Source organism: Pituophis catenifer, unplaced genomic scaffold (genome assembly GCF_029215685.1).
Source record: "Pituophis catenifer annectens isolate HBS135680 unplaced genomic scaffold, rPitCat1.0.hap2 SCAF_2, whole genome shotgun sequence".
In the NCBI taxonomy this organism is placed as follows: Eukaryota; Metazoa; Chordata; class Lepidosauria; order Squamata; family Colubridae; genus Pituophis; species Pituophis catenifer.
This window is the reverse complement of record NW_027256882.1, coordinates 168,915,267-168,976,214: the sequence shown is the minus strand read 5'-3', so window position 1 is coordinate 168,976,214 and position 60,948 is coordinate 168,915,267. Positions and strand designations below refer to the sequence as shown.

At 42.9% G+C, this 60,948-nt stretch overlaps 1 protein-coding gene across 1 annotated transcript; it reads right to left on the bottom strand.

Annotated features, from left to right (window-relative positions):
• Positions 1 to 1,283: 1,283 nt before the first annotated feature.
• PDE1B (phosphodiesterase 1B) lies at positions 1,284 to 27,066 on the bottom strand. The gene is made up of 14 exons (XM_070934998.1): positions 26,953 to 27,066; positions 24,452 to 24,634; positions 22,273 to 22,339; positions 20,816 to 20,932; positions 18,647 to 18,787; positions 16,086 to 16,186; positions 15,294 to 15,419; positions 12,634 to 12,735; positions 10,849 to 10,969; positions 10,329 to 10,410; positions 9,970 to 10,087; positions 2,759 to 2,895; positions 1,560 to 1,679; positions 1,284 to 1,348 (listed from the first exon to the last, which is right to left on the bottom strand). Exons 1-13 carry the CDS (start codon positions 27,054 to 27,056, stop codon positions 1,582 to 1,584), a joined length of 1,497 nt encoding a protein of 498 aa, XP_070791099.1. The 5' UTR covers positions 27,057 to 27,066; the 3' UTR covers positions 1,284 to 1,348; positions 1,560 to 1,581.
• Between the last annotated feature and the right edge of the window lie 33,882 nt (positions 27,067 to 60,948).

Here is a 60,948-nt window from a genome sequence, read left to right as displayed (position 1 = left end):
GAAATCCTGATGCACACAGATCAGAGTGATGTCTCTCTCAAAGGACGCACTACTAGCCCAGTGGTCCCCAATTGAGTGCCTTATAAATGAGTTGGACTACAATTCACTTCATTCCCCAGCCAGCCTCCTCTCTCTCCCACCCACCTCTCCCTCGCCATCCCTGTCAATTCTAGATGGACATGCCGAATAAAAAGTTGTAGAGCAACCCATTTGGAGAGCACCAGATTGGGGAAGGCTGAACTGAAATACTGTGAACTTTCTGCTTGTCAGGTCCTAACAGTTGTGAACTCTCTTGCTGGCCCAAAGCGTCCTGGCCTCCATACTGCAAATTCCCAATAGTAGGGATTGAGTCTATGAAGGGGAGAAGGAAACGCGACTGAGTTTCAAGACCAGGACTGAAGAGCAGCTGCTTCGAAAGAGAGATTACCTTCACTTGCTTATCTCTCTGAAATGCTGGAGTGACTGGTTGGGACAGGGCAACGTTTAATGATGGAGGACAGCAGGTGAGGTTCAGCATTTGGTCACAGTATATAAGCTGTTGCCTGAAAGGAGGGACAGGTAATGCATTTAAGATCTGAGTCGCTCTGAGTTAATGCCACAGCATTTGAAAATTGGATGTCTTCAAAACCGGGATGGGGTGGGGTGGGAGGGGGGGCAGCACAGGAATGACCTTTACCCATGCAAGAGCCTGGCTGACAGAGAGACAGCAGGATGTTGTCCTATGGGGAGAATTTCATTAGGAGTGGAGGATTGCTGGGATCCAGACACTTGAAGCCTACTCCAGAGGCCATCATGCAGGGATGAGAGTCCCCACCCTCAGACGCATACATGCCTGCCATGCTCAGTTTAAAAAAAAAAAAAACCCTCCTCATACTCTTCACCTACAGTACAACCACCGCCATTCTTGGTTTAAAAAGGGAGGGCAGAAAGTGGTGACAGTTGCTTTGGCAGTCGCTTGGCTGGTTTGGCAGTGAAAAGCCTTACCTGGGCTGTTGGGCGTGAAAGGGGATTGTTTGGGTGACCAGTCCCAGCGTTACCCGTGGCCTTTTTGCCCACTTTCACTCAGGGATGGGTGGAAGTTATACGGGGGGGAGGGGAGGGGAGGGAGGGAAGGTCTCAGTCTTTCATTCTCTCTGCAACTCAGGGATGGGGCAGGCAGTGTGTACTGTGTGATGTCGACATCGTTGACTCGGTAACACTTGCATTTATCAGTATTAATATTATTACTAGTAGTATTGATGGTCGCATTCATGTCACACCCTTCTCGAGCTGGGGAGGGGCTCCCTCCCTGTGCGGATGGTGCTGAGTCGATGGTATCGAAGACTTTGGAGTAAACTGTGTTGAAAACCTGCCAGTTAAAAATAGAAACAGAATTAAAGGTGGACCTGGAGAGAGAAAGAGAGAGAGAGAGAGAGAGAAATCAAGGAAATCAAAAAATCAAGGAGAAGGAACTCTGAATGGGAATAAGAGTCAGAGACTCAATATATGTTCTTCCTGATTCCCTGATTTTCAGCTGAGAATATCAGCACTCTAGTAAGCAAGAGCTGGGAAGCCCTTACCTTGCTCCTCCCATACGCAGCGCTATTCCACATTGCCGTTCTGATTGTGCCGGTTTTCAGGTGTGCTGGCCTCCTCCTCACAAGGTGAGAGCTCATCAATAGATGTTTGGTTGGTGATTCCTAGACCGAGAGGGGATCAATCAGAAGTAGAGCGTCACAGGTTAGAGAGATCTATGTCTACCTACAGATTTAGATGCAGTTCAACGTGGTCCTAGATCTAGATCTACCTACCCACACAGCTGAGGAAGCTTCTTGGATGAGAAGTAAAATGTATTCAAAGAAAAACAAAGTAAGTCCGGTTGCCTCTTTAAAAAGCACCTTTGGGACAACCATGACCTGGATGGTTGAGAGTCTCCATAGAAATCTACCTACTCATAGTTCTAGATCTATCTGCACACAGATCTAGAGCTATCTACCCTTAGATCCTGCTCTAGATCTATCTTTCCATTGATCGAGAGAGATCTGGACAGACCCTGGGTCAGAGAAACCCCTTGGAAGATCAGGTGGCACTGAAGAAGCTGGCAAAGAGACACTGCCAGCCTCTTTATAAGAAAGCCAGCCACAGAAAAGGTTCCCAAGGAAAAAGGCAATCATTTTGCAATCATATACAACACTTGGGTGAGATGAGGGAGAAGACTGGAGGTTATAGTGGGTCAGTGATGGTACCAAATGGACTATGTCTCCTATCTTTAGGGTTAGATTAGGATCACTGATATTCATTTTCAAACAATGTTTAATTGTTACTGCTAATTGTCTTGTATTTTCTGCTTCAGACCAGAGAGAAACTGCCAATGATTTTTCAGGGATTTGAGGGGATTTGAGGGCTGCCACACAAACACCACCCCAATGGGAAGGCAGGAAGCTCTATGCCTTCTGCTTTAATACACAGAAGAGCATGGCAGGAAGAAGAGCTTGGAAGTCTCTCTCTTCTGGAATGGAACTTTAAAGTCTCATCTTGTAAGAATTTTTTTTTAATTTAATTGAAAAAAAAAATATGTGAAGGAACAGGCAGCCTATACATATGGGATATGTGTAGACATCAACATGTCAGAAACCAAGGCTAATCACCATGTTGACATCTAAAAATTATCCTTTTCTTTCTTTTTCTCAACAGCTTAAGGAAGGGACAGAAAGCCTTTAAGGGGACCTGAATGGGAGAATTTCTCCAAAGCTCCCTCACTCCATCAGCATTCCCATACCACTGGCAGCTCGTTCCTTCCACTTCTGCTTGTTCTCTTGGATGTACTTGCTCCAGGTGGAACGGAAGCTTTTGATGTCAGCATTGATGTCCCCCAGCTCAGCATGTTCGTCTACAGAAGTCTGACGCCAGGTGGAACTGTGGGCAGTGGGATACAGTCAGAACATGTACATCCCCTGAGTGGTCAATGAAGGCAGCAAGGAGCAACTGTGAACATTTCCTCTTCTCTCTTCCCTGTGCTGGCTCCTCTTGAGCTCTTCCACTTCATGCCTTGTCATCACTACATCTCTCTCTCTTACATCTCTCTAGCAATTTACAGCCTGGTTCCATACTTTTCTAAAGTATGCGTTTGGAGGCCCATTCTCACCTTAAAACACCTGTTTTCCATGCATGAAACATTTTTTGATGGGCAATAGAGATGTAGAATCTGACATCCATCCAGCCCTAAATACAAGAACTTCCATTCCTCATTTATTTATTTATTTTTTATTTATTTATTGCGATTTATATGCCGCCTTTCTCCCTAGGGACTCAAGGCGGCTTACAAAATGACAACTTCAATACAAATCACAATACAATACCAAATTAAAATCAGTAACCCAATTAAAAACGATTTAAAATTATACCAGTGTACCCCCAACCGGATCAGTTTAATTGGCGGAAGAGCCACGTCTTCAGCTCGCGACGGAAGGAAAGAAGGTCGGGGGCTGTCCTGAGCTCAGTGGGCAATCCATTCCAGAGGGTCGGGGCTCCCACAGAGAACGCCCTCCCCCTGGGGGTCGTCAGCCGACATTGTTTGGCCGACGGCACCCTGAGGAGGCCGACTCTGTGAGAGCGGACAGGACGATGGGAGAACGGCTGGAGATGGTCCTGCAAGTACCCCGGGCCTAAGCCATGAAGGGCTTTATAGGTGAGCACCAGCACCTTGAAATGTATCCGGAGTGCCACCGGTAGCCAGTGCAGCTCACGCAGGAGAGGTGTTACACGGGAGTATCTAGACGCCCCCGTAACTACCCGCGCGGCTGCATTTTGGACTAGCTGAAGCCTCCGGACACATCCCAAGGGCAGCCCCATGTAGAGGGTGTTACAGTAGTCCAACCTAGAGGTAACAAGGGCGTGAGTGACCGTGGCGAGGGCATCCCGGTCTAGGAACGGGCGCAACTGGCGCACAAGACGGACCTGTGCGAAGGCCCCCCTGGTTACGGCCGTCAGATGGTCATCTAAAGACAGCCGAGAATCCAGGAGGACACCCAAGTTGCGGACCCTGTCGGAGGGAGCAAGGGTTTCACCTCCGATCATTAAGGATGGAACCTCCAGATCCCGGGATGCCGGCATCCACAGCCACTCAGTCTTGGAAGGGTTGAGTCTAAGCCTGTTCCTCCCCATCCAAACCCGCACCGCTTCCAGGCAGTGGGACATCACGGAAAGGGCATCCCTAGGGTGGTCAGGGGTGGAGATGTAAAGCTGGGTATCATCAGCATATTGATGATACCTCACCCCAAAACCACGGATGATCTCACCCAGCGGTTTCATATAGATATTAAAGAGCAGAGGGGAGAGAACCGATCCCTGAGGCACCCCACAAGTGAGAGGCCTCTGGGAGGATCCCTGACCCCCCGCCCAAACAGACTGCAGACGGCCCGAGAGATAGGAGGAGAACCACTGTAAAACAGTGCCTCCTAACCCTATCCCCCTGAGCCGCTGCAGCAGGATACCATGGTCGATGGTATCGAATGCCGCTGAGAGGTCAAGAAGGACCAGGATGGAGGAGCAACCCCCATCCCTGGCCCGCCAGAGATCATTTACTAGGGCGACCAATGCCGTTTCCGTGCTGTGGCCACGCCTGAAACCAGATTGGTAAGGATCCAGGTAGTCGGTTTCCTCCAGGAATTGAGGGAATTGCTGTGCCACCACGGACTCAACAACCTTAGCTAAAAAGCGAAGGTTGGAGACTGGACGGTAGTTGTTAAGTACGTCAGGATCCAGGTTAGGCTTCTTAAGGAGGGGTCGAACCACCGCCTCTTTAAGCGCAGTGGGAAAGACCCCTTCCTTTAGTGAAGCGTTGACAATAGCCTGGATCCAGTCTCCAGTCACCTCCCGGGCTGCCGAAACAAGCCAGGAGGGACAAGGGTCCAGTAAACATGTGGAAGACCCCAACCTACCCATAATCCTGTCCACGTCATCCAATGAAACAGGCTCAAACTCAACCCAGATGACTCCACCGAGACTAGGCCCTGTCACCTCAACGGACTCTGTCCAGTCGGAGTCCAACCCGGTCCGAATCTGAGTGATTTTATCTTGCAGAAACTGTGCAAAATCCTCAGCACGGCCCTGTAAGGGGTCCTCCCTCACTCCCTGATTAAGGAGGGAGCGGGTCACTCTAAACAGGGCTGCTGGGCGATTTTCTGCAGATGCAATGAGAGTGGCGAAATAGTTACGTTTCGCCACTTCCATCGCCACAAGATAAGACCTAATATGGGTTCTTAGTTGTGTTCGGTCGGACTCGGATCGGGAGGATCTCCAACCACCCTCCAGGCGTCTTTTCCGACGCTTCATTTCCCTGAGCTCCACGGTAAACCAAGGAGCCGCCCGGGATCTGCGTCGGATCAGAGGCCGCAAAGGCGCGATTCGATCCAAGGCCCCCACCGCAGCCTGTTCCCAGGCTGCGACAAGGGACTCAGATGAATCGTGGGCTAAGGAGGCGGGAAATGACCCAAGCTCCATCAGGAAACTTTCGGGTTCCATCAGGCGCCTGGGGCGGAACCATCTTACTGGTTCCACACCCCTGCGACGGGGGGTGGCGGAGGAAAAGTCGAGTCTAAGGAGGGAATGATCGGTCCATGACAGAGGGTCAATAGATAGAGTCCCCTCCCCACGATCATTTATCCACTGTCCAGAGAGAAAAATAAGGTCGAGTGTGTGTCCTCCAATATGAGTTGGGCCCTGTACAATCTGAGTCAGGTCCATGGCCGTCATGGAGGTCATGAACTCCCGCACCAACTCAGATGACTCACCGGCCGATGGCAGATTGAAATCTCCCACAACCAAAAGGTTGGGGAGTTCCACCGTCAATTCGGCTAAGACATCTAGTAGTGCGGGCAGGGCTGAGGCCACGCAGCTGGGGGAGAGGTACATGATCAACAGCCCAGACTGAACTCCAGGGTCCCATCTCAGAAGGAGGGATTCACACCCGCCAACCTGAGGAACAGTGACCTCCCTAGGCCTAAGACTTTCCTTAATAACTACCGCCACTCCTCCGCCCCTCCCCTCCATGTTTCCTCAGTAAATTCAGTGACGATGACCGTATACGATACGTCTCTATATCTATTGCACTTCCGTTATTTTACATTAAAAATTCCATTTGGAACTGTATCTTTGACGGGCTTTCAAAAAGTCACATTTTCAAACAAAGTGACAGGACATTCCTTTGCTCTTTTAAAGAAAAAAAGTCCAATAAGAAAACCGTTTATCTTAATTCAGTAGCATCATCTGACCTTAACAACAGGGTGGGAGGAATATATTCTTTGCCTGGGAAACATGCACTGAATCAGGGGTCTCCAACCTAGGCAACTTTAAGTCTGGAGACTTCAACACCCAGGATTCCCCAGCCAGCAAAACTGGCTGTGGAATTCTGGGAGTTGAAGTCTTCCAGACTTAAAATTGCCAAGGTTGGAGATCCCTGCACTGAATCTTTCTTCGTTGGTCTTCACTGAACAGGTCAGGACTGTACAAGGCAGCACAACAACCACAACTGCTTGTTGTGGTCCTACAAGGGATATTTATACAAAACCTGATATGGCTGCCAGCTAGGCCACTTGGCACTGGCATTCTGGGAAATTGTGATTTCCATCTGATCTCACAGGCTGCTTGCAATCTCTTTGGCCCTCATCTTTTGCCCTGATCAACAGGCAGCGTACATGAGGAAAACAGTCCTCAAGGCCCTGGACTCACCGTCAGAGAGCAAACCTCAGAGGCATTTTCCCACAAGATTCCTTACTGCCATTCAGTATTGACCCTGGGCAATGCTGTACACTCTACTTTTCACCTAGAGATGCATTGCATCATCCATACAAATATATTTATTAAATTTACTATATATGCTCCTTCTCAAGCCCAGGAAACCAGGAGCCAAGGTGGTTCAAGTGAGTTCAGGTTAATTGCATGCTAAAAGTAAAGGTTCCCCTCACACATATATGCTAGTCGTTCCTAACTCTAGGGGGCGGTGCTCATCTCCGTTTCAAAGCCAAAGAGCCAGCGCTGTCCGAAGACGTCTCCGTGGTCATGTGGCTGGCATGACTAAACACCAAAGGCGCACGGAACGCTGTTACCTTCCCACCAAAGGTGGTCCCTATTTTTCTACTTGCATTTTTTAAGCGCTTTCAGACTGCTAGGTTGACAGAAGCTGGGACAAGTAACGGGAGCTCACCCCATTACATGGCACTAGGGTTTCAAACCGTTCAACTGCCGACCTTTCAATCGACAAGCTCAGCATCTTAGTCACTGAGCCACTGCATCCCTAATTATATGCTAGCACTCTATAAAAATCTAACGGTCAAAGCAAATTGGCAGTAGATAAAAGTCAATGGAATTCAAGGTAAGATGGATTTAGATCCATTGTGGTTGTAAAGGGACTCAAGACTGATGACGTGCTTGACCTCTCCCTCGGGCTCAGCCTAGTCATCTCCTACACTTCCCATCTCATTATCGAGTGAGTCTCATCTGTCAAACCTGGGGCAATCAAGATCATTACTACAGGTTTTGCCTTCCCCTGCAGGGAGAGAATTTTTTTGCAGCGGTCCACCATCAGTGGTACACGCCAAAGGTCACACCTGCTCTTCCCAGTTAGGAGAGAAGCTACTGTCAAGAGATGTAAAAATCTCAAATGCCAGGCTTTGGAGAGCTGCTGCCACTAGTCAGTAAACAATTCCAAGCTAGACAGACAATCCACCTTAAAAATGGCACTTTCTTATATCCAGTCAGATATATAGGGGCAAATATGCTTAAGCGTTCCCTGGCTTCTTTCCTCCACCTGATGTGGCACAGCCTGACAATCGAAAAATGCACAGAAGCAAAGTCTGGCCACTGTAGCTGAACCAGTTCCAAATAGGCAGAATGGGACAACTCTCTGCAGCCAACTCGCCACAGGACAACTTGCTGTGGGACAATTCCACATGGGATAACTCAATGCAATAAAAGTTATCCACCACTGTTTCTTCAACATTATTTCCATTGACCAAAATGGAAGTCATGTAGAAAAAACTGTGGCGGAAAACATTTATTGCATTGAGTTATCCCGCTTGGATTGTCCCGTGGCGGGTTGGCCATGCTGGGTTGGCCATGGTGAGTTGACTGCAGCAAATTGTCTTAGACCGCCAGATAGGTAGGGAAGTGGGTGGCTGCGAAGGACCTATGCCTTCTCCAGTCCATTTAGAGAGGAAGGAGTGTATGACTATATACCATCAAATTGTATTATTACAATGGCTGATCACAGTCAGCCAGATGTTCAGGCTCGATTTGGCATTTTTATCCAACTATCGAATCCTTCCCAAGGACCTGGGAGAGGCTGTGGTTGTTTTATTAAATCAAAGGTGCCGTTGCAGAATGTGAGCTGTTCCAAGTACAGCTGCCTTTCGCAATTGATTTATTATGCAATTGACATATTATGGCTTGTCATTATTATGGCTTGTCACCCAGTCAGCCAGATGTCTAGGCTGGATTTGGCATTTTTAATCCACCTATCGAATCCTTTCCAAGGTTATTGTTATTATTTTCTGCTTCTTTTCAGACACCGGAAGAAGAGGCTTGCAAAAGACCGTGCATGGCTGTCTGCAGGCAGGGTCAGCTCCCAACTGGAGGATGAAGCTATCCTTCCTGCTGGAGGAGATGTAAGAAAATACTGACTCTGACAGTTAAGCTGAGGCAGAGGAGTTTATTTAGGTATTTAGTTGATGCTGCCCAACTCCAAACATCACAATATACCAGATAGTATAATACAAACAATATTGTGTTCAAAGGCTAGACCAGTCAGAATGCCATCAGGGACCCAGAGAAAACAGTTTCTGTTAAGAGACAGTAACATTTTTCCCCCCGAATTGTGAACAAGATTGAAAAGCAATCTTCCACCTGATCTACATTAGGGAGGTCAGATCAGAGAGTTGGAATGTTGGAGAAGCAGGACAAAATCCTAGGAAGAACTCATGCCACAAAGCAGTGTTTCTCAACATCGGCAACTTCAAGATGTGGGGACTTCAACTCCCAGAATTCCCCAGGCAGCCATGCCGGCTGAGGAATTCTGGAAGTTGAAGTCCACACATCTTGAAGTTGCCGATGTTGAGAAACGCTGCAATAAAGAATGCCAAACAGGTTCACTCCATCCCCTACGGATGCATCTCCCGGTCTTCCACAATTCCCCATCCCCACCAGTACCGTATTTTTCGGACTATAAAACACTCCGGACTATAAGATGCACCTAGCTTTTGGGGAGGAAAACAAGAAAAAAAATCTGCTTCTACCTCCCAGCAATTTTCCTTCTTGCAGCAAACAGCCTGGTCAGCTTCAGCACAGCCTGATTTAGCACGAGCAGCTGATTGGCGGTTGGATCTGCCTCCCGGAATACCACCAATGAGCTGTTCCAGGCTGCGGAGATCGCCACTGCCCATTGCCACCGTCGCCATCCATCGCCGCTGCTGTCTATTGCTGCCTCTGTGTGCCCCGTTTTTGGCCTCCACACATCCCGTTTTCGCCTCCACGTGCTCCATTTTTGGCCTCCACGTGTCCCATTTTCAGCCCGTTCCAGGTGCTGGGGATAGGCGGTGGTGGCGATCCCCGCCGCCTGGAATGGGCTGAAAACAGGGTGCATGGAGGCCAAAAATGGGGCGCATGGAGGCAGCGATAGGCGGTAGCGGCAATGGGCGGCAACTGTAGCAATGGGCGGTGGTGATCCCCGCAGCCTGGAGCAGCTGATCGGCGATATTCCGGGAGGCCGATCCAACCACCAATCAGCTGCTCGTACTAAATCAAGCTGTGGTAAAGTTGACAAGGCTGTTTGCTGTTTGTTGCAAGGAGACAAATTGCTGGGAGGCAGAGGCCAAAGGGTGAGTGCCGTTGGGTGGGTGGGGCTTCGGCAACATTCACTGTATAAGACGCAGAGACATTTCCACCCACTTGGGGGGGAGTGCGTCTTATACACCAAAAAATACGGCAAATACAAACCTGCTCTGCTGGCTGGACAATTTGTTCTTGGAACCTTCTTCCACTAATGGGATGATCATTTTCTCTGCTACGTCTGTCAGAACTTGGAAAGTGGGTTCCACAATAAAGTCAATGAAACCTGTGGAAGGAAAAGAGTGTTAGGAATAAGCCCTTGGGCTTCTCTGCTTTCTTCTGAAAGATTATACACAGAGTTCAATGAGAACAGTTCGCTTTGCTGTCCCTGTGGCAGGAGAAAATAAACCAACCGAGTGGAGGATACATGAGCATCTCTACTACATTGAGGGAGGAAAGGAAGAGGCGGTCAAGGAGAGCTCCACCGTGGCATACAGTCTGGGTTGTTGTTTTTTTTTACCACTCACCAATCTGTGACTGGGCCACCAGGGTGGATGTGCGATCACATAATGGGGAGAAGGGCAATCCCAGCTCAGCTTCCTTGTCTCCCTATAAAAAACAAGGCAGATAAGAACCAAGTCTTGTAGTGTGATGGCTGAGGTGACATGGCATATGTAACCTGAACAATTATATTCATGGAAGGTGTTAAACTTGGCTAATTTTAATTTAATTTGACGGTCCTGTGGCGCAGAAGTCATGCAATCCAGCCTCGGGAGTGCTTCACAATTCAGTGTATGATATAAACCCACAAAATAGGCTAATTGGCTAAACAGGTGTAACATGCAGTGCAAACTCAGCCACGGTTCATGCATGGAATATAATCTTTCAATGAAAACGCTATAGATTCGGTGCAACCTGACAACCATGGCTTTGTTTCAAAAAGCAAATGTCTGTGACTACCAGAAAGGCAAACATGATTTCAGCAGTCCTATCTGGCATCCAAGCCCCAACATTATAACCCCCTCCAAGGGAGAATCCCAGGCATACCTGGCGGAAGAACTCTTCCATGAGAGCTTTGGTCCATTTGCAGTGCACCGGCCATTGTTTGGTGGGGTGGCTGATATCAGCTGCATGCAGCAACAAGGAGAGAGCTTTTGATTTGTCGATCCTGGGGAAGCAGCAGTACAAGAATAGCAAGAATGGGGTCAGATCTTGCCCCTGGCATAATGTACCTGCAAAGGCACCAGTGTCCCAATTGGGACAGGCAGCCTCCTGTTTGCTATGCTAGGCTCCCACTTTTGCTGCTGTATAGAAGCCTGATTTAGCAAGTATCAACCCCCATCCCATCAAGAAGCAGGATTACCACTACTGTGTACATCCTTATCCCAGAGACTACTTTTCCACTGGTGTTTTATAGCTGATTTTTAAAAATCCAGCTATACTTCTTAGGCAACAGGAGAAACTTCTGCCACTTCTTACTTCATGCTCCACACATATATGTGAAGACCTTGACTTTTCCCCATGCCCTCTGCGCATGCCAGAAGCAGCCAGGAAGGAACCTGGGCAACCTCAAAGAACTGTTGACTATTATTCAGACAACTGTTTCCAGATGCAGCTCAGAAAGTCCTGTCCTACCCATTGTTTCATCTATAATTCTATCTATCTATCTATCTATCTATCTATCTATCTATCTATCTATCTATCTATCTATCTATCATCTATTTATCTATCTATCTCTATCCATCCATCCATCTCTCTCTCTCTGTCTCCCCCCCTCCCTCTCTCTGTATGTATGAGTGTGAGTGTGTGTGTGTGTGTGTGTGTGTGTGTGTGTGTGTGTGTATCAGTGGTGGGTTGCTCCTGGTTCTGTCCGGTTCTTTAGAACCGGTAGTAAAAGCGGCAGGAGGCTCCGCCCACCCGCCTGGACGCCATAATTGACAATCTGCGCATACCGAACCGGTAGCAATGATCCCGTTGTGAACCGGTAGTAAAGGTAAGTAGAACCCATCCCTGGTGTGTACACATATAATCTATTGGTATATATTATATATATCTAGTTTATAGTATAGTATGTGTATATATGTATATATATGTGTGTGTGTGTGTGTGTGTGTGTGTATGTATATATATATATATGTCTTCTTAAGTTTTCGCGGGTGTGTATGCAAAAAATTAAAATCTCGGGTGTTTTCCCACGTCATTATAAATAAGTTGGTTAAAATGTTTAAAATTCTGGTTAAAATCCCAGCTTAAAATCTTCTAAAAATCCTTACAGAGCACTCTGCAAGGTCCTTTAAAACCTCAGCTAAAATCCTACCAGTGACTTTAAAAGTTTTTCTTATAGCAACATTTCGACAGGCTCACAACCCTGTCATCTTCAGGCTCTTGTTTCATCATTTATATATATCTGTTTCATCTAGTTATCTATCTACCTATCTATCTATCTATCATCTATCTATCTATCTATCTATCTATCTATCTATCTATCTATCTATCATGTATCTCTCTCATCTCTCAATCTATCTCTCTCAACCTCTCTCTCTCTCTCTCCCTCCCTCCCTCCCCCCCCTTCTCTCTCATCATCTATCTCTGTAAAGGAAGCATTATCCACCCTCACCCTGAATTGACTTAGTTGTCAGCATCATCACTAGAAAACTCCCTGAGGTTAGCTAAAGAGCTTTCTAATGTCTGCAGGTTTAATATGTATCTGCCAACTTTCAGTGCTTTTTATGCTTTCAAATCCATTTTTTTTTATTACATATCCAGAGGTCATTATAGCATTTTTTAAAAAATACATGCATGTGCACACACAGCCCTCCTTCTGCCATTTACCGTTCCAGCTGCTGCAGGGAAGTTTTCATGGACTTGACTTGCTGGAAGTGACAGGACATGTCTGTAGCCAGAACCATTTCAATCACCAGTGACCGGAGCTCCCTGCACCCCATGAAATAAAGAAACACAGCCACCATCAAAGACATTCTTCCTTATGTGTTTCAACTTCCCACACAAATACATTCTGCAGATAAACCCGGAGGAATGTGGGGGGGATCTATCCATTCAGTTCAGTGGTGGGTTGCTCCCAGTGCGGCCCGGTTCGGCCGACCCGGTAGCGGTGACGCTATTACGTCACCAAACGGTTCTCTTTCTTTGGGAGCTGGGCCCTCCCGCCTGCCCCCGCGTTCTTCCAACCATATATTTCTTCTTTTTTCGCCCAGCTGAGAAGTGCGGCAGAGTGGATTGCCGCACCTCAGCTGGACAGATTCGCAACACGCTTGCGCAAAGTACGTGACCGAAGAGGCGATCATGCATGAAGCGCGCGCACAAAGAGAACCAGTAGTAAAGCCAGTTAGAACCCACCCCTGATTCAGTTACTATGAGTGATCACATTTGAGTTGAAACTCTGCAATCCCAGAAGAAAAATTCTGCACCAAGATGACACAAATATCAAAAACGTTTGAACATCAAATAACATTGTTACCATGTTTAGCTTTTGATATTGTGTTTGATAATGACAGTCATGTCTTTAACCTTTTTTCCTAGGGGGGCTGGAAAGATTCAAATTCCATTAGAGACACACAAACGCTTTCTGTCTGTCTATTCAGTGTATTCCCAAAGATAATATATCTCCACACTGACTGCTTTGCTGCAGGAAGTCTTTGGAAATCCTATCTTCCCAGCAAGTCTTCCACAGTTGTAATATGTTTATCAGAAGGAGTCTGCCAACTTTAATTTCATTTTTTTTTCTGCCTAGGGATGGATTTAATAAGTAATCATCTTTGCGGTTGAGCAGTGGAGTTTAAAAATAATTCAGTAGAATTTAAAAGCTTAATTTCACCATGCCCCTAGAATCAAACAAATAACACACACAAATATATGCATCCCGGAAAATTCTAATTCGAAAATCTGTATAAATTCCAATGCAAAGTTCACCAAAATGAGTGTACTAAATGTACACGAGAGAGGATATTTGTGCTCTGTTTCCTGCCTTCCGTCCTCTTCTCCTCCCCCACAAATCTTATATTTCATCAAATCTAAAGATTGATTGCTCAAGCAACCAAAAAGTGGATTCTCAAACATGATAAGAGGAAAGGGGAGCTGACTTCAAGAAAATTAGACAACTTATCATAATCATTATTTACCAAGCCTCATGGGCCCTCTCAGCTAGGCTGAGGGAATATTGTAACAACAGACATGGGCCTAAAATGAGAATATCTGGTTTGTAAATTGTCTTGAATCTGGAAATAGTTTCAAACCTGGGTGTCAGGCAGAACTATAGGGGGCAGGCTGAAGCTGTCAATCAAGCCAAGTGAGAGGTGCTGGCATGGTAATGAAGCTCTCGTTCAACCTCTCAAGAATGAAAAGAGGTATGAAAAGTAAGAGAGCCACAGAGCAAGTCTTGCAAACAACTTGGGATGAATGCTGGTAGAACCCAGAACCCTTGTCATCACTGCTTATTAGTCATTGCAAGACTCCCTGAGCCAGAGGTGGGTTTCAGCAGATCTAACAATTTCTGGAGAACCAATAGCGGAAATTTTGAGTAGTTCGGAGAACCGGTAAATACCACCTCTGACTGGCCCCGCTCCCATCTATTCTCTGCCTCCCGAGTCCCAGCTGATCGGGAGGAAATGGGGATTTTGCAGTAACCTTCCCCTGGAGTGGGGAGGGAATGGAGATTTTATAGTATCCTTCCCCTGCCATGCCCACCAAGCCACGCCCACAGAACCAGTAGTAAAAAAAATTGAATCCCACCACTGCCCTGAGCAGCTATGTGTGTACAGAAACGCACGCACAATCCCATTAGGAAGTTCTCTGCATCATGCAAGAGGACAATTTGCTACCTTTTGCTAGTAGGCCAGTTATGAAAACCAAGGATCAGAAGTCCTACCCTCATACCACAAAATGTCTGAACAACAACTGAGAACTTCTAAAGTTTAGAATCTAAACACTACAAACGCACTGCTTAGAAAGGTTTGGTATGTTTGAGTCATTTTAGCTTCAAAATGTCTAAAAACATAATGCCTAAAGAAAAATATTAAAATTATTTCTGCTGCCATCTAAGCAACCCCTTCTATGTACAAGTCGCTGGTTCTGAGATGCTGGGATCAATTTCCTTCGATCATCTTCGGAAATGTAAGAGAAGACATGACACCCCACATTGGAGATATCCCAAAATGAAGGGATATCAGATGGAACTGATTAAAGGCAATTAGAAGGAGTCCCACCTAGGAGCAGTGAACGTGATTATAAACCCAAGCCCGCTTAACTAGAGGAAGAAGCTCAACTTAATTGTTGCCCTTTCTCACAACTATGTATAAACACACAGCATTTTGCAGGAAGAGGGCATTGTGTTCCAGTTAACCACAAAGTTGACCGTCAATTGGTTGATTTCTGCCCTACTCCACCCCACAAGGCCTGGAAGCATTTCAGTGAAAGCATGACCCCATTTTTCCTGGTAGCATAGTTCAGTCGAGAAAGGGAGGATGAGGACTCACACAAATTCATCCTTGGCCAGGTTAACAAGTACGTTCATCTCTTCATCCTGCATCATGCGGAAGACGGCGCTGATGTGGTGGTTCTCCAGAACTGACCGGTCATTGTACAAAATGGCTGTATCTGACCTGAAAAAAAGGAAGGAAACCATAAAGCAAACACAATGTCAAGGACAGGAATGAACGATCTTGGGTTTGTTGTTTTTTGAGGAACTTTTCAACATTTTGGTTAACTCCAAATACAGGCAGTCCCCGACTTATGACCACAATTGAGCCGCACATTTCTGTTGTTAAGCGAAACATTTGTTAAGTGACTTTAAGATTTTTCTTGCCACAGTTGTTGAGGGAATCACTGAAATTGTTACGTTAGTAGCCCGGTTGTTAAGTGATTCTGGCTTCCCCATTGCCTTTGCATGTCAGAAGGTCGCAAAAGCTGATCATGTGACCCCGGGACACTGCAACTGTCATAAATATGAACCGGTTGCCAAGCATCCCAAATTTTGATCACATAACCATAGGGATACTGCAATGGTCATAAGTGTGAAAAATGGTCATAACGAGTCACTTTGTTCAATCCCATTGTAACTTGGAATTGTCACTAAATGAACTGTTGTAAGTCAAGGACTACCTATACACAATGGCTTACACCGGTTTATCTTTATTGCATGGCAAAAAGAGGCACAGTTGACTTACTATTTGTTATTGTACGTTACAAAAGTCTTCCAGAACTCTTCTTTCCTCTAAAACAACAGTGTAAGTTTAACAATGGAACATTCATACAACCTCTTTACTTACTTGGTCTGGATGTGGAAGCTGTTAGTGGTACCCGTGTGCTCATAGTCATGGATAGCAGCTGCAAAGATAATGGCCAGGGCCTCAATCTCTGTCAGGCAGTGCTGCAGAGGAAGAAGAAGCAGGAGAGATGATCAGCATGTTTGGGAGTGAAAGGGTGATGTCTGGGAATAACCCCAGAACTTTGCCACCATAAATGGAGGACAAGTTCTACACTTGAGGGTCATCCCTATGACCAAAACTTCCTGATTCCATAACCTTTCTACATCAGTTGCTATCCTATCTATGGAATAAATTTTGACTTAAAACCTACTTTCCTGGAAACGGACACTATAACAATTGCATTTCATATGGCAAGAGGAGAAGCAGCAACAAGGCACAGATAGATACCCATCTTACTGTCCTTGGGTGCACATGTGTGGCTGAGTACATGCAAAATAAGATATACAGATATAAACATAAATTTGCTCCCACATAGGACATGTTCCATTTCTCATCTTAGATGAGATGACGGCAAACATAGTTTTGTGTCATTCCAAAGAAAATTTCTGTTCTCTGATATTTAACAGAATAACAAAGTTGGAAGGGACCTTGGAGGTCTTCTAGTCCAACCTCCTGCTCAGGCAGGAAACCCTACACCACTTCAGACAAATGGTTACCCAACATCTTCTTAAAAACCTCCAGTAATGGAGCTCTCACAACTTCCAAAGGCAAGCCATTCCACTAATGAATTGTTCTCACTATCAGGAAATTCTTCCTAAGTTCTAGGTTGCTTCTCTCCTTGATTAGTTTCCATCCGTTGCTTCTTGTCCTGCTTTCAGGCATTTTGAGGAATAGGTTGACTCTCTCTTCTTTATGGCAGCCCCAGAGATATTGGAACACTGCTATCATGTCACCCCTAGTCCTTCCTTTCATTAAACTAGACATACACAGTTCCTGCAACCTCTCACACCACTTCTAGGTGTGCTGGGAATACGACTACCAACATTTTCAGTGGGCACCATTCTCATGCAGAGCCAACTGCTGGCTATGTCCTTAAAAGCCCGAAGAGAAGCATCCTAACTTAATGGCTGTGTTTTCCCCAATAAGTCTGTCCTGGTTTTAAAGATATTGGGCAAAGTACTTCCTTCTGCCTTGCCCTAGTTGGAAGATGTTGCTTCCTGCCATGGGACCTTCCCTCTTCAGAGAGATTTCATTTTCAAGATGTTTTATTTGCTGGAATGCATTTTAGCAGGTCAGATTACTGATTTACTTTAGGGTTTGTTTGGGTTTTTTTACTTGATATTTATTTATTTATTGTTTGTTTGTTTGTTTGTTTGTTTGTTTATTTGTTTGTTGTTTGTTTGTTTGTTTGTTTATTTACTTACTTACTTACTTACTTACTTACTTACTTACAAATATGTATATGATTTTATATTTTAATTACAACTGCATATTCATCTTGTAATATAACCTGTAGCAGAGGTGAAATGCTCCCGGTTCAGACCGGATTGCCCAATCCGGTAGTGATGGCAGCGGGTGGTTCGGAGAACCGGTAGCAATAACCCCTGAGTCGTGCCCCCCCCATGCCCAGCTGAGCCGTGTGATCATCAGAGGCTGGGTTTTTTTAACTTTTAAAAGCATTTTTTCTACAACCTCTTCAGCTGAAAAAATGCTTTTAAAAGTTAAAAAAAAAAAGCCTCTGATGATCGCGCGGCTCAGTTGGGATCGTCAGAGGCTTTTAAAAGCATTTTTTATACAACCTCTTCAGCCAAACAGGTTGTAGGGAAAAAAATGCCTTTAAAAGCCTCTGGCGATCCCAGCTGAGTTGCCTGATCATCAGAGGCTTCTAAAAGCATTTTTTTCTGCAACCTCTTAAGGAAAAAATGCAGAAAAAAATGCTTTTAAAAGTAAAAAAAAAAAAAGTTGGCCACGCCCACCCACTCACATTACCTCACCACCACCACCAAGCCATGCCCACAGAATCGGTAGTAACAAATTTTAGATTTCACCCCTGACCTGTAGACTTTTTGCTTAATGCCCTATTTGGGCATTAATGGGGTGGGGGACACACACCTCACTTAGCAGACATTTGCTGATTGCGAACAGTTTTCCCAATTCCTGGCTTAGTGCTAAACTGGGGAGGGCACTGTTGTTGTTTGTTTTCGCGTATGGCGAATTATTCTTTGATCAAGAATAATTAGGGAGCAAAACAGCATGTAGGTCGGATTCCTGATATTTGTCCTAGGTACAGCAGTGGTGGGATTCAGCCGGTTCTGTCCGGATTGCGCAAACCGGTAGCGGCAACTGCAGGAGGCTCCGCCCACCTGCTCAAACTTAATACGTGACTACTGCGCACTCACATTTGCGAACCAGCAGGGAAGGTAAGTGAATCCCATCTCTAATGTACAGTAATTCATGTCAACCCAGCAGAAATGTAGGCACTAAAACCCAAGATTTGAAAGTTTCTTCAGACCCCAAAAAGCAGAATTAATTTTTTAAGCATGTAATATCAACACTTCCCAGCTGGAGGGTGGACAAATGGGGACGTTTTCTGAAGCACTCAGTCTACAGGTTAGCCTTACCACCATGCCCGTGCGAAGCAGGAAACAATGTACAGTCTGGGTAACATCAGCAGCATGTATCTGATTGTGATAAGGGTTTTTATATTTCCCATAACCAGCCTCCAGTGCATCCAGGAAAGTCATGAGGTACACCGTGGGGATCTGAAAAACAACAAAGACAAAGTGACCTTAGGCAAGATCTCAAAACAGTTGCAAGCCTAGCTGTGTTCTATTGAGTCTGATAGTTGCTCCATCTGAAGAGCCGTGGTGGTGCAGCGGTTAGAATGCAGTATTGCAGGCTAATTCTGCCAACTGCCAGCAGTTCGATCTTCACCAGCTCAAGGTTGACTCAGCTTTCCACCCTTCTGAAGTCGGTAAAATGAGGACCCAGATTGGGGGGGGGGGATAGGCTGACTCTGTAAACCGCTTAGAGAGGGCTGTAAAGCACTGTGAAGTGGTATATAAGTCAAAGTGCTATTGCTATCTAGTTTGGTGCCACCTGTATTAGTCTTTCCAAGCATGTCTTCCAATTATGAGGGATTATAACTCCTCAGCCATCATGGAAAGTCTGGCTTGAGATGATGGGGGTTGTAGTCTAACAGGTCTGAAATGTAAACTGCCTAAGTAGTGGTGGATCTCCAGAATTCCAGACAGGAGTTTTTCCCAGTCCACTTTGGAGATGCTGGAGACTGAGCACAAAAACCCTTGGCTTCTGTGCAGACTGGGATTCTCGTATTAGTATACAATATATGATCTACTGCTGTGTTTTTCAAACTTGGCAAGTTTAAGATGTGTGTCATTCAACTCCCAGAATTCTCCAGCCAGCAACTGGTGATTGGGATCGCAATCAGTCACAGTTTGTTCTCATAATGGTTTGTTGAAAAAGCCAGAGTAACCTAGGGGATACATACTGGCAAGTCAAATTATGGATCAGCATTTATTAAAAATAAAAGTTTTAAAGGTAGAGCTAGACGACTGTAGCCTTATCATGAATATCTGCATCTTCTCTCATCAAAGCAACATCTCATCTGGAAAATGTTGAACTATTCACTCAGGAGAAGCAGCTGGTCTCCTGCTGAGGTTTAGGACTATTATTTATTTATTTATTTATTTATTTATTTATTTATTTATTTATTTATTTATTTATTTTATTAAATTTATATGCCGCCCTTCTCCCGTAGGACTCGGGGCAGCGCACAGAATAAAAACATGTAACAATAAGAAATCCTAAAAACAGCCAATATAAACTACCTGTTTCCCCCAAAATAAGACATCCCCTGATAATAAACCCAATCGGGCTTTTGAGCGCATGGCAATAAGGCCAAGCGTATTTCAGGGTTCAAAAAAAATATAAGACAGGGTGGGGAAACATGGTATCACTCCCATAATTTTATGCCACTGGTTTTGCCCATGAAGGATGATTAGTTTTCAGGTATAAACATCAACCAGGTTTCCATTATTGTAACCTTCCCCCTCAAAAAAAGCCCTGGTAATCTAAACAACATATTAAACTCCTGTTGTGTTTTAATGTGAGAAATTACTATGATTACTTTGCTGGTGTCCTTTCAAGTTGAAGCATCTGGCCCACTTTGGCTGATATTAACAAAAACAAACAACCAGAAAAGCTAAGTGGGATCAAATCTACTTCTTACAAATCACTTCTGGGGAGATCAGCAAGGGCCATATGTGATTCAAGAGAGTCTTTTTGACTCTGTTGGAAATTTGGCAAAGTAAAAGACGAAGGGGCAGTATCTCAGCCTGCTTTACCCAAAGTGCTCCATCACTAGAGGTTTTCCAAGAAGAGATTGGGCAACCAATTATCTGAACTGGTGTAGGGTTCCCTGCCTGAGCAGGGGTTGGACTAGAAGACCTCCAAGGTCCCTTCCAATTCTATTATTCTGTTAAGTTCTCAGGTTGGGGGGGGGAAGACGGGAAAGAAGAAAAAGGACCCCACCCACTTCTGACTCTGGATCTGATCACAGACCACTCTGGCTTCAGCCTTTCGCCTGCAGATCTGATTCGCCAACTGATCACCCCTATAAAAATAGGACCCTCGTCCCCAAAAAGTGCACCCTCTCTTCTACTTTAAAAGCAGCATTATAATGCCGCCCTCCCTAACTTCTCACAATTTGGAATGCCGATTTAATCTGTAGGCATACCTGGATGTGCTCAGACCCATTCGTTGCTTACCTTGAAGCGGCTGTTGAGATTGTGGCGGGTGAGCAGTTCAAAGACAATTGTGCGCAAGGCATGGTCTTCGCTCACCCTGTTCAGTGCAAAGACATCGAAAAACCAGAGGTCAAGAGTCTAGGAAGGAAAACAGAGGTAGAGTGGAGAGACGGAACAGGAGAGGAGGGTCAAATCTGCTGAAACTACTCTGGTGTAGGAAGGGGGAACGTTGGAATAAGGCTCCAAAAGAAAAGGATATTTCTGGTTTGTTTGTTTTTTTTAAAAAGGGCTATTAGATTGAACTTAATGTGAACCAAGAAATCCATTTCTAGGTATTAATCATTTCACTAACAAATAGGTCTATCTATCTGTCTGTCCATCCATTCATCCACCCTTAAAAGTAAAGGTAAAGGTTCCCCTCGCACATATGTGCTAGTCGTTCTTGACTCTAGGGGGCGGTGCTCATCTCCATTTCAAAGCCGAAGAGCCAGCGCTGTCCTAAGACATCTCCATGGTCACGTGGCTGGCGTGACTAAATGCCAAAGGCGCACGGAACGCTGTTACCTTCCCACCAAAGGTGGTCCCTATTTTTCTACTTACATTTTTTACGTGCTTTCGGACTGCTAGGTTGGCAGAAGCTGGGAAAAGCAACGGGAGCTCACTCCGTTATGCGGCACTAGGGATTCGAATCGCTGAACTGCCAACCTTTCAATCGACAAGCTCAATGTCTTAGCCACTGAGCCACTGCGTCCCTTACACACATCCATCCTTACACACACATTATAGACCATAATACACTTAATTTTTACATACTGTCACGCTCCACAAATCAAGAGAGACACACAGAATTACTTCTAGGCAATTTATGGTTCTTCACCTATAGGCAGAAAACTTGCCAAACTAAAGTAACTACTTGCATCATTAAAGACATTTAAAGAACTTCTCGGGAAGGACTGCCTTGACCCTCTTTCTCCCGACCAAAATATCTAAATTAGCCTTTTGGTTCTCTGGAAATGCAGCTCTTCCCTCCTGGGAATCCAGACTGCATTCTACCACACGCACAATCCTATTTCAAATTACTCCAGGTGGTTTATAATACGTATCAAACAGAATTCCTCTAAGCTTCTCTCTTCTGCGGTGATTAATTAGCCCCTACAGTGCAGATTATTGACGACTGGTCAGAACTAAGAGTTTCGGGAAAGCTTTGCCTCCAGTTTCCTTTTTATAGAGCCGATAGCAGAGAATAGCTCGAAAAGGTATTGTGTGACTCATAAATATTGACCCCCATGAATGGCTTGAGGTGATGGGCAAAAGTGGCCTTCAGAATTTGGGTGGGGCAAATGACAGAAGCCACCTCTCAAGCAGGAGAAACCACCGATGCAAAAATTAGGAATTATTACCAGAGTGTAAGGCTCATTACACCCAACAGAGACTTACACAGGTAGCATAGTGTTGTTAAAAAGGTAAAGAGTTGTTACCTTCAGACAATTGATGACCGATTGAGAATAATTGGGTCCCACAGCTGTGTACGTTCGACGGAACATCCTGTGCAGTAGAGGACACAGTCAGACAGTCCCTGGGAGATCTTGGTTATTTTGCAATTAGAAATAGCTTCCAAATCCCATCAAGCATGCAAGGAGCATTCAGCTTTCTCCAGGCAAGGCAATAAATTTCAGGCATGATGAACTGGAGCCTCTTCTCCAGAGATACTAAGAATCAATAGCCTAGTAGAATCCCAGACAAATTCCCCAGACTCACGAGACTCACTCTAATTTACTATATTTCATAATACAGGTAGTCCTCGACTTACCGACCACAATCGAGGCCAACATTTCTGTTGTTAAGTGAGACATTTTTAAAGTGGGTTTTGCCCCCATTTTACGATTTTTCTTGCCACGGTTGTTAAGTAAATCACTGCATTTGATAATTTAGCAACCTGGCTGTTAGGGGAATCTGGTTTCCCCATCGACTTTGCTTGTCAGAAGGTCGCAAAAGGTGGATCATGTGACCTTAGGACACAGCAAAGGTCGTAAATATGAACCAGTTGACAAGAGTCTGAATTTGGAGCAGTTGATCCTGGGGATGCTGCAAAGGTCGTAACTATGAAAAACGGTCAGAAGTCACATATTTCAGTGCCGTTATAACTTTGAACGGTCACTAAACGAACTATTGTAAATTGAGGACTATCTGTGTAATAATTTTCAATTTCAATTTTCAACACTATTATATGCATTTTTATCTATTTCCTCCTTTCCTCTCGCTCCTTTTCATTATCCCTTTTCCTAAACTAGAACTAAGATACATTCCCCCCTGCTCAGATTCCCCAGAACTAAGTCAGATCCAGGTTGTCCACTTGACCCCCTTTGCTCCAACCTGATGCCCTCCTAATGAGGCTACACAACCATCATCCCTAACCAGCTGTTGTGGTTCGCCAGCAGCCTGCAGACCAGGCAGCGGAGTTGGATAGTGAGGAGGCTGGGGAGGACAATGGGCCAGTCCTGGAGTCAGGGGAAGGCCTGGACGAGGGCTCTGCGTCGGAGGCAGAGATGGGGCCAGGGCCATCTGGGAGCAATGCGCAGACTCCGGAGCCTCCAGAGGCAGAGAGGCAGAGGAACAGGAGAAGCATGTTCTATAGTGCACACATGCGAAGAGCTGCCAGAATGCAAGAGCAGCTGAAGCAAAAAGGACTACTCAGGAGTAAGGCCAGAAGATGATCGGCCGCTCCCATAAGGCTTAAAAGAGCAGCAATGAGCCATTGGGTTCTTTGTAGAAAAGCAACGTTGATTCCCATGCTTCTTGTCAGCATCTTTTGAACTTTGTGGGGTTTTAGCAGGTTGCCAAAGACATCAAAGGTTGGTGATAAGGCCGTATAAGACTGGTTATGAAGAATTTGTTTTGGACTAAGCTGAGAATGAATTAATTCTCAGCTGTTTTAATAAAATAAGTTTGTTCAGGACTGAATTGTGTTTGGTAATCACTACATGGGCCTCGGTCACAACACCAGCATGCCTAACCATGCCAATAGGAGGCCTGGTAAGATGCAGGACAAGAAATCAGAGATGGGGTTCTCAGCTGGGAAAAGCTATCTTAGGACAAAGTATTGTCTTTCCTCTGTCATCCAGTGGTGGGTTCCTCCCGGTTCGGTCTGGTTCGGCCGAGCCGGTAGTGGTGACGATATGACGTCACCAAACCGGTTCTCCCCCCCCCCGCCCTCCCACCCCCCCCACTCCCCCACGTTATTCTTACCTTTTATTTGGTCCCACCCCCAATCTATTGCTGCCTCCTGAGTCCCAGCTGATGACTAGAGGGAAAAAAACTGTTTAAACTTTTGCCGCTGGGCTTCAAAGGGCCGTCCTACAGCTGATCAGTGTTAAAAGGAAACAAATGAGTCGGGTCGTAAGTGTGAGGACTGGTCGTAAGTGCGAGGACCTTCCAGAAATGACTCTAACCAGCTAGCCACGCCCACCTAGTCACATGACCTCCAAGCCACACCCACAAAATAAGCCACGCCCACAGAACCGGTAGTAAAAAAAAAATAGAACCCACCCCTGCTGTCATCCCATGTGAAACATTCCTTATTCAATCCCACAAACATTATCCCTCATCCCTCACACCCTATTCTGCTCTAATCCCAAGGAGCGGCAAGAAGAGCCAAACCTTTCCACAAAGATGCCAGCTTGAACAGCATGCACAATGCTGCGAAACTTGGGTTTCTCTTCTGAACGGCGCCCCTTGGCCCGGGTCTGCTGGGTGAAAGTGGAAGCCAGCCAGTCTCGCACTTCAGAAGGTACAGCATCAGATTTGATCTCTTGGAGTTCATCTTCCGTGTCCAGAATCTTCCTGAAACAGGAATGGTGCCAGTGGGGAGAGGAAGGACAGATGATAAGCAATTCAAGGCAATGTCCATCACAATAGGAGACAAAAGGTGCAATTCCATTGCCACCCCCACCCCGAAATAAATAAATAAAAAAGTGCCCACCAAACAAGACACTGGCACTTAGCCGGGTTTTCAACACGGATGGATCATCTTTTAAATATTAAAAAGAATTCTGAAAAATAAAATGATGAGATGTTTAAACCAAGTCTTCATAACCTTGCCTATACTAGCCTATGAGTTAGATGACCTTAAAGGTAAAGGTTCCCCTCGCACATATGTGCTAATTGTTCCTGACTCTAGGGGGCAGTGCTCATCTCTGTTTCAAAGCCGAAGAGCCAGCGCTGTCCGAAGACGTCTCCGTGGTCATGTGGCCGGCATGACTAAACGCCAAAGGCGCACGGAACGCTGTTACCTTCCCACCAAAAGTGGTCCCTATTTCTTCTACTTGAATTTTTTAAGTGCTTTCGGACTGCTAGGTTGGCAGAAGCTGGGACAAGTAACGGGAGCTCACCCCGTTATTACGTGGCACTAGGGATTCGAATCGCTGAACAGGCCTGGTGGCTCAGCAGACTAATAGCATTGTGATTAACACCAGCTGTCTGCAATTACTGCAAGTTCAAATCTCACCAGGCTCAAGGTTGACTCAGGCTTCCATCCTTTCTAAGGTAGGTAACTTGAGGACCCAGTTTGCGGGGGCAATAAGCTGACTTTGTATAAATATACAAAAGGATGAAGGCTATTGCTTAACGCATTGTAAGCCGCCCTGAGTCTCCGGCATATAAATCAAATTTAAAAAAAAAAACAAAAAACTGCTGACCTTTCGATCGACAAGCTCAGCGTCTTAGCCACTGAGCCACCACATCCCCAATTAGATGACCTTAAGTCATACTTATTTGTTCATTTATTTATTCATTCATTCATTTTCTATAGCTACCCATCTCAGTAAATGACTCTGGGTAACTTACAATTCAGAACATGTCTTACAATTAAAAATTTGAAAAACATTTTAAAACAATAAAAACAATAAAACCAGTAGGAAACATTAAACCATCCAATTCAAAATACACAAGATGTTTGGCCTGTTACCAGGAAATGGGGCCCTTGATGCATTCAACAACCCAGGCTCGGGAACATAGCCAGGTTTTTAAGGCCTTACAAAACGGCTAACAGGATTGGGGGCATCCTAGTCTCTGAAGGGAGGATTTTAGCTGCATTAGTACTAAAGTGGTATGTTTCCCCTTATTCTGAAAGTGCAAGAGCAGCTTCAAGGTGAATAAAGCTGTAGGTTTTCAAGCATTACTTTGGAGGGAAGTCAGATGACTGATAGAAACTAAAAACAATTAGAATAATGGCCCAATAGGGATCAATAATGAGGACAACAAATTTCACAGGTAGTATTGTTTTCTGACAACTTAAGAATGGATGGAGAGCAACTCAGCAATAAGGAAATGCCATTAGTGCTTCTCTGGATCTTGGATAGAGGTGAGGTTTCTTCCAATGTGCCCTAACTGAGGCTTCTCTTAGTGTCTGGGAGAAAGTATTTTCTACAACTTCACTGAAGAATGAGTTTGTAATTTAGGTCAGTGATCCCCAACTTTTCTGGCACCAGGGACTGGGGACTGATTTCGTGGAAAACAATTTTTCCATGGATTGGGAGGGGGGCAGTTTCCCATGCAACCTAAATCCTATACGTGCCCATTAAGCTTCACCTGCTCACCCACCACTTGTGTGGATCGGTTCCTAACAGGCTGCGGACCGATACCGGCCCCCCAAACCGGAGGACCCCTGATTTAGATAACAGCGTATACAGTACTTGACTCACTCTGGATTCAGAGCACTCAAGGCTGATGAATTCTTTATATGTCAGGCTGCCACTAGGGGGAACCACATCCCTTCTTAGTGAAATGAAACATGACCTGAAATTCACAGCAAGGTCCACTCAATAAGGCTGGTAAAACTCAGCAGAGTTTCTGCCAACATCCAAACTATGACACCAACCACTATCTTCAAATTACTGCCAAAATGGTGCTGTTGCTCTAAGAACTTCCCATAATTCAGTTTATCCCAGCTTTCCTCATGCTGGATGCTCTTCAGATGTACGGACCAACTTGCCGAATTTTCAGCAATTCTCAGGGATGTGAAGTCCCTAAGCGTGGACGGTGCTCGGTTTGGGAGATGGGCAGCTTATCCAGGGGCACTCATTTTGACTTTGGAGAAGGAGGGGGAATCGTATTGGACCAGACAGACACCCAACAAGGCTTCCCAACCCTTCCATCCTCACCTGGTCTCATCAATATAAACTGCTTCAAGCAAAGAAGCTGTATATTCCAAATTCTTCTTCAGCTCCACAAGATTCACCTCTCCTGTCTCCAGCTGTTTCACCATATACCGCAACCTGCAAATTGAGAGAGAGAAAAAAATGAAGAGGAAGGGAATAAGTAGACTAGGTAAAACTTCTTTCCTTGGCTCACCTCCTGCCATAGAGCATCTCTCATCGCAATCCCACCTCCTCAAGAAAGAGCCAACCAGCAAGAAATCATATTCAGAGATTTGGCACTGCAGCGAGAGGATAATCTCAAGGAAAGTGGATAGGACTGGTCACCTTTCTAGAACTTACAACCTCTTCAACCATCAATTACATCAAAAATGACTTTAAAAAAAAAGAAAGAAATGCAATGTTCTCTTAGAAAACACTTTGCTTTCTTTTCACACCCAAAGGGAAGGGAGGGTTTCAAATGGAAAAACACTACATTTTGGGAAAGAGGTTAATATACCACTGGATGCAGAGTAACAGCATCCACCGTCAGACGATATGTTAAATACCATCAGAAGATGAAAATAAGGCAAAAGAAACCCAATGTCCAGCCACGAAACTTATTGGGGGATCATCAACCAGCCGCTCTCATCTCCCTTTCAACCTATCTTACTCGCAGGATAAGGGATTTAGAATACTATACTGAGCCCCTTCAACAAACATCAGGAGGAAAATATAACAAAATGAATAAGCATGTAAGGAATTCCCTTTTTGATCCTGAGCGCAGCAACATAGATAGAAAATAAATAAACCCAGGTATCTTGCCTACAAACAAAACAATGCTATAGAGCACTGCACACCAGAACAACTAGACACAAGAAAAGTTTTTTCCCGAACGCCCTCACTCTGCTAAAGAAATAATTCCCTCAACACTGTCAAACTATTCACTAAATCTGCATTACTATTAATCTTCTCACTGTTCCTATCACCCATCTCCTCCCACTTATGACTGTATGACTGTAACTTGTTGCTGGTATCCTTACGATTTATATTGATTGTTTCCTAGTATGATTTGATTGCGTATTTGTACCCTATGCCAGACTTAAGCATTGTATCTTATGATTCTTGATGAATGTATCTTTTCTTTTTATGTACACCGAGAGCATATGCACCAAAGACAAATTCCTTGTGTGTCCAATCACACTTGGCCAATAAAGAATTCTAATCTTCTAATATAATATAATCTAACAAGCCTCCTTTTCTCCTCTCGAGTTGCCCTCAACCGAGAAGAATGTTGGGCCTTCTCCATCCACTGCTGAGAGTCTGAGATCAATCAACTGAAAATGGTAAAAAGGATGCTGACTCCTTCCCAGCCACTCACCCCCGCGAATGGATTTCATCCCACAAGCAGTGGTGAAATCTGAATTTTTTACTACCAGTTCTGCGGGCGTGGCTTGGTGGGTGTGGTGTGGAGTGGCTTGGGGAGCATGGCAGGGGAAGGATACTACAAAATCCCCATTCCCTCCCCACTCCTGGGGGAAGGATACTGCAAAATCTCCATTCCCACCCCACTCTGGGGCCAGCCAGAGGTGGTATTTGCCGATTCTCCAAACTACTCAAAATTTCCACTACCGGTTCTCCAGAACCTGTCAGAACCTGCTGGATTTCACTCCTGCCCACAAGGAATGTGACAGACCCACACAGGCATTGACAGACATTGTGGAAGATATGAACAACCCACACAGAAGATGGAACTGGCTGAGGATTATGAATTAAGATTTAGATGATATGGCTATCTATGGTATGACAAGGTTAAAGCAAATGTTGATTTTCATAGCCATTTTGTTAGGCGTGCCATCCTAAAAGTATGGAATAAATATAAAAACAAGGTTTTCTGTAAAGATGCCTCTGTGGGTGTCGCCCCAGGAAGCTTTTTTTTTTTTAAAGAAAAGAAATGGTGGTGAAATCAGACTGGTGGACTTACGGTCAAATAATATCTTTTAACTTTGGTGATCCTATCCTTAAGTCCAAGGAGGAGTTAGAATCAGAAGCCTGCCATTGCCTACCATTGGTTTACATATTTACAATTGAAAGAAAGAGTTAAATCAGACAAAAAAGAGTTACGGGTTTGATTTTGTGAAAAACGTCTTGGAAATCCTACTGTGTGGTAGTGATAAATATTTATTATTGCTATAGTCTATAAATTGTTGTTGAATTTGAATTTGGAACATGAATATGAGTCGCTGGAGAAGGGCGGCATATAAATCAAACTAATAAATAAATAAATATGTAAAGCACTGCATGATTCAGTGGACAAGGAACTTTGGATATAATCAGTGGTGGGATTCAAGTAATTTAACAACTGGTTTTCTGCCCTAATGATTTCTTCCAAAAACCAGTTTGCCAAACTGCTCAGAAAGTTAAGAACCAGTTCTCCCGAAGTGATGAGAACTGGCTGAATCCCATCACTGGATATAATGTAATGCTTGAACAATGGGAGAATATGTGGACAAAACCAGTAGTGGGTTCCACTTACCTTCACTACCGGTTCAGAACTGTGAGAGCGCTTGCCTGCTTGCTTGCTTCGCTCATGCACAGCGCTTCTGCGCATGTGCAGAGCGTCCGTGATGACGTCTGGGTCAGGGATGGGTTCTAATTTTTTTTACTACCGGTTCTGTGGGCGTGGCTTATTTTGTGGGTGTGGCTTATTTTGTGGGTGTGGCTTGAGGGTCATGTGACAATTATTCAGGATTTAGCAGAGGTACTGGTCTACCAGGCTGTAACGATCTACCCATTTATTTTTGCAGGCACTGGTCTACTCATGTACAGTATTTATCGTCATATCGTCACCGCTACCGGCTCGGCTGAACTGGGCCGAACCGGGAGGAACCCACCACTGGTCTGGGTGGGTGGGCGGAGCCTCCCACTGCCACCACTACCGGTTCATCCGAACTGGGGCAAACTGGTAGAAACCCACCACTGGACAAAAGGTTTAAAATTAACACTAAATTATAATTTAAAGGAAAATTTCCACAAGATGATGTATCATTGGTATTTAACACCAGATAAGTTGTCAAGAATGTAAAGATATTTACAAAGATATTTCAGATGAATGTTGGAAATGCAAAAGGAAAGAAGGAACCTTTTATCACTAATGGTGGACATGTGACAAAGCAAAGAAATATTGGAGTACGATTTACATCCTAATACAGAAGATTCTCAAATATAAAGATAAATCTAAAGATAAAATATAAAGATATGAATATAAAGATAGAACCAGAAACTTTTCTTTTGCGTTTAATGGAAAAAGACTTGGGGAAAAAATTGAAACTTTGATGCTATATTTGTTGATGGCAGCAAGATTACTTTATGCACAAAAATGGAAGGACACTTCGATCCTCACAACGGACGAATGGCTGCAAAAGTTGATTGAATTAGCAGAGATGGCTAAACTGACTGCTTTGATTAAAGAAAAAAAATGCAATTACTTTTGTTTCTATTTGGAAACCACTTCTGGACTTTGTGCTCAAGATGAAAAAAAATAAACTTTGATTTTGGGTTTTATCAATTAAATAGGTTTGTTGTTATAGAAATGGCTAGTTTATACTATTATGTAAAAGTAAAAAGTCGGGGTTTGATGTTATTATCTTATCCTACTGCACCAAAGGGAGTCGAAGTCAATGCTTTTTCTTTCTTTTTCCCCTTTTTCCTACACTTTTCCCTTCCCTTTTCCCTCCCCTATCTTTCCTACTATTTTCTTTTGCATTTTTGAATTTTATGTTATTAATAATAAAAAAAAAATATGGAGCAGGCTGGTCTTCTGCTGTACTATACAGCAAAGGTGGAAGCAAAGATTAGGAGTGATTTCAATTGAACGTTAAGACAGGAAGCAGAATTCAGCTCTTGGAGGGGGTGGACTTTGGAAAGCCATTTGACAATGGAACCGACTTGGAGATGATATGCTCTCTTTTCCCCGGAGGTCTTTAGACAGAGATTGGCTGGTTGTATAACAGCAAAGCAGGAATTTTAAGTTCTGCATTAGTGCTGTGCAGTGCTTTGGTCTCAAAAGCTAAAAGGCACTTCAGAATATGTGAGTAAGTGCTTTTAGCTCTTGACTACAACTCTTTGAAACTAAATACCATATTTTTCAGAGTATAAGATGCACCTTAGTTTTTGGGGAGGAAAATAAGAAAAAAATCTGATTGGCAGGTGGATCAGCCTCCCGGAATACCCGCAATCAGTTGTTCCCAGAGGTGAATTTTAGCAACAGGTTCCTTGGTTGTGAGCTCTGTGCCTTGCTTTTTTTTTTTTTTCTTTTTTTTTCTGCCTTTGAAACTTCTGAAGCAGCTTCAGAAAAAAAGCCTCTGAAGCTCTGTTTGGGGGCTTCTTTTCTGAAGCTTCTTTTCTGATTCTTTTTTCAGCCTCTGAAACCTCCGTTTGAGAAACTGGGCAGGGCTACATTCGGAGAATAAGACGCACCCAGATTTTCACCCTCTTTTTTGGAGAAAAAAGGTGTGTCTTATACTCCTCTCACCTTTAAATCCCAAAGCACAGCCTTATTCTGCACTAATCTTCAGGGACTGGACAAGATAGCCTTTCGAGAATCTTCCAAAATTCTTCAGTTTGAGATGGATAGTTCTGTATATTTATATAAAGGAGGCCATTTATCTTATTCAACCAGTTCTAATAAGCCTGCAACTTGCCTTGAAGATGGCTTCTACACAAGGAAGTCAGAAGGCCTGCAAAGGGCCAACCCAAGCTGTCAACAAGACCCCTTATAACAAATAGAACAGGATTAATCAGCAAGTGCTCTTTCACTCTTATGACACTTTTGGGATGTCAACCCTGAAGCTGACCTGACCGTGGCCATTTTGAGGCTTCAGTGTTGCCGCACTGGAGCTGAGGGATAGGGAGGGTGGGAATAGAGATAGCTGGGGTTTTGTAGCCAAAACAGAATACTTTCTCCTGGGGACCAAGGACATTCCCACAGGTAGTCGGAGAGAGGAAGGGTGAAGCTACCAAACAACCGGACAACTCCTCGATTGGACCATGTGACTGATTGTTTGGGGAAGGGGAAAAACTTTCAATTAGGTGAAAACCATGGGAACATTCAGAGTCGGTTTTCTGTGCCAATATGATATATCCAACCAGCCTGTGCCAATATGATGTATCCAATAAAACTATTCTCTGAGGAATCTACCTGCCTCAGAGTTCTATTTGCTAGGGATGTATTACTTGGAAGCCTGACATAGGATCTGCTTTACTCGCACATTTAGAGAAACTCTCATTCCCCCTTTCTTCTAGTTAACGTATTTCTTCCAGTTTTCAACTTTTCAAACCACAGAAGTTCTTTCAGAAGGGAACAACAAAAGTGGATTTGATTCTCATCTGAATGCCCTTCCTGCAACTTGTTCCACCGATTGTATTTCTCTCGTAACACAATGATCCTACCTGTTCTGTGCAGAGAGAGAGCACTTATATCAACAGCCTTGCCAAAGCAAAAGATAGGTTAGGTCACGTAGTTCTGGCCAGTTCTCCGTGTGCTGCTACTTAATAACAGGCCATCAAGCTCAGCCAGGCGCTTCGTCTGTAATGTTTCACTTCCAATTAATCAGTCCTATTGTAATGCATGAAAGACACTGACAGGAAAACAACAAACAGCACTTAATCTTTCCACCGAAACCAGAGGAGCACATCATTAACACATGAGTGTCTTTTGAAGGAAATGGGAAGTGCACACACATTTCTTGGGGACAAAACAAAAACAGCCTGTTAACAGCAACACAAAAGAAGCCAGTAAAACAAGAAGCTTTGCATTGAGTTCCCTCTTTGAACTTAGAGCTTTCCTTATCCAGCGTCCTTCAGAGGCACGAGTATTACAGTTCCCAGGATTCCCAGCCAGCATGGCCCAACACTACTCGACACTCAGTTTAGTTGAGGACTACCTCTGCTTTTACTCGCACATTTAGAGAAACTCTCATTCCCCCTTTCTTCTAGTTACGTATTTCTTCCAGTTTTAGGGACCGCTGCTGAAAAACACAGACCAGTTCAAGGCATTTCCTTATGGAAGCCTTATGTTCTATGTTGCAGGAACGGAAGCACAACAGAACGATGACAAAACAATCACATCAGCTGCGCTACATGTTACAGGAAAGATCCATCTTGCAACGGGGCTGCCGTTTTCAGTGACAGCTCAGCGTGTTTCATAATCCACTGCCGGGCCCTCAAAAGGATTTTTCATGGCCTCAACTGCTGAATGAGAAATCATCACCCTTCCCCAACCTTTCCTTTTACCAATAAGGCTTCCATCTAATTTTTCCCTTGCCTAAACAAATCTGGTGCCAGATGATGTATCAACAGTGGGAGCTAATGACAGGCCAAATGGATTGCCCCGTCCTTGAAAAATCTCTCATTTCGGAGAGATTTCACCCCTCGGCTGGAGAAAGGGCGGCACCATAGAGTAGAAGGGAGAATGAAAACAAAACGCATCCACGCAGCAGGAGCTTTTCGGTGACTGGATTACAAAAAGGAAGAGAGTAGCAGACAGAGAAGTGAGGTTTAGCTAGAAATAGATAGAAGGGGGAAGGGGGCAGGAAATATGAAATGTTGGGGCAGGGAATATGAAGGATGCTCTCTAGGGCCCTCAAAGGTGATGAAGGATGCCCCAGTCAACGGGAGGCAAACTTTGAGAGCCCGAGAGATTGAGCTTAATGTTTTTTGAGTGGGCTGAAGACTGCAGTAGGGATTTTCATGTTTTTCTCCCTCTAGATTTTTAGTGTGGGTGAGACGCTCATGCATTTTTTTTAAATACTATGTAAAGGAAATCACAGAAGGTGGCAGCACTTACCCAGCCTTAGTTGACTGCAAAAAAAAAAAAAGCTAAGCAGGATCTGGATTAAGATCTGGTTAGTATTGGGATGGAGGCAGGGGGTCTATCAGAAAAAAAAAAACTAGGCTTGTAGGGGTAGTTGAAAAAAACACCCTAGAACAGGGGTCTCCAACCTTGGCAACTTTAAGCCTGGCGGACTTCAACTCCCAGAATTCCCCAGCCAGCTGGCTGGGGAATTCTGGGAGTTGAAGTCCGCCAGGCTTAAAGTTGCCAAGGTTGCAGAGCCCTGCCCTAGAACATAGCAGTGGCTAGTCATTTGCATGCGATTGTCAAGAAGATCACAAAGGTGTCTTTATGTAGTCCACAGGAGCAAATCTCGGCTTGAGAGAGATTTTGTTGATATAAAGTAGGATTGGACAGACCTTAAAAATGATTTTGAAGGAATGTTTCCGGACCTCGTATGAAGTCTTCATGAAAGCGTCTGGCCTTTCTTCAGGGAACCTGAAGTAACCTTTGTGCTATGAATCACTTAAGTGCCTCTTTAAGTAGAGACTCTTAAAGCAGAAACATCTTTTCTCAGGCTTTTGCAGGAAGACACGTGTGAAAGGCTGTGCTGACACAAGTCAAATTAATTTTTCCAAATCACTTTTGAAGCCTGCATAATCTTGGTGTTTAAATGTATCTCAGATTTAAATTACTGTCTGCTCTAGACCGCTAAAAGGCCTTTAAAAGGGGGCTCATGTACTTTGCTTACCCCTGCTCTGTATGGACATTTTTAAACATGGGCACTATTATAAAGTCACCTCAAATCTCCAGCCAAAAATCTATTAGCACTGCCATTCCAATTTCTCCCAACCATGGCAATGTCAAGCATCTCCTTATCACAGTATAAGAAACCTGCATTTTTCCTTATATTTGACTGTAGCTTAATTTAAACACGATCTCCTACAATAAACCAAAATCAATAAACTCAACATGATTGAGCAGGGGGTTCGAATGGAAGACCTCCAAGGTCCATTCCAACTCTGTTTTTCTGTATTCCATATTTGAGATAGGAGCATCGCCCAGGAAGTTGAACCCTGTCCTTAAACCAGGACTGAAATCTACTTACCTTCCTTACCGGTTCAGAAGCGCACCTGCCCCGCGTGCACACACCTTCTGCGCATGCGCAAAACCTCCTGCACATGGGCAAAACCTTCTGTGCATGCGCAGAAGGTAAAATAACATAATTCCTTGTTAAAACCAGGAAGTAATGACACCCGGGCGGCGATCGCTACCAGATTGCTGAACCACCGGAAAAAATCGCTACTGGATCGGGTGATCCGTTCCGATCTGGGAGCATTTCACCCAGATCGGAACAGTAAAATCTAAAATTTGTTACTACCGGTTCTGTGAGTGTGGCTTGGGGGGGGGGGGTAATGTGACTGGATGGGCGTGGCCAATTTTTTTTTTTTTTACTTTTGAAAGCATTTTTTCTACAACCTCTTCGGCGAAGAGGTTGTAAAAAAATGCTTTCAAAAGGCTCTGACGATCCCAGCTGAGTTGCCTGATCGGCAGAGGCTTTTTTTCTTTTAAATGCCTCTGACGATCAGGCAACTCATCTTGGATCGTCAGAGGCTTTTAAAAGAAAAAAAGGGTTTTTTTCTTTTAAAAGCCTTTGACGATCCCAGCTGAGCCTCACAATCATCAGAGGCTTTTTTTTTTTTACTTTTAAAAGCATTTTTTGGCCAAAGAGGTTGTAGAAAAAAAGCTTTTAAAAGTAAAAAAAAAAAAGCCTCTGATGATTGTGCTGCTCAGCTGGGCATGGGGCGGGGCAGGGATTTTTGCTACCGGTTCTCTGAACCACCCACCTCCATCGCTACCGGATCGGGTGATCCGGTCCAAACCAGGAACATTTCATCCCTGATTTCACCCCTGCCTTAAACCAGAACAGAGAAAGACCGGCATGGGTTTCCAAAGAGAAGCTAGATTAGACTTTTATTAGATTAGAGCAGACAATTTTTACTTTCTCTATAGGATTATGTTTCATTTTATGGTTGCTTGCTTGTGAGCACTGTATAGATAAACCACAGAGGCACTAGGTGGGATGGCATTACGTTTGATGGGAAGAGTATATTGTGCAAGCCTACTTTCAATATGCGTGGTATAATGTGCTGTCTTTGAAAATTCAATTACCATTAAATAACAACACAAAGACAGCACTCGTGCCACCAAATTATTCAGCATCTACTGAGCTTCAAATGCCAAAGGAATTAAATCACTAGATGTAAAAGCAGCAGGGGCTGTGTGCCCGATAACGGGAAACAAGAAAAAATGTCATCATCTATTAAGACACCTTTCCCAAACAGGTGTCTTTCACATGGTGTTGAGATTACTACTCTGAGGAATACCTAATCAGCCTGTCATCTGTAAATACTGATAATGTCAGGCCCCAAACCCAAGGAAGACATGTGGTGATTCTTCCAAGCTGAGTTCTTTATGGTTCCACACCTACAGACAGAATCTTGCCAAAATGAAGCAGTCTCCTATCTACATCTACCATATACTCTGAGAACTATTAAGGAGTGGGGTCTATGGAGATTCTCAGTCATACAGGTCATGGCTGTCCCAAAGGACATTTAGCTATGCACTTTGGGATGAACGCCCTTTGAATGGTGCGGAATTTGAACGGATTTCCAGAAAAATTGCCGACTACAGGAACCATTTGCACTTCAGTTTGAGATGCAGACAAGACTGACTCATTATTATTGTTGTTGTTTAGACTTCTATACCGCTTCATAGTGCTTTACAGCCCTCTCTAAGCAGTTTACAAAGTTTACAAAGTTAGCATATAGCATATTGCATATTAGCATATTGCATTAGCATTAGCATATTGCCCCCAACAATCTGGGTCCTCATTTTACCCACCTCGGAAGGATGGAAGGCTGAGTCAACCTTGAGCCGGTGAGATTTGATCTGCTGACCTGCTGAACTAGCAGTCAGCTGAAGTAGCTGCAGTACTGCACTCTAACCACTGCGCCACCTCGGCTCATCCCCAACAGCCTGTGCCTCTGTTCAACAGTGAAGGAACACATGGCAGAAAACATCCTGCAGAAAGCACAGGCTCCACAACACAGTCCTTTCAGCAGTTCCAAGAAGGCTCCACACCCATTTGCATTACTCAGGTGACCCTGAGGACACAGACAAATCTCCAAGGGACCGCAACGGCTCTCTAAAAAGAATGCAAATGACCAGCTGTCTGCCAAGAATAAAAATCCTTCCATTCTCTACCATCCAGTCAGAGCTGAAGAAGCTTCTTAGATGAGAAGTGAAATGTCTTCAAAGGAAAACAAAGAAGTCCAGTTGCCTCTTGAAAAAGTGCCCTTGTAATATAAGGGAGGGGGTGCCTCCAACCTCTTTCTGTCACACAAAATATTTGGGTTGATCTGCCTCTTATTCCTCTGGAATATTCACCCTCCTTCCTGGGTGTCCAGCTTACTATACTGAATCACAGATAAGGGCAGGGTGGATAAAAATCAATGATTTTTTTTAAAAAATAAAAAAAATCAGATTTTTTTGATTTAAATTGGATTTTTTTTTATTTAAATTGGATTTTTTTTATTTAAATCGGATTTTTTTATTTAAATTGGATTTTTTTTATTTTTATCAAATTTATTTTAATAAAAAACTTTTGGGGTAAAAATCTATCGTAAGATAGTTTTCTATTTAAGATACATAAATAATTTAGTTTATTCAGCATGAAATGGAGCTTAGTTATGTAGCATGAGGCTGTATATTCTGCAACACTGGGACTATCGGTGAGTCAACAGTGGGTCAAAGGAGTAGCAGAGATGACAGTTGCTCTTTAAAAATTATCATTTAAATCGAGTTGATTTAAATCAAGCCTTTTTACTAGTGATTTAAATCATGATTTAAATTGTGATTTAAATCAACTCGATTTAAATCAAATCCACCCTGGATAAGGATATTCAAATATATGCATCAGTTTTAAGAAGAGCAACGTCAGGCATTAAGGCACTGGACTGGCACTGGGGAGACCCAGTTTAAGCTCATCCTCAGCTATGAAAGCTTACTGGGATGACTTTGAGCCAGTCATATTGTCTTAGTCCAACCTATCTTGTTGGTTGCCATTTCTTTTGTAGGAAAAAAAATGGGAGGACCTTTATAATTTGAGCTCCTGAACAACACAGGTAAAAGGTAGGAAGGTAGGTAAAAGATATGCAGTCCAACTGGACAGATTTATGCCGAAACACTTTTTTTTTTTGAGTGCAGACTTGTTTAAAGGTAAATATTCTGCATTATGCTGCAAATGGTTAAATTTTAACGTTCTATAAAGGCTGCTTGGCTGCTCTTCAACTCTCTAGATTATCAGATAATGTTCTACATAGTGTTTGTTTTTCTCTCTTTAAATAATACTCCCCCCCAAAAATTCCCCTGATGATGATAAGGTGATTGTTTTAAGAAGAGTACATCTTTCTGGCCAGCTTTTAAGCAACGTGGCACTCATGGGGTGAAGATATACATTTTATCATTAAATGGTGCTCCCAAAATAACATGTTTCCAAGCAGCAGGATTTTTCTTCATTAGTAGAGACAACTTAAATATCCCCCTCCCCCACACAAAACGCTATATATTGTTTACTACTGAAGCTTTCTCTCTAGAAGATGACAAGTGGAGACTAATAGGTGGGACCAAATGGTCTTTATTAAATTGGGAGGAGGGGGGCTTGGGGGAATATAGGGGGAGAAAGATCTAGGACTACATGTGGCCTATTGGCTGTGGGTTAGACACCCCTGGCCTAGGCAACCTTAAACACTTCAAGAGCCATTTGGACCTGTTTAACACAGGAAAGAAAACACCGGGAGCCACAAAACCCTTCCTGTGCCTGACTATTTCTTGAGTAGCCACAAAACTAGCATATGTAATTGAATTAAACATTCTGTTTTCTTCTGAAACTTTTCTTTTCTTGGATTTATTCATGGATGGCCTACCGGGAGTTGAAAAGCTCAATAAATTGCGTGCCGGCGGGTGTCACACATTGGTGGTTGTGATGCATATTTTGAGTGACAGGGAGCCACAGCAGAGGGGTGAAAGAGCCACATGCGGCTCCAGAGCCGCAGGTTGCTGACCCTGGCCTAGACAGTGAAAGACACCATGTGGAAGGCACCAAGATCTTGCAGGAGAAAACTGGGCATCAGGTGCAGAGGTGGGATTCACTTACCTTCCCTACCGGTTCGCAAATGTGAGCACGCGCGCACGGCCTTCCGCGCATGCTCTTTGCTCACGCTTATGTCCGGGCGGGTGGGCGGAGCCTCCCACAGTCACCACTACTGGTTCGCCCGAACCAGACAGAACCGGATGAATCCTACCTCTGAATATGCCCTGCCCTGGACTTCCATCCCCACATTTAATGAACCTTGCTGTCAGAGTTAGCAGAGCAGGTCATCCCATTGTCGATGTTCCCATCTATCATTTTCAGAGAATGACAACTGAAACAACATCCTGAGATACCCTTCTATAAAAGGACATTGTCTGTACGAGATCATCAGGGGGAAAAAAAGCTTTTTTTTTTCCAGTTAGCAGACAAAGCCACAGCTTCCTAAGTTGACGTGTACAAGTACAATGCTTTGAAAAGAAAGTTGCCATAGCCACAAAAATTGCAAAGAGGGGCCTGCTTCGGACCACAAGATTACAACCTCTATCACTGCAGCACAATCTATGTTAGACTGATTTAGCCAAATTTGGACAAGAGCAATCATTACTGAGCAACGAAAAGAAGGAAGGATGACAATCCATGAGATGTTTATTTTTAAAAGAACATTTTTCCCCTAGTTAATGACCAACTATTATCTTTCAAGAAAATAGAAACAGCCATTCATTTCTTTTATGTAGACATGTATTTCAGCATGAAGACCAGCAATAAAATGCTTAAGAGATCGTGTTTTCTGAGTTATTTACCAAATAGAGTAAAAACAAATATATAAATAGTAGCATACAAATAATATTCACAACCAGTATGGAGGGAACTTTGGTTTTTCCACAGTAGTGGTTGCTAAAGTGCAATTCTCAGTAGCCATAATTGGATGGCTCACAATGGAGAAGCAGGATGTTGCAATCCAACAACTTTTTCATCTAAATCTACAATTTATTCATTTATTAAATTTATATGTCACCCATCTCAGTATGAAAAGCCTGACTAGGTGGCTCAGTGGCTAAGACACTGAGCTTGTCGATCAGAAAGGTCAGCAGTTCGGCGGTTCGAATCCCTGGTAAAGGTCTCCTGCGTGAGCAGGGGGTTGGACTAGATGACCTCCAAAGTCCCTTCCAATTCTTGTTACTATTAGCAAAAGTGACTCAATAATAGAACACTGACTTCCAATTACCATTTCATATATGAAATCAAGTGGTTTTGAATGCTAAGGTGTGTCTCTCTTTCTTTTCTGCTAGTTTTACAAATTATTGATGGTATAATCAAGCCAGGAAAACCACTGGGTGGAATTAGAGAAAAAAAAATGAAGACGTATGCAAGTATAACAAGAGTTTCAGCTGATTACAGTACAGATCTAATCAGCTGCCTTTCCTGTTATGCTTTCATAAGTCTTGATTTTTACGATAACAGATTGTATGTTTGGAAGTAGCAATTCCTTATACAGTTGATACTCTAAGGATTTAATCATTTTAAAAGGCTTAACAAATAATAATGTATTCTACAACAAATCACAGCCATTGTTCTCTTTAAAGTGGAATCTCATCTTTGGACTATACTCCTTTTCACAGAAAGTGGCAGTTCACACAATTTACTGTAATTAAAAAAAAAATCCTCTACTAAAAAAAAAACTAGGCACCATGGGGGGGAGGGGAATCTAGTTTAACTTTTTGCCTCTTATGGTAATTTTTATGCATCTGTACTCTGAAATGGCTCAGCCCAAACACAGATTTACAATACCTGAAAAAAATAATTTATCAGGAAAATCCAGGCATTGCTTAGATACTATTTTCAGTTGCTCCCTAGAATGGATTGGCATGGGAAATGGCCAGGGCAGGGAGCACTAGACTAATTTCTGTTTATTCACCCTTGAATTAAATGGCTGCTTTGTTTCTTGCAATAGATATATAATTTTCCTCCTCCAACCTCCCCCATTTTCTATCACACGTGTGCACATCCACACCTGTTACAAACATTTCTCTCACCAATTAATGAATCTTTAGCCTCCATCAAGCTGAAGTTTTGTATATTTGAATGTAGGTGAGTTTTAATCTATGAGGTGTTTTTTTTTTACCCTCTGCCCAGCTGCCTTGATACGCATACCTGTGCTTTCAAAGCACCTCTTCTGAAGGATTTACACAGCCCATCCAACTGCTGTGTTGTAAAAAGAAATCTGGGGTTTTTGTTTGTTTGTTTGCTTATTTTCTTGTTTCTTCAAAGGGCCAGCCTGTGTCATGGGCTACACAAATAATGGAAGACCTTGAGTAATGTTCCAAAGATTCAGACTTTATGTTGCAGACTAAGCCAAGAAGGGGAAAAAATGGAGAAAATAAATGTGACTAGTTTACTTTAGCTTTCAAATGATCTTGTCATCTTTCAGAGGCCAAAGCGGATGAAGGCAACATTTTTGTGTCAGTATGGAATTTTGGAATCATGTTGCAGGTACTTTCACAAAATGGATGCCAGAGGAAGTCTGCTTTTTCACATAATGAACGGCAAGATGGATGTTAACAAAACAAAAACCTGATTTACTATCGTCTGGCCCTATGAGACAAACACCTGAGGGTGGGGAAGGAGAAGGTAGCTTTGAAAAAATTTCCAGAGACAATATGGAGGGAATATCAGCCCTGATGCCTGGAAACTTCCGTTCCCGTCCCCACGATTTCAATCCAGGCAGGAACCAAACGAGAATCGTTCTTCAGTGGCATTTAATTCCAGACTGCTGAGTTTTAGTACAAGGATTCCATGAGCTCTTCTGGACTTTGCTACCCATATTCTATCGCCATGGCAACACCCCAAGAGACTCAAGATACAGAACAGGGATGGACAGATGTGTTTGCATGTTGGAGGGGGGAGGATACCAAATTCTGAGAATACCCGAGGCTATTAAAACTCATGCTGGCAAACACAGCAGCTAAAAGTAAAGCCTTTTGCAGAACTTTTGAGGTAGCCATTCATTGCATTCAATCTCTAGAGGCCTCTCACATCCCATGTTTGCAGGAGATGTTCTGGTTTGGCCTATTTCATAGCCTTGGTATTCAAATCCTCCGTCAACAAAATGCATACTGTCAGTGAGGCCTATCTCAAAAGATTGTTGTGAATACAAATGGGTACAGAGAGCCCTGAAAACCACTTTGAGTCTTTGAAAAAGAACAGGATTTTTTAAAATAAAGCCTATATATATATACACACAGGTAGTTTAGTGACCACAGTCAGGACCAGCAACTTGATTGGGTTGCTAAGTGAAACCACAACTGTGCTAATCTTCTTTCTCGAGCTTTCCTTTGCTTTGCAGACCTGCAAAGGTGATAAATGTAAGGACTGGTCATAAAGTTACTTTTTCATCGCCATCATAACTGTGAATGGTCATTGTAGGAAGCAGTCACTAAACAAGGACTACCTGTAATAAAATAAAGCCACTTAGAAGATAATAGAATGGGCATCTGTGTATGGCAGCAATACACACCTGCAAAATCCAGTTTAACCTTCTTTCCTGCAAATCAGACATAGTTCTTATACAAATCTGTGAAGGCATCAGTATTTGGTATTGCTAAGAAAGTTTTACTGTGCTAGAGTTGGTTGGGATCTAGTATAACAACAACAACAACAACAACAACAACAACAACAACAACAACAACTATCTCCATGGCCAGGGCACTGCTGATGGTCAAGGCATAGCTGCTCAGGTTCTCTTTCTTTCTCATTCAAGAAGACAAAAGATGAAGCACTCCTCAATAGCCTAGGACAGGTGTCTCCAAACTTGGCAACTTGAAGACTTGTGGACTTCAACTCCCAGAATTCCTCAACCAGCCAACTTGTGGAGCTGAAGTCCACAAGTCTTCAAGTTGCCAAGTGGAAAGCTTCTGTATTTACACGCAGATGTGGCACATTCGCATCCTTGTTTTGAACTAGACCAGTTTGCATCCCATCCAAGCACACCTGCAGATATGTCCTATCGCAACACTGGGAGAAGTTTTCTCTCCTCTTTGTGAAGCCAGCTGGCTCTGAGTCACTTCCCAGCTGAGGCAGCCAATCTGGAGGAAAGGAAAACAAGATGAGACATTCCTCTTCCAATGAACTACCAGCTGAGATATGACCAAGAAGCCCCTAATGCCACCTCAGGGCCTTGTGCATATTAAGCAGCACTTGGCAATGTGGCTTCCAGTGAGGATTAATAGCAATTTGGTATGTCTCAGAAGAGCAGAGACAACACCACAGGCTGACTGTCACTGCTGGATGCCGAACTTCCTCCAGGAGGAACAGTTCCTCCAGTTCCAGGAGGAACTGTAAAATTAACCTACTTGATCTCCGGACGGCTGTTACCCATGAATTACGTTTTATGGTTAGATTGCAAGAACTTCTAAAATCTATAAAAGTACTTCAAATGTATGTTGGAAATGTGAGCAACAAGAGGGGTTTTTTGCTTTTTCCATTTAAAAAGCTTAAAAATGGATTCAAATACGCACATTGAATTCAGAAGACTTTAAATATTAATATATGGATGAAAACAGAGATGCTTCTTTTGGGACTAACGTTTGGGGAAAAAACTTCTAGAACTTTGTTTCCATATTTGATAATAGCAGCGAAATTTTATATGCACAAAACTCGAAGGATCTGGTGTTACCTACAATGGAGGAATGGATGGTGAAGCTCAGATGGCGAAACTGATAGCTTTGATTAGAGACATTTATCAATTTTAATGCTGATTAGAAACCCTTTTTGGACTTTCTGCATAAAACAGGAAAAAAAATGAAAATATGATACAAGGATCTGATGAGTAGAATATAATCATAAGGTAAAAGTTCCCCTCGCAAATCTGTACTAGTCATTCCCAACTCTAGGGAGCGGTGCTCATCTCCGTTTCAAAGCTGAAGAGCCAGCGCTGCCTGAAGACGTCTCCGTGGTGATGTGGCCAGCATGACTAAACACCAAAGGCGCACGGAACGCTGTTACCTTCCCACCAAAGGTGGTCCCTATTTTTCTACTTGCATTTTTTAAGTGCTTTCGGACTGCTAGGTTGGCAGAAGCTGGGACAAGTAACAGGAGCTTACCCCGTTACGCAGGACTAGGGATTCAAACTGCTGAACTGCTGACCTTTCGATTGACAAGCTCAGCGTTTTAGACACTGAGCCACCACGTCTGTAGAATATAATAGATAATAGAAAAAACAAAAGTTACATTGTAAACAAAGTAAGAGGTCCATGTAAATTTATACTTATAATTATTGCAAAAGAAATTTGGAAGTTATTTTTGTTTTCTTTCATTTTTCCTTTTGCACTTTTGGCTTTGTTTTCTCTTTGCTTCTTTGCTTTCTTCTTTTCTCTGTCTTAAATATTAGTTAGGTTTTTTTATTCTTCCATAGTGTTTTATTTATTTAGCGTAACAGGACAGAAGAGAAGTAAACAAATGCACACAATCCATGTAATTACTTTTATGGGATTATGGCAGTGGCCTCATAACTGGATGTCCAATTCAGCTCTCCTCTCTCTACTTTGTGCAGATCTTCTAAGGAACCAGAGAATACACGTCGTGGGCAATCTTGCACAATATGTTTAATAGTTTGCATATTAAAAATATTCCATATTTTTTATATTCCATTTTTTTTAAAAAAAAAAATCTAATTAAAAAAGGTTAAACGTGGCAAACTTGTCCAAGGCACACAAGCTCATCCATTATAGGCATCCAGGTGGAAACCAGTCAGACAGTGCAGAGGGGGGCTGGGAGATCAAGGGCAGTAGAGCACATAAATTGCAGTCCAGTAGAAACGAAGTGAGTGAAGGCTGTCAAAGACCAAGCCAAACAAGCCCTACATTAACCCTCCTTGCCCTTTTTGATTATGCAAGCATCGTTATAGAAGCAGATAAACCTTTAAAAATGAAAGTAACATGAAAGGAGGATCTTGGAATGAATTGACCTATAGGTGTCCAAAAAAGTCTTTGGTGAAGTGGGACAGTGGTGGGATTCAAAATTTTTTACTACCGGTTCTGTGGGCGTGGTTTGGTGGGTGTGCCATGGCTTGGCAGGCGTGGCTTGGCTTGGCGGGCATGGCAGGGGAAGGATACTGCAAAATCACCATTTCCTCCCCACCCCAGGGGAAGGTTACTGCAAAGTCCCCATTTCCTCCCGATCAGCTGGGACTCTGGAGGCAGAGAATAGATGGGGGCGGGGCCAGTCAGAGGTGGTATTTACCGGTTCTCCGAACTACTCAAAATTTCCGCTACCGGTTCTCCAGAACTGGTCAGAACCTGCTGAATACCACCTCTGAAGTGGGATCATATCAACCTGATGGCAACCTTCAATGCAATAGGCAAAAGATAATGATCCATCCAGGGTAAAGGGGGGAGATTTTTCCTGGACTGGGGGTTACTTTAGGCTCCATGTAGATAAAAGATTCCATGCTTTATGCCTAATGGGGATTGGGGGAAAGACCAAATTAAAAGCTCATTATGAAGGAGGTGGCTAGCTAAACTTTTCCCCACTACATGCTAGGTTTTGTTTTTATATATATATACAGGAAGAATGAAAGAAATAACATATAAAATCCCTCTTCTTTGAGCTAACAGTCTAACCCAGCACAGTCCTTCATTCTGCCAACTGTAGGAACTGGATGCAACAATGAGTAAAGTAGCGAACAGTAATAGTAAACCACCCAGCGATACTATGCTCTTCATCATAAAGGAGAGAGACTTCATCCTCATCCTCACTACCGTAACCACAAGAGGCAGAAAGTGACTTTCTATTAATATAACGTGTCTGAGTGAGCATGGGTCCATACGCTAGCTTTAATCCTGAGGGGCCCATGATATGGATTTTGTAACTTGCTAACTAACATAGTTATTTTGTATTTTAATTTGATTTATTTTCTCTCTTTTAAAATGATGTTCAGGTTTATTAGCTTTTAACATTCCTAAAGTGATAAACAGGCTGGAGACTAGCTCCAGGTAAGAAAAAGTTTGTTAGTACAAACTGGGCTCTGGTTTATCTCTTTCGTGAACTCCAAACAACCTTTTTTTCCTTACAATTTACGCCTCTTCTGACCTCAAACCAGGGGTGGGTTCTACTTACCGTTACTATTAGTTCGCAATGGGGCCACGCGCATGCGCAGAAGTGTTCTGATGATGTCAGGGTCGGTGGGCGGAGCCTCCCGCCGGTTTTACTACCCATCTGAACTGGGGGCAATCCACCACTGCCTCAGACCTCATTTTAATGAACATGTGTGATATTATGGGATGCAAATATGTAACATGTTTGACTACATGTAACTGATTTCCTATGCAAAGGGGAGGTTACTTTTATCCTGTCCAATTAACTTTCCTCTTGCATCTTCTTTGTTAACTATATAAAAAGGAGTGAAACATGGGGCTCTCCTTTTTCATAAAGAGATCCCACTTTATCAGGGTTCCCTAATAAACTGCTTTTAAATGATCTTCCAACTTGGTTGCTTATTGGGAAAATGAACTCAGGCAGAACCTAGGGCCAGATTTGGCTATCAGTCCAGACCTTAATTGTCCTAGGAGTTTATTTCACTGTTGTTTTATTTATTTTTTCTTGAATAAAAAGAGAAAGCTTATGAATCTTGATAGGCACTGACTGTATTTTGAAGTTGCTTCCAGCACATTATGTTTTGTTTTTGTGTTTAACATCCCACACTTTCTCCAAAAAGCTTGTATTAGTGTGCCAGGTCTTCTACTTGTATACATACATACACATAAACCCAAACACATACACCCCTTCATCCTTACAAGAACACTGAGAGAACATTAGGCATGGATAAAAGAGAGAAGCAATGGGTATTTCAACAAGTCCACACAGCCCTAGTTTGAAACACTAACAGAAAGAAGCAAAATTGAGGACTGGAGAATTTGCTTTCTTCTTCACTGTAACCTTAAGGTCCACAACCAAGTGAGGTGAAAAAAACCAATAGGTGTGCAATGGAAAAACATATAGACAAGTAATAAATTGTACAAGAAAAGCCACCGACTAAAATATATTTAGGTATCTGCTTAGCACAAAGCTAGAACTTAAACTTAAACTTAAAATGCATTGTTTAGGCATGCATTCATGTACCTTTGGTTATTTTCCCTCTTGTCATCACTAAAATCAGCAATGAAGGACAGGGAAAAAGTTGCTTTTTTCATTATTTTTATTCAGGCTGAAATCTTTTTTTTTTTTTAATTGAAAAAGTTCAGCCAAAATGTTGGAGATGTGAATGTTTGGATGCTACGTATTATCATGTTTGGTGGACCTGTAGGAAAGTTAAGGCTTTTTGGATAAAAATTTGGTGGGTCATGCAGAATGTTTTGAAGAAAAAAATTCAATTTTCTCCACAACTGTTTTTATTGGGTATAGTTAAGGGTTTTACATTGGGTGAAACAAAATTGATATTGTATATGATAACAGCAGCAAGATTGTTGATAGGCAAATACTGGAAGAATGAAGTTTTGCCCACTATTGAGGAATGGACTTTGAAGATGGCCAGTTTTGCAGAGATGGCGAAGATTTCAGCATATTTAAAAGATTGTTCACAAGAGACTTATGAATGGGAATGGAAAAGGTGGATAGAATATGTTCAGAACAAATATCAAACTAGAAAGTATCAAATAGCTTTTATTTGAAAATAATGTATTAGAAATATTTTAATGTAATGAGGTAAAGAGAAAAATTATACAGGGGAGGGAGGGGTTCAAGTTTACATATAAGTGTTATATTAAGGGTTCTTTATGAGTATGAGTATATTATAGGGAAGTCTGGGGTGAGGGGAGGGTTAGGGAGGGTTAGGGAGGTTGGGAAGTTTGGGGGGGAGGTGGGGGGGGAAAAGGGGTGAAAATGTAATTGTAAAACTTTTGCAATAAAAAAAAAGAAAAAGTTTTACAATTACATTTTCTCCCCATTTCCCCCCCCCCCCAACCCTCCCTAACCTCCCTAACCCACCCCTCCCCCCCGGACTTCCACAGAGTATAATCCAAATCAAAATCCCCTTTTTATAAAACTTGAACCCCTCCATCCCCAATATATATTTTTCCCCCATCTTCACAAAATTCAAGTATTTCTATCTTTGTATAGCACTATCAGTTAAAAGCTATCTGATACTTCCTAGTTTGATATTTGTTCTGCACATAATCTATCCACTTTTTCCACTCCCATTCATAAGTCTCTCGTGAGCGATCTTTTAGATATGCTGAAATCTTCACCATCTCTGCAAAGCTGGCCATCTTCAAAGTCCATTCCTCAATAGTGGGCATAACTTCATTTTTCCAGTATTGACCTATCAGTAATCTCGCTGCTGTTATTATATACAATATCAACTTTGTTTCACCCAATGTAAAACCCTTAACTATACCCAATAAAAACAATTGTGGAGAAAATTGAATTTTTTTCTTCAAAACATTCTGCATGACCCACCAAATTTTTATCCAAAAAGCCTTCACTTTCTTACAAGTCCACCAAACATGATAATATGTAGCATCTAAGCAGTCACATCTCCAACATTTTGGTTGAACATTAGGGTACATGCACGACAATTTCTTAGGATCTAAATGCCATCTATAAAACATTTTATAAAAATTTTCCCTCAAATTCTGCGACTGTGTGAATTTAACATTCTGAACCCAAATTTTTTCCCATGTTTCCAACATCACTGGTTCTGCAAAATTTTGTGCCCACTTAATCATGCAATCTTTAACCAATTCAGTTTCTGAATCCCTTTCTAACAAAACATTGTAAAGCCTTTTAATATGCATTGGACTTTTGTCTTTTATATGTCTAACCAATTCTTCCTCATGCAACATTATACCAATTTTTTGGTCCTCTTTCCATCTCAATTGAAGTTGATTATACTGTAACCAAGTTAGATTAATCCCTTCATCCAACAGTGTTTCTAATGTCTTCAGTTACCATCTGCCCGCATCTGTAAAAAGAACTTCTTTATATAAAACCCCCCCGAGTGACATTATATTTGTATTCCACATAATATGACCAAGATCCAGCCATAGCGGTATTTTGTAATCCCATTTGAATCGGTGCTTCTTCCAAACTCTCATCAAGGAGTATCTAAGTATATGGCTTTTAAATACTTTATCCACTTTGTTTTCATAAAATAAGTAAGCATGCCAACCAAATTCAAGATCAAAGCTTTCTATATTCAATATTCCAGTCTTTTTCCTTCCAAACCAATCACTTGCTTGAGTCAAAGCTGCTGCTTCATAATATAATTGTAGGTTTGGAAGTTTAAGACCTCCCCTTTCTGGAACATCTTGCATAATTTTCAATTTCACTCTCGGTTTTTTCTCATTCCAGACAAACTTATTTAGTCCACTTTGCCATTCTTTCAATTGTTTATCACTTTTAAGCACCGGAATCATTTGAAACAAAAAAAGAAATCTTGGCAAAATGTTCATCTTAACTGCTGCTATTCTTCCAAGTAAAGACAGCTGCAGTTTTTTCCAAGTCTCCATATCTTTCTGTACATCTCGCCACAACACCTCATAATTATTTTGAAACAATTTCATATTTGATTCTGCAACCTGAACTCCTAGATATTTAACCTTTGGTACAATCTCAAAACCTGCCCTCCTTTCAAGTTCGTGTTTTCGATCTTGTGTCATATTTTTAACTATCATCTTAGTTTTTTTCTGGTTCAGTCTAAATCCTGATACTGTACCATTGTCTTTTATAATGTCTTTCATCTGGATTATTGATTCCATCGGCTGTGTTAGGGTAACAACCAGATCATCTGCATAGGCTGAAATCTTTTGTTGATCTATTGCAAATCTTATCTTCATTACAGCTGTGCCCTGACTAGCCAACCAACCAGCCATCCAATCAACCATGCTGGTTTCTAGACTCTTCAACTTTATTTCTTTATGTTACATTCATGAGCACAATGTTATTACTTTTATCCATCTTTGGCAAACAAAGTTTCTAATCCCTTCTGAGCCAGGAGGTTCTCCAGCTGACCTCTCTCTCTCTCTCTCTCTCTCTCTCTCTCATCTTTGCCCATTTCCTTCAACGTTGTTGGAGTGAGAATCAAATGGCAAGTAAAACATTTTTTTTATTTTATTTTATTTTATTTCGAATTTATATACTGCACCTTCTCCTAAGGGACTCAGGGCGGTGTACAGCCAAATAAAAACATACAATACAAACATTAAAAACAATTAAAAGAATATATATTAATTTGGCCCCAGTTTAAAATGACAAACCAATTAAAAATTAAAAATTTAAAAATATGTTAAGCCAGCCCGGCTTGTTGAAAAAAGAAAGTTTTAAGGGCACGGCGGAAGGCACCGAGGTCTTGGATTCTCCTTATCTCTGGTTCCATAGGGTAGGTGCCCCCACAGAGAAGGCCCTCCCCCTGGGGGTCACCAGCCTACATTGTTTGGCTGATGGTACTCCGAGGAGGCCCTCTCTGTGGGAGCTCACGGGTCGATGGGAGGTTGTCGGTAGCAGCAGGCGGTCTCGAAGATAACTAGGTCCTATGCCATGAACTCTAGTTTGAATGACTTGGACGAAATGAAATGAAATATAAATAAATAAAGGTCCCATATTGGTAAGAACACCTCTGGAAGACAAGAGCAAATTTTCATCTAAAATTATATAAAGAAATTGGGGGGTGGGGGAAATCCAGAAATAAGCTAAGTTTTAATTTACTAAATACATCCAAGAATTCTGAGTTTTTGCCCCTTATCTAAAAACGCTATCCACGTGAATATTTTTTTGGTTTCCTCACTTAGCACTCTAAAGACTCCATAGGCAATCATCATTAAGGACATGATATCATTTATTCTTCAGTTCTGTTTCCAAAGCAGAGTGCTGCGGCTCGGATTACGGCATCAAAAATACAGACTGCGAATATGCATTATGCATTCACAGTCTGTATTGCTATGTGAATAATAATTACCTTGGACAGACTGGGTGAGGCGGCTCGGGCAACGTCACCCACAGCTGCACTTTCCGGCTTCGGCAGACTCGTGATTGATTCGTCGGCCAGAGCATCTCCCTTGCTGGCTGTCAACTCAGCCTCCCATCCTGAGCAATTTACACAGCAAGGCTGCAATCTGGATTTGCTATCTTTTCAATTAGCTTAGGAAGGTGGAAGGCAAGCCGTGACGCTGCCAAAGGGGACGAAAAACACAGCAAGTGTTGAAAGTGTTTCAGAGCTGACAGCAAGGGCAAAGTCAAGGAGACAGGCTCCATTCAGGAGGAAGATGTCTCCCAATGCACGGACCACCCAAGGTCCTTCTCCCTTTCCCAGCCAGTAAATTCTACTGAGCAGCAGTGCTAAGCATCCAAACATCTGGTTAGGAACCATATTCAGATATCATTAACCGCAGAGAATCAATTTGTAAGGCATTTCTCGCATTGCGTCCAATAGTCTGCAAAAAAAAAAAAAAAAAAGCTTCTCCAAAATAACATTTCTCAACCTATCACGCCATGGCCTCACATCTCCCTACCAAGGATAATCTGTCTTCTGCAACCATCCCAATTCCATGCAAGTACAGGAAGGGTAGACGAAATTTCAGAAGAACCTTAGCAACCATTAAAAGCATCAGAACCATCATTTTCTAGGCCTTGTCCTTGTAAAGAGGTACTTGAATGTAAAAGAAATCCCTGAAATGCAGGTAGTCCTCGATCTTTCAAAGTTATTACAGCACTGAAAAAAGTGATTTATGACTGTTTTTCACACTTATGACCATCGCATCAAAATTCAGAGGCATGGCAACTGACTCGTATTTATGACGGTTGCAGTATCCAGGGGTCATGTGATCAGCTTCTGTGACCTTCTAACAAGCAAAGTCAATGGGGAAGCCAGATTCACTTAATAATCGTGTTACTAACTTAACAATTGCATTGATTCACTTAACAACTGTGGTAAGAAAGATTATAAAATGAGGCAAAACTCACTTAACCAATGTTCCGCTTAACAACAGAAATTTTAGGCTCAATTGTGGTCATAAGTCGAGGAGTACCTGTGGTGTTGTGTACCTGTCAGGAATCAGTTTTAAATGCAATCATTCAGAAATGTGGAACTGTCAGGGTTATGATGATTTAATAGCTGACCAGATGCTGTAATGCTGTAATACTGTAACGCTGTAACCATGATGCAATGGTAGCAATGAGTCAGCAGGGTTATTTGACTGCTATTGCTTTAAGAGGCTGTATATATAAGAGAAGCCCTGTGAGGGGGTCTCTCTTTCCGTGTGTGCTTCCGTGCTGTAGTTGATGATTGATTTCATGACTTTGTCTAGTACATGTATGTATATATTCCTTGTAGATAAACCACTATTTGAAAGACAAACCTCTGTTTACTGTATTTTGCTCCTGGGTTGTCTCAAAATAGTCATACTATGTGCACTCTGACAGGAACATACTTTTTTTTAAACTTAGTTTCTAGCGTGGGAACCAGGAGACTGTGAGTTCTAGTGTTTCCTTAAGCATAAAAGCTAGCTTGGTGAAAATCCCTCTCACAATTTCCAATTATTTATTTTTTTTGCATTTACTAAGTCTCCATAAATTAAGTCCTTCTATACAGCTGACATGATTCTCATTAGGATATGCTTTGTTTTTTCTGCATTTGAACTTTCGATTCTCCACCCCATCAAAGATTTATTACGCATCTTGTCATGTTCAGTTGTTACACATAGCCTCTGTTAGCACCTGCCAAATGGAGCTCACAGCTTCCTACAGCTTAGAGACGTTAACCAAGGACAAATCTGGCCCTTGCAGCAGAGATGCCTTTCAGATGTTTGCAACTCTCTCCTCTGCAATCTTTTGCCACTAGTGCTGATTGGGAGGAGGCCAAAACCCACGAGAGGGTACCTGGTTAGCCATCGCTCCTAGAGAGGAAGTTCGAGGGGAATTCTTTTTAGTAGGCCTGCACATGATTGTGCTGTTGATAACATCTGAGAACTGCAGTTATTCATAGAACTGTGTAATGTGCTGGATTTGATCTGGAAGAGATGTTGTAGGAAACATAGGAGTGCAAGTACAGTCAGACATTAAATTACATTAAAGCAGCCGCACTTTATTCCAGGATTACTGGACTGTTGTGGGTCTTTACCATACTTCTGAGTCAAATCTGCAGCAGTCCACTATTTTTGCTGTTAAAATTTATAGTGCTTTTTATACATTTATACAAAAGCTTCGCTAAGAATCCACAATACAGGGAATTGCCTTACAAATTTTGTGTAAAGCATATCACTCCTACAATCCCCATAAGGCAACTTGGGCTGAGCATGAAAGAAGAGTGAATGTGAAAAGGAAAATTTAAACTGGAGATTCCTAGTCTGCTTTATGACCATAATTGAGTCCAAATTTTCTGTTGCTAAGCAAGACAGTTGTTAAATGAGTTTTGCCTCATTTTATGGCCTTTCTTGCCAAAGTTGTTAAGCATATCACTGCCGATATTAAGTTAGTAACATGATTGTTAAGTGAATTTCGCTTCCCTGTTGACTTTGCTTGTCAGAAGGTCCAGGGGTAAAATCTATTTACCTTCCCTACCGGTTCGGAAGTGCGCGCACACGCCATTGTCACATCCTATTTTTGACCATCTGTGCATGCATGTCCAAAAGGCAATGCGAGCATCCCCCGCACATGCGTCCCACCCCTGTGCATGTGTGTGCATCCCCTGTGCATGCGCCCCAGCCCCCATTCCCATTTTGGGCCTGGAAAGCCTCCTGCACACACACACCCCGCACATGCACCTGCCCCCTGCGCATGTGTGCATGTGTCCCCTGCATGCGTCCCGCACCCTGCACATGCGCGGCAGAGACCCGAAGACCAGAGAGGGCTCTGTGTGCCACCTGTGGCACGCGTGCCATAGGTTCACCATCACGGCCTAAGACCAATGTCTAATGAAAGAGACTGGTTTTAAAGAGCATCAGGGAAAGGGCCATCTGAATCTCAGAGGGATTAAAGTTCCGTACGTCAGGCACCACAACAGAGAAGGCAACCTCCCAGGTCCATCAAATGACATTGTTTTAGGGAGAGGAACAGAACATGGTCACCCTGTCAGATTTTTGTTAGCCCAGTGTAGTAGTCTTGACAAGAAATACAACCAGGAATACCAGCTCCATCTTTATTTTAAAGTTATATTAGCAGAAGCTTGCAGGATTCAAAGTATTTTTCCCTCCTTTTCTTTTATTCTAGGGAAAACTAGGCAGCCTGAAACATACCAGATGTTGCCAAATCCTTCAACTTTGGCCAGGTTGCTTAGGACTGCCGGGGATTGGATTTGAAAAAACGTTTGTGCAGAAGAAAAACATTAGAAAAGCATTTGGGGAGATATAAATTCTCCACTCCAGATAAAACTATTAGTCTATATGCCCTTCAAAACTAGTAATGCCCTGTTCTCTTTTACTCTTAACGTAGAATTCTAATGGAACATTAGGCAAAACTTTGTAATAATAGAAGTTTGCAGTGATTCTAATTAGGAATGGCCCCCACTAGTTTTTGCTTGGAGGCAAATGGCATTTCTTGCCGATTCTCCCTTGCTGCTATAATGTCATCGTTTGTAGTCAGTCTCTACAATCTTCTTGCAGCAATTAACTAGATGGTCCACTAATTTTTCAGCTTCTTTGCAGAGGCAGCATTTGTTATCTATTGTTATCTTCTCAATTCTGGCTTTGTATGCATTATCATAATCATTTCTATTTGTACGGACGCTCATCTCACCTAAGTGACTTTGTCATGAAGTTTGCATTTCATTACTATCAATCCCCAGGAAGAATGATGTACTTGCATAAATTGAATCCTGGGAACTGGCTGTACAATTCTTTTGCACAGGGAAAGATTAGCCTATTCCGTAAGAATACAAAAAAGTTTTGTAAGTAACCCAATTTATAGTACAGTCTGCCCCGGGGGCTACACCAGGAGCACCCACCACCCCAGTGGTACCAATGAAAGAAGAAAGAACAAGGTAAAAAAAAAGCTTGCAGTGTCTGGAATTATTTCCAATCCATCTCATGTCATGTCTCGCATCCTATCCTGTCTTTTTTATATATAAGCTAGCAAATATACCTGATAGTCTTTCTTCCTCCTAACAACAACCTTGTGAAGTGGGTTGACCGGAGAGACAATGACTGACCCAAAGTCATCCAGATGGTTTACACACTGGTTTCTAGGCTACCATCTTTCTTCATCATTACACCAAACTGGTTCTATATCCAGCAATATGTTGCCTGTTGGAGGATATCTATTCATTTGGGCCAATGGCTCTATTTCTACTCTCCTACTTTGTATTTGCATGTCCTTGACTGTAGGCATGCACCCTTTCCCCCCCTCCCCGCATGAGTTAATCAGCATGGGTGCATATGCGTTGCTTGGCTATGTATGTGTTCTTCTTACCCCTCTCCAAATGTTCTGTCAGCCTTTGTTCATATGCATTCACTTTCTCTAAGGGTCTAATCAAGATCTGTAGAGACATGTTGTCTCTTTGGGTTTGTGGAAGAGTGAAATAAGTGAATATGTGTCGTATCTATGTGTGTTTCTGCTTTCCCCCATTTGTGGGCACTAAGAAGTAGGTTTTGTGAGTTTTGTAGAGCTCTCTTTAGCAACATATCTGTCCCGGGTCAAAGGACTAGGAGATAGTCTTGCATTCAGTTTTGGTCGCTACAATGTAAAAAAGATGTTGGGACTCTAGAAAGAGTGCAGAGAAGAGTAACAAAGATGATTAGGGGACTGGAGGCTAAAACATATGAAGAACGGTTGCAGGAACTGGGTATGTCTAGTTTAGTGAAAAGAAGGACTAGGGGAGAGATGATAGCAGTGTTCCACTATCCCAGAGGCTGCAACAAAGAAGAGGGAGTCAAGCTATTCTCCAAAGCACCTGAGGGTAGGACAAGAAGCAACGGGTGGAAACTAATCAAGGAGAGAAGCAACTTAGAACTAAGGAGAAATTTCCTGACAGTTAGAACAATTAATCAGTGGAATAACTTGCCTGCAGAAATTGTGAATGCTCCAACATCGGAAGTTTTTAAGAAGAGGTTGGATAACCATTTGTTTGAAGTGGTGTAGGGTTTCCTGCCTAAGCAGGGGGTTGGATGAGAAGACCTCCAAGGTCCCTTCCAACTCTGTTATCCCATTCCATTCCATTCCATTCCATTCCATTCCATTCCATTCCATTCCATTCCATTCTATTCTTAGCCAGGACGGCCTCTCCCATAGGGAGAACCTTTTGGGGTGGGGGGCAGTCCCAGTTCATTTTGAACTTAAACTTTTTTTTTTTTTTTTTTTTTGCCAGCTCACCATCAGGCCTAACTCCACTTGGTCCTGTTCTGTTCCATTTTCAGAACATAATAGAACAGAACTGGCAAACAGAGGTCTGAGTTTCTTTGCATAATTTCCTTCCACCATTTGGGAAGAACAGAAAACATCCTCTAACTACCCAGTCATCCCCAACCAGTCTCTCCAAATATGCCGAGACTACGGTTCTCAGCATGCCAAATCAGATTTTGGCTTTGCCAGCTTCCCATAGCAAAAGAGGATTCTGGAAGTTGCAGCCTCAGTCTTATCTAGAAGATGGCATATTTGGGGTTGCTATTGCAACCCAATCCTCATCATATCACTTCCAAAGTAAATCCTCTTGTGTTTAATGAGGCTTATTCTTAAATAGGAAGGTACAAGATTTCAGCCTTGATGCATTAGGCCGAGAATATTCTGAAGCAACAAGTAATGACATTTATTGCATAATAAAAATATGGTGTCACGTCTTGAAAACGTGAAATAGATTTATCGAATCTATTCATAGAAGCTGGCATTAACAACAACGCAACTTTACTTTTTATTACTTGATAATGACGGCAAACAAAAGAGGGAGGTTTTTATGACCTGCCCATGAAAGTGTTGCTCAGCTGCCCTCTTTAGGAGAACCAATGCCAGACTAGAGGTATTAATAACCATTAAGTATCTTGGGCAACTTTAGCTGATCATCACTTAAAGATACAATAAAGACAGACCACTGAGTCCGGCTACTTTATAGCTATCTTTAAACAGATGGACTGGTAACACTGGCCCTTTTGTTCATTACTTTAAAGCAGCCCTGGAATCCACATCAAGTATCATTGACACCATTAATAAAAGAAAGCAACCTGGAACCTCAGTGTATGGGAGGGGAAAGGATAAAAATGGGGAATTGGGCAAACACTGACATCCTCCCATCCTCCCCCAAAGTGGATCAGAACCAGAGAGAGATGTCCTCACTTCTCTCTTGCTCCCAGGGGATTTTGGCAGCGTCCTGGGACTGAAAGATAGAAGGGTTGCATTGGTGATTGAAAGCAAAGCCACATACTCCGTTAAGTGTACCAAGAGCCTAAATAGCTCAGCAGACTGATAGCATTGTAATTTAACTCCAGCTGTCTGCAATTAGTAAGTTTGAATCTCGCCAGGCTCAAGGTTGACTCGGCCTTCCATCCTTTCTAAGGTAGGTAAATTGAGGACCCAGTTTGTGGGGGCAATAAGCTGACTTTGTAAAAATATACAAAAGTATGAAGGCTATTGCTTAACGTACTGTAAGCCGCCCTGAGTCTCCGGAGAAGGGCGGCATATAAATCAAATTAAAAAAAAAAGTGTCTGTTGTCTACATCTCCTTCCTCGCCCACAAAACAAGGATCTGTCCATTCCTAGGGATATTGAATATGGAAGAAAGATGGGAAAGTGACCCCACATGCATTGCTAAGTCCCACATTTGAAATGTTGCCATGGTGATTCATATTCCCTCCCCGTCGTGTTACTAGGTAACTACTGAAAAGCTGGCTCTGAGCACTGATCCAGCAAGCATGCTTGCCATAAGAAAAGAGTGTTTGCTTTGTGTTCATAATGAGCTGCTCATTCCTCCCCACGCCCACCAGGGTCCATGCATTTGTCATCTTTTGGTAGCAGTCTCATCATGTGGGCCCCAGTCACGAGTTGATCCGCTATATTGTTCTACCAGAGGGCTGAGGTCAAAAAGTTTACAAGATGCTGCCTCTCAGTTTTTCTCTCCTTAGAGCCGATACCTACTCCGTTCAGTTTTCCACAGGATAAAGTTTCGGACAAGAATTCTCACCTGCAGAAATCCCAAACCTGTAATGGAATGTGCGGGTGACCTTGGGGGACCAGGGGAAGAGAAGCTGCCTAGGAATCAAGCAGACAAAGAGGCAGAAGTCCGTAGGGCAGTGTTGGCGAACCTTTTCAGCGCCGAATGCCATAATGGGAGCACATGCGCATGCCGGAAACCAGAAAAGCAGTCACCCGGTGCACATGCGTGTGCCAGGAACATGATCTTCCAGTTTCCGGTACACACATGCACACCAGCCACCTGGTTTTCCAGTTTCTAGCACACATACACATGCGAAGACCAGCTGGCTGGTGCACATGCGCACATCAGAAACAGGAAGATCATCTTCCCGGGTGGCTACTCTTCCAGTTTCCAGCACTCCCACACGCATGAAGACCAGCTGGCTGGCGCACAGGAACCTGGAAGAGCAATGGGCGATGGCTTGCGTGGCCGGAGAGATGGCTCTTTGTGCCATTTCCGGCATGCGTGCCATAGATTTGCCATCAAGGCCCTAATGGGTTCATGGTTTTTTAAAAAAAGAAATTTAGGAAGGACCCACCCTAATGGATCAAGCAGTTAAAAGTGGCAGTGGGAAGTCTGGTACTTTCAGACTTGCACGATGCAATTAATGTAGCCTTACAATGAAGTAGAATTAGTTTATCTAGTCATGCATCCTGTCTGGTTTACTTGGAAGGGCTGACAAAACCGCAAAACCATTTACAATAGTTTCAACATCCTATAAAAATTCCTAATTTGGGTTCTATTTATTTCATTTTAGCATGGAAAGAAAATTCCAATCCTGCTGGGAGTTGATTTAAATCAAGAACAAGGAAAGAATTGAGATGTTTGGGTCCTTCCTCAAAAAAAGGAGGAAGGATCTTACAGGCAGAATCTAGAGGGACCAGAGAGAAAGACAAACGCACAACCGTCTCTTTGACAACTAGCTTTCTGTTTGCACACTTTGAAATGATATGTTCCAGAACTCTCTTTTTGACATGTTGTTTTATGATGTGTTTTTCTGCCATCCTAAACAGGCAAAATGTGAAACCTTAGCCAAGCGGAGAAGGGACAAAGATATTTCAAGGCACTGATCTCTGTTCACTTAGGGAAACCTTTCCCAACTTCCACGGAATCTCTAGATATTGCTGGACTACAACATCCATCACTCCTGGCCACTGGGCATATTTGCCTGGAATAATGAGATGGGTCATCTAATGCAGAGGTCTCTCCAACCTTGGCAACTTTAAGCCTGGAGGACTTCAACTCCAAGAATTGTTGAATTAGGAGTTGAAGTCCACCAGTCTTAAAGTTGCCAAGATTGGAGACCCCTGATCTAATGTACATCTAGAGAGCCAAGATGGGGAAAGGCATCTGTAACTCAATATAAAATAAGATAAAAACAAAACAATACTACAGAGCAACCTGGTGTTCCTGAATGCTGTGGACCATAAATGTCACCATCCTCAGCATAGCCAATAACTGGAGTTGAAATTTGTCTGCCCCTATGCTATAGTTAGGCATATTGTGTATTTGTGGTGACTCACACCTGTTTTTCAGGAAGGTTCTGCTGCTCCACTACTGAAGTTATATGAATATATAGCTAATAAAACAGCCCAGCAGCAATGGCTGAAATCCCTGCACGAGTAAAATGAGCTTGATTTTTTTTTTTTTTTGCAAAGCCATCATAACCTTTTGACAAAGCTCCAAGAACCTAAAGCAAATTTATGCATGAACTTCAGTGCCACAGCAACTCACACTTCTTTGAAGAAATGTAACAAAATAGACTAAGCCTGAAGGCAAAGCGGTATCAGGGTCCTAGCATTTTAAAATCTCCCCACAGTCCATTTCAGAATATTTTTATCGTGAGCAGAAAGCAAGAAATTACAAAGCAATTTCATATACATAACATTTTACAACATTCCATTTATTTGAAGTATTTCATGATTTGTGATTAGGAAAGGATGATTACAGTCCTGTGCAAGCCTACTCATCAGTAAGCTCAGCTGACTTAACAGGACTTACTTGCATATAGATCTGCCTGTCAATCATTCCCGAAGTAAGTCCTTTTGACACTTTATTACACATTTGCTGTCAAGTTTAATTAATTTCTCTTAATTTATCTGATGAAATAATTACACTGCACTGATATTTTAAAGTTTCAGATATTTCTTGTAAAAAAAAAAATAGATCAGTTATCTAATTCATGTAAAACATATATGTACCCTCTCCTCCTAGTTTTCAATGCTTCTGGTCCTATCACTAAATTTACAACACCGCGAAGACTTGTAATTTTTCAGGTATTTCTTTTCTGGTAGTTTGGTATTCTGTATTTTTCCTATTCCTTTCTCGAAAACGTGTTACAAACAAATACAATACATAAATAAGAATATTTTTAAAGCATGCATTATCTTAAAATGAAAGTTATGGGCAGATTTGCAAATCCTTCCTGCATTCATCAGACCCTTTCTGGGAACATGGGAACAATGCATTTTGCATTTCTGTGAATTTGGGAGGGGAATTAAGGAACAATTTGGGCCAGTTACCTTCTCAGTGGCTAAGACACTGAGCTTGTCGATCAGAAAGGTCGGCAGTTCAGTGGTTCGAATCCCTAGTTCAGGTCTCCTGCGTGAGCAAGGGGTTGGACTAGATGACCTCCAAGGTCCCTTCCAACTCTGTTACTGTACAATTCTCTCTGCTCAACTCATCTCACAGGATTGTTACAGGGAGGGAAGGAGATGGGAGAAGTAGATCCTAACACTCCCTTGAGTTAACAAAAATAATGGCAGGATAAATTGGATGGATAGAGATAGAAATGGAGGTGGAGATGGAAGTGGAGAGACATAGACATAGACATAGACATAGACATAGACATAGACATAGACATAGACATGGAGGGAGGGAGGGAGGGAGGGAATGGAGATGAAAGTGGAGAGACATAGACATAGACACAGACAT

What these genes read in the sequence shown, in the direction of transcription:
- PDE1B (XM_070934998.1), bottom strand. Translation starts at nt 27,056, where the DNA reads ATGGTGAAACAGCTGGAGACAGGAGAGGTGAATCTTGTGGAGCTGAAG. An exon ending in AGCTTCCACATCCAGACCAA is followed by an intron (nt 15,420 to 16,085) that starts GTAAGTAAAGAG and finishes CCTTTTTTTCAG; the next exon opens with GTCAGATACAGCCATTTTGT. An exon ending in CTGGCCAAGGATGAATTTGT is followed by an intron (nt 12,736 to 15,293) that starts GTGAGTCCTCAT and finishes CATGGGGTGCAG; the next exon opens with GGAGCTCCGGTCACTGGTGA.